This window comes from Girardinichthys multiradiatus, chromosome 3 (assembly GCF_021462225.1).
Source record: "Girardinichthys multiradiatus isolate DD_20200921_A chromosome 3, DD_fGirMul_XY1, whole genome shotgun sequence".
Classification (NCBI taxonomy): domain Eukaryota; kingdom Metazoa; phylum Chordata; class Actinopteri; order Cyprinodontiformes; family Goodeidae; genus Girardinichthys; species Girardinichthys multiradiatus.
The window spans coordinates 17,930,298-18,002,386 of record NC_061796.1 but is presented as its reverse complement, the minus strand read 5'-3'; the positions used below and the strand labels follow the sequence as shown (position 1 = coordinate 18,002,386).

General features: G+C 44.9%; 1 protein-coding gene and 1 long non-coding RNA gene across 2 annotated transcripts in view; one reads left to right on the top strand and one right to left on the bottom strand.

Annotated features, from left to right (window-relative positions):
* tent5aa (terminal nucleotidyltransferase 5Aa) overlaps positions 1-1,970 on the top strand; it is a 5,010-nt gene extending 3,040 nt beyond the window's left edge. Inside the window, exon 2 of the mRNA XM_047356931.1 lies at positions 1-1,970. This exon is cut by the window's left edge and continues 1,008 nt beyond it. The gene's annotated coding sequence lies outside the window, so the exon portion shown is untranslated.
* Positions 1,971-31,994: 30,024 nt separating this feature from the next.
* Positions 31,995-40,761, bottom strand: LOC124866246. The gene is made up of 3 exons (XR_007037761.1): positions 40,685-40,761; positions 38,275-38,430; positions 31,995-32,397 (listed from the first exon to the last, which is right to left on the bottom strand). It is a non-coding gene; the product is annotated as an uncharacterized LOC124866246 (long non-coding RNA).
* Between the last annotated feature and the right edge of the window lie 31,328 nt (positions 40,762-72,089).

Sequence of the window (72,089 nt, the reverse complement as noted above, 5' to 3'; positions counted from 1 at the left end):
AGGGGAGGGTTTGTACATGGCTAATTTTGGGTATATTGGAAGCGATGGCTGAATGCAAATTTCTGCCTGCCTCAAAGTGAGCAGCAGAACTGTCACAGACAGTGATCGAATCCGTCACAAACTAATTAGGCTGCAGACCGAACGGCTGCATTGGTGTCCTGAAGCTGACAGCTACTCCAGCAAAGCTTTTATGGGTGGTCTGCTCAGTGTAAATCAACACACTCTCTCACACATTCAGGATGAAATTAGAGATGTGTGTGCAAGGCTTTAAATCTGCTGAACTGAGGCCAGTTGCCTTTTTGACTGGTTAACAACCTTTGCAACCAAAGAAACTTTTTGGACCACTTCTGACATTAAAATCCATGTTGGAAAACTACACAAATAATGAACCTATTGTCATATTGGTTTGTATATGTGAACATATGTAAGTTTCTAAGTGCCTCTTGCCTCAAAGCAGACAAGGAAAGCAGTGAGCTGGCCATGTGACCCCACTCTGATAACAACCCTATGTGCTTCTGAATGTATATGTGATATAATGCGCAGTCAGTATTGAGATGAAGAAGAGCACCATGCTTTGGTGGGAATTTTTCATTAAAGTAGTAGCCAAATATGTGAAAGGTATTTTGTAATGTTTACATTGTTCAAATTGAAAATGTTATCCTCAGCAAGCGATATCCTATCTGCGTACAGTTGCAGCATTAAGAAGAAAGATCAGATCATCAGCAACTAAACCACATTCAACTAGTTTCTTATCTTCTGTAAATGTTGTACAGCGGTGCGTCTCTTTTCCCTTGTCCAAGAAAAAGCAGATCAGAAACAAAGAGGAGGGTCTGGCAGTGACCCTGCTGTGTGTGGTCCCTGGGCTCCATCCAGATATTTCCAGAGACACCTCAGATCAAGAGACACTGTTTGCCATAACGCCCTTGCAGGGAATTCCTCAGCATCTGCCAAAGAGCTTGAAAACTCTGCCAGAGTCACATCCACAGGTTCAGGGTTTAGGAAACGTTGTGCCAAAAACTTCAGCCGTACGCGTAAAGCTAATAATGTGGTGATGGGAGGGCTGAGCTGAATGGAGAAGGAGAGAAACCAGCAGAGAGAAAGGAAGCCAGAGGGGAAGAGTGATCAGTCTGGAGAGATGGGTGCAGCTGGTGATGGGGTTTATCTGTTTAGAGCTACCCCACTTGCTGTAGAACATGTTACGGTTATGCTCATATTACGACTTGTAGCAGCTTGCAGCCTTTTGGCAAAATTAAATGGTCTATTTTCAGCTTTTGATCTGGTTTAATGAATGTTTATAAAAAAACAAGTGCGGAAAACTGAAGAACACCATATACCAGCCACAGGAGATTTTATGTTGCAACATGTGTTTGTTTAGTTAGGTAGTCTTATTTGGTGTTCACCAGTGTTCAGTTTAATGTTCATGTCATGTCCATTTTTGATTAAATTTATTGAATGTGAAAACTGTGATTTTAGCCATAAAGTTGCAAGTTTTCCAAAATGCATTCATTTATGTTGTCTTTGAAAACACACTTCTTTCTTTGATCACGTTCCAGCTCTGATCAGTTGCTTTTGCTCAGTTGCTGCCCTTGTTGATAGATTGTAAAGGCGATGTTCGTCAGTCTGCACTTAATGAAGTCCTAACAGCTGATTAGCTAGCTAGTTCCAGTGTGCCTGTCACCTAGTGATTGCCACATTGTGTTAGAGATTGTGAGTCTCAAGTTTCTGTTTCTGTTTTTCGCAAACTTTTACAAACCACACGTTCAGAAAAATCCCTGTTTTGTATGTATATTTTTTATGATTGTACCTCTTATAAATGTATAAGACACTGCAGATGTTGCGGTGCTTTTGAATCTGTGATTGGGCTTTAAAGGATATGGTCTCCATAGCTGTGTTTTGCTATGTTATGTAATTTGTTCAATTGGTCAATAGGGTAAACATGTTTTATTCAATAAAAAAAGCTGAAAACCAGATTCATTATGCCATTCGTGACTCTCTGTTAAAATCTAAATCTGTTGGGTTCAGACTTCTGCTAAACAACAGAAATTGAGTCATTTCTTTTCACTAATTTAAATAGTGCAAGGATTTTCTGGTTGGGTTATCTTCCCTGAAAAGCAAGTCCACACTGCAGCCCTTTTGGTCCAGAAGGCCCAGCCAGAACGCAGTCCAGAACTAGCCTGCCGCAGCCAGAGATATTGTTGAATGTGAGGGGATTTGCATGCACCCCAAAAAAGAGTAGAGTTGGTGTATGCTGCTATCCAGGCAGCATACACCAACAGGAAATCAGTCGTCTGACCAGGGATCAGCACATATAGTCCAACTGCCTCTTGGATCTCTGGCTGAAATAAAACAGACTGTCACTTAATTCACATAAAAATCTGCCCTGGATTCAAATGGCTACAGAGGAGAAAACACGCAATGAGTACGAGCCTCACTGTGTGACACAGTCCTAAATAAAGAAGATGTGATAAAGATATTACTCCACATAAGCTGTATTTAAAGCTTATTAATCTGAGCCATTAGAGGAGTGACTGACAGATCCATGCTCAGCGGCCTTGCACAGCAGTGCATGGACTTTGGCCCTTTCCCTTCCTAATAGAAATGCCAAAAGTACGCATTGATGTGCTTCAAGTTAGCCTTTAACAGGCCTCTCCAAATCAAAACAAAATGTTTTGACTTGACTCCTCTGAAGTCCCACCATATTATGATCAAATGAAGTCTGGACACACTTCACTGAAGAAAGACTGAAGCTTTTATCTTTCATCATCACATGTTCTTGGGATTTCTCTCGGAGTGAATATCTTTACCACCAGTAGAGATCAGTCGGATGGGTTTAGCTGCCAATGACTGTTGCCAGTTCATGCTGGCTTGGGTCTATAATTTTACAAAAGAAACCTGGGAATCTATCAATTACAAAATCACACAGCAAAAAAGAAAACACTGAACGTTTTGAAGCAGATAAATATGGTCTTTTAAAGAAGAAAATGCCTTGTTGCTGAACACATCACCATGTCCCATCTTTAATACAGTAACAATTATTTATTTTTAACATTATTATGGTAAAGTACAACCAAAGAAGAACATAATAACACAAAAATGACGTTTTTGTCTGAAAAGTGGATGAAAAAGTGGTACTGATCAGAATATTTTAAGAACCTTAGGTTTTAGGAATCACCTTTGAGAAAAAAAAGAGAAAGTACTTAGACTTCACATTCTCAGCTGTATTTCAAAAACATATTCAAAGGGACAGTTGAAGGTAAAAGCTAGTTCAAAAAGGACCATCTTCAAACAACTCCAATCTCAAAAGCTAATTGTTCATCTGAAAGTTGTTTTATGAATCTTTTAAAAAAATATTTCCTGTCTAAATAGTTCTCCTTTTCTTTGCAATCACCCAATACAAACTTGTAAATGGTTTACAAGGACAGATTGGACTGCTGACAGTAAGGAGCTGGGAAGTTATTACCACATATACTTCCCTTACCCATAGTAGAAAGATATCATATTATAGTCAGATGATGTAGAAAAATAATTAAATCCCCAAGACATTTTAGCAAATAAAAACTGAAAATGTTTAAATCTATGAAGTACAATGCTTTGTTACCAGATACTACCCTATCCTCTTCTATATTTACACAAAGTACTGCACCTCAGTGGACACATATGTGAAACTGTATTTTCTGCAGCAACTCAAGGAGTGCAAGCTTTCACAGGAGCTGCTGGTCATCTTCTTCACTTATATTTATCAGTCTGTCCTGTGCTCATCCATAACTGTATGGTTTGGCTCATCAACAAAACAGGACAGGTCCGGACTGCAACATACAATTAGGTGTGCAGAGAGTATCACTGGGGCTGACCTTCCCTCTATCCAGGACTTATACAGGTCTAGGGTCAGGAAAGAGGCAGCTAACATGTATGCACACCCCTCACATCCTGGACACAAACTCTTTAGACATTTACCTTTAGATCTGCACTACAGAGACAGTTTCTTGTCCCAGACGTTTTCTCTCACCAATAAGTCTAAACTTCGGCTCCTTAATTTAAGATGCAGCATCAAATGAAGAAGTGCTTTTAATTTTAGAGGAGCTTTTGATTAAAAGTTGTAAAAGAGTCTCACCACAGCTGCTAGCTTGCACAGGGAGTGTGCTACAGTAAATCACAGTGAGTCTTCCAAAAAAAGTCTTTGTAATAACCTGTTTACCTTCACCGCCACTTTTCTGCGATTCATCCTGCAATTACCCATTCCCCCTGGTTGTCTGGGCGCTCATCTGTTCTCTAATAGTTTTTCCACGGCAGAGATTGGAGAGAGGCTGGCTTCATGGGATTTCTCTCCTGTTTTCCTTTCCCTTTTTCCTGTGAAACATTTTTTCCAGATGAAAGTTTTATGGAATACAGGGGAGCTCTTAAGAGGGCCCCATCACCAAAGTATGCCCCATTCAGACTTCAGCATAGCTTGGTGGTTAGAAGTGGTTGCTATAGTCAGGCTAACTTGCTGCTTTGGTTTTCTGTGTGGCTTGGTCTGTGAAAACCCAGTGATAGAAATATTTCAACATGACCACTTTTTTACTTATCTGGGCTACCACTGAGCAGACTGCATCAGAATACTGTCAACATACCTTCCAGTGTCCCTGCCCCCCACAATACATTATTAAAGAACAAAGAAATAAATAAAAACACATGGGAAAACATTTATACACACATTTAACTTTTAAGACTCAACCCGGTCTGTGATTGGAGTAATAACCTACTGAATGTAGACATTGTATTATTAAATCACACTGAATATTCAATTAAAGCTATTTAATAAAACCAATTCCGATGGAAAATATATTTAAAAATTTGGAAAAATATCAACCAAAAACAAAACATTTCTGATCAAAGGATAGAAAAAACGGATTTTGCCATACTAATCTCAAAGGTGCACCAGCTAATGTTATTCTGCATTTAACCACTTCTGGGGAGAGAGTACGAAACTAAAAGGTGGGAAAGTTAGACAACAACAAAGTCCAGCAATGATTTGTTGCAGATGGCTCCTCTTTGTGATGTTTGAAGATTCATTGACTGCTGTAAAGTTACACCTCAGGTGATGATATCAGTGAGAAGGGTTGTAGATATGAAACAGCTGACTGGAGCTGAATCAGTCAGTCTTTTAGAAGGTTAGAATAGGGAGGCAAGATTCAGTGGAAAATAGGTGAAAGAAAGACATTATGGGAATGAGAAACAAAGATTAGATTATCATAAAAAAAGATTTTTTTTCAGTATTTGTGTGCACCTAGTTTTTGTTTCCTTATGATGACTTTTCTTGGAGCATTCACTGACCATGTCAGATGATTAGTCTGTATAGAATAGAATAGAATAGAATAGAATAGAATAGAATAGAATAGAATAGAATAGAAGAGTGCCTTAAAAGTCATTTACAGGAAATTGTCAGATCCTGGTCATCTTTTGCCTGCTACTAACCTTTTTCCACCAGTAGGAGCCGTAGGAGCTGAAGGATCAGGGTGGTCAGCTGTTTCGCATGTTATCATCAGCTGGAGGACTATAAGAGGGAGGCGAGCCAGTACTTCGATGCCTGAGTGTTTTGCCTCTTCGTGGTATTTCTACCAGGCCAATTTCATCGTTTAGAGAAATTTGTTTCTCTGAGAAAGTCTGGTATCTTGACTAATAGTCTGTTTTGTCTCAGGTTACCCAAGGCTCGTTCCAAATTAAGAGACCTCAGGAGAACCGTCTAACAGTGCGTGGACAGTGCTGGCTGCCGGATCGGACGATTCCTCACAGCTTCAGACGAACCCTGTCCACCCTCCTCCATTCCTCCTAAGACTGCCCAGCTCTGGCGGCTCAGCGTAGCCCACTGCCTCCTCCAGGATCGTAATCTCTCTCCCTGGCGGACCAACCCCAACCTGACCGTAAGCTCCCTTGCAGAGTACAGTTTAAGGGTTTCAGTTGTGGTGTCTTACCTGCGTCCGTTCCCTTGCAGCCGCTCAGCAGATTCTGTTTCCAGTACCTGGTCCTGAAAATAAAGTTCCTGAAATGCTTCTCTGTTTCTCGTGTTTTTCTGCATGTGGGTCAAGTCGGCCATCTCCAATATGACAGAACACTCAGGCCAGCCGGACCCTGCAGAAACACTGCGGAGAACCGTTTCGGAACACGGCCAAACGATCCAGGCGCACGATTCGACCCTCTGTTCGCTCCTCGAAAAGCAGCGAAACGTCAGTCAGCAGCTGGGGGAGATGACGGCGCTCATGCAGCACGCTCTGAGTGTTGGAGCCGCCACGCCTCGCAGCGACTTCCGCATGGCCGAGACGTCACTTCCCCCTGCCCGGAAAAGATTTCCGGCGAGGTGGGGAGTTGTCGTGGGTTTTTGTTGCAGTGCTCCCTAGTGTTTAACCGATCCCCATCAGTCGTTTCCCCACGATGACGCAAAGGTGTCTTACATTTTGGGTTTACTGTCTGGTAGGGCACTCTGATGGGCGGAGGCGAGATTCACCAATTATAATCATTTTGGTTGCACAAATGAGGAGTTTTTAAAGGATTTCAGATCCACTTTTGATTTAGAGATGGGTCAGACTGATGTGGCTCGTAGGTTGTGCACGCTTAAGCAGCAAATCAAAGATTTTTCAGGCTCTGGACGAAAATTTAAAGGATGAACTAGTTTTGTTGGAAGAACCTGAAAACCTGGATGAATATATTGCTCTAGCCCTCCGTTTGGATACCCGTATGAGGGAGAGGAGACGGACCCGCGCTGAGTGGTTTTTGCCTAGAGTGCGGTCTTTACCCACTCACCAGACGCCGACCCGGCCAGTACAATCTCCAGGCCAGGCTGAGTCCGAGCCCATGCAGCTTGGACGGGCGCGGCTGTCTGAGGATGAGGGTCATCGCCGACGGGAGGCCGGGCAGTGTTTTTACTGCGGGTCCCCCGAGCATTTGATTTCGGCCTGTCCGGTTCGGCCAAAAGGGTGGGTCCGCCGGTTCTAGCAGGGCGACCAGTGGACCAGAGGCCCCTCTGTATGCCCTCACGTTTCACATTACCCGCCACATTAGTATTGAACCAGCGGAGCCTCACTCTCTCTGCCCTACTAGACTCAAGTTGTGAACTGAGCCTGATAGATCAGGACCTGGTTAAACACCATCAGATTAAGACTGAACTGTTAACCGCACCACGTCAAGTCTTGGCCTTAGATGGCCGGACTCTTCATAGTATTACCCATAGGACTCTTCCCTTGGAATTGGTCTTGTCTGGTAATCATAGGGAGCTCATCACCTTGTTTGTATTTCCCATAGTACAGAGCTCCATAGTGCTAGGGTTTCCTTGGCTGCAGCGTCACAACCCGCATCTGAACTGGGCTGAGTTACGGGTAGAGTCTTGGTCTACCCAGTGCTTGTCATCCTGTCTCCACTCGGCTGTTCCCCCTAGCATTTCTGAGAAGGAGAGGGCGGTCAAGCCGCCCGATCTGACCCGAGTACCATGCGAATACCACGACCTAAGATCTGTGTTTAGTAAATCTCGGGCTCAATCCCTCCCAGCGCACCGTCCTTACGATTGACCTTCTGTCAGGAGCTCCATTACCTTCCAGCCGGTTGTATAAGATCTCTGGACCGGAGAGGTTGGTAATGGAGAATTATATAAACGAGTCTTGAATAATCCAACCGTCTTCATCTCCGTTGGGAGCCGTTTTTTTTTTTGTCGGTAAAAAAGATGGGTCTCTCCGCCCTTGTATTGATTATAGAGGACTAAACGCCATTACGATAAAGAACAAATACCCATTACCCCTTCTTTCATCGGCCTTCGAACTGGTCCATGGCGCCACAATCTTTACTAAGCTTGATCTTAGAAACGCGTACCACTTGGTCCGGATCCGCCAGGGACATGAGTGGAAGACAGCCTTTAAGACCCCACCCAGACACTATGAGTACCTTGTGATGCTGTTTGGATTATGTAATGCACCCGCCGTGTTCCAGGCTCTTGTGAACGACGTATTGAGGGATTTCCTGAATTTGTTTGTATTTGTTTACCTTGATGACATTTTGGTCTATTCTAAGACCCCTGCAGAGCATCATCGCCATGTCCGCCTGGTCCTACAGCACCTCCTGGAAAACCAGCTGTATGTAAAGGCCGAAAAGTGCGAATTCCACCAGTCGTCCATCAGCTTTCTGGGTTTCGTCCTCGAGGGTGGGCAGGTAAGCGTTGACCCCAACAAGATCAAAGCTGTGGAGGACTGGCCAACTCCAACCACTCGGAAAGAACTACAACGGTTCCTGGGCTTCGCCAATTTTTATAGGAAGTTCATTCTGAATTACAGCCAGACGGCCAGCCCCCTCACAGCCCTGACGTCCTCAAAGGTGCCGTTCATCTGGACTGCGGAGGCAGACAACGCATTCGGCGCCCTGAAGACCAAGTTCACCCATGCACCAGTGCTCGTTCACCCAGACTCAGCAAAACAGTTTACTCTGGAGGTGGACGCCTCGGACGCCGGGGTGGGGGCAGTGCTCTCCCAACACCAGGACCTCGACGCAAGGCTCCATCCGTGTGCCTTTTTCTCCCGCCGCTTATCTACAGCAGAGAGGAACTACGATGTGGGTGACAGATAGCTCCTGGCCATTAAGCTCGCCCTGGAGGAGTGGGGGCACTGGTTGGAGGGCGCAGAACATCCAGTGCTGGTCTGGACAGACCATAGGAATTTGTCATACATCCAGCCAGCAAAACGGTTGAACCCCCGACAATCAAGTTGGTCTTTATTCTTTTCCCGCTTTAATTTGTTGATCTTGTTGTGGAATTTTCTTATCAAAGTGGGTAGAAGTTGACTCACAAGAAGAGAAAATCCGGACTTTGTCTTTATAAGTTTTATTCAAAGGCATTCAGCGTTTGAATGACTCCGAGCAAGTCAGTTAGACAGAGCCCCGATCAACAGTTACACACAGTATTTATACCAGAACATGACAGTGTTATCTCAACTTCAAAGAGTCTGTGTTTTATGACCCCACACCCTTCTCGGGTTCAGAGGTGACAAAGTTATCTAGGAACAGACCTAACTGCTCTTTCAAAGGCATCCCCCTACATGATGGGTCTTAACCACTAAACTTCTGATAATGGCTTTTACAGCTTCCTCCTCTAACACAGATGTTCTGAGGAGTGAGGTAACCTAAAGGTCATACACTTTGGAACACTCAATAAAAGAATTTCCATTACAATCTCTTACCAGAAGCACCAAGCCAGACGCCCTGTCACGACAGTTTTCCACTAATGAGACTGAGAATCTAGCTGAGCCTATCGTACCTCCCAGCTGCACAGTCAGGGCCGTGACCTGGGAGATTGAGGACAACGTGCGGCAGGCCCTCCTCGCTGACCCGGGCCCAGGAACTGGGCCACCTAACCGGATGTATGTTCCCCGCGCAGTTCACTCCCGGCTCATTACCTGGTTCCACGCTTCAAGGTTCGCCGTCCACCCGGGAGCAAATCGGACCATCGCCGCCCTGACCAGACGCTTCTGGTGGCCCACTCTACACCGGGACGTTAGGGACTATGTCTCAGCTTGTAGAACCTGTGCTCGTAACAAGACATCCAATCGGCCGCCTGCTGGCCTCTTGCAACCGCTGGACATTCCTCCTCGACCGTGGTCCCACGTCGCCATGGATTTTGTCACTGGTCTTCCAATCTCTCACGGTATGACAACTATCATGACTATAGTGGACAGATTTTCTAAAGCCTGCCATCTTGTACCTCTCAGGAGATTGCCATCCGCCTTCCAGACTGCCAAGCTCATGGTCAAGCATGTGTTTCGCTTGCATGGAATTCTCCAGGACGTGCTGTCTGACCGGGGTCCCAGTTTACCGCTCAGGTGTGGAAGGAGTTCTGCGCGGCGTTGGGGGCCACTGTCTCTCTAACATCCGGTCACCACCAATGGCCAGGTGGAGAAACTCAACCAGGAGATGGAGGCGGCGCTCCGCTGCGTAGCATCCTCCAGTCCCACTGATTGGAGCGACCACTTGCCCTGGATTGAGTACTCACACAATTCGCATGTGTCCACCGCCACTGGTTTTTCCCCGTTTGAGGTCTCGTTGGGGTATCAACCGCCCCTGTTTCCTGCAGATGAGAAGGAGATCGCTGTGTCCGGCAGCACGTCCGGCGATGTAGACGGATCTGGGCGTCTACCACCAAGGCCCTTCAGCGGTCCGTTGCAACCAACAAGCGCTACGCCGACAGGCGGCGGATCCCTGCTCCTCCCTATCGCCTGGGTTAGCAAGTGTGGTTGTCGACATGGACTGTTCCGCTCAAGTCTCTGTCTCGGAAGCTATCTCCCAGGTTCATCGGTCCATATGTTATTGATTCTTTGGTCAATCCCTCGTTTGTACGCCTGTGTCTGCCCCCCAGTTTCCGGGTCCATCCAGTGTTCCACGTGTCTCAGATAAAGCCTGTCCAGTCCAGCATGCTCTGCCCTCCAGCCGTGCCCCCTCCATCCGCCCGGGAGTTCCAAGGCCACCCTGCCTACTCGGTCCGTTGGATCGTGGCCTCCTGTCGGCGGGGTAGGGGGTGGCAGTTCCTCGTGGATTGGGAGAGTTACGGTCCCGAGGACCGCCTCTGGGTTCCCCGGTCCTTCATCCTGGACTCTACACTGGTTCGGGACTTCTGGTCATCCCAAGCCGGCTTGCCCAGTGGCGGTCGTTGAGGGGGAGGTGGTGTCAGATCCTGGTCATCTTTTGCCTGCTACTAACCTTTTTCCACCAGTAGGAGCTGAAGGATCAGGGTGGTCAGGTGTTTCGCATGTTATCATCAGCTGGAGGACTATACAGGTCCTTCTCAAAATATTAGCATATTGTGATAAAGTTCATTATTTTTCATAATGTCATGATGAAAATTTAACATTCATATATTTTAGATTCATTGCACACTAACTGAAATATTTCAGGTCTTTTATTGTCATAATACGGAGGATTTTGGCATACAGCTCATGAAAACCCAAAATTCCTATCTCACAAAATTAGCATATTTCATCCGACCAATAAAAGAAAAGTGTTTTTAATACAAAAACCGTCAACCTTCAAATAATCATGTACAGTTATGCACTCAATACTTGGTCGGGAATCCTTTGGCAGAAATGACTGCTTCAATGCGGCGTGGCATGGAGGCAATCAGCCTGTGGCACTGCTGAGGTCTTATGGAGGCCCAGGATGCTTCGATAGCGGCCTTTAGCTCATCCAGAGTGTTGGGTCTTGAGTCTCTCAACGTTCTCTTCAAAATATCCCACAGATTCTCTATGGGGTTCAGGTCAGGAGAGTTGGCAGGCCAATTGAGCACAGTGATACCATGGTCAGTAAACCATTTACCAGTGGTTTTAGCACTGTGAGCAGGTGCCAGGTCGTGCTGAAAAATGAAATCTTCATCTCCATAAAGCTTTTCAGCAGATGGAAGCATGAAGTGCTCCAAAATCTCCTGATAGCTAGCTGCATTGACCCTGCCCTTGATAAAACACAGTGGACCAACACCAGCAGCTGACACGGCACCCCAGACCATCACTGACTGTGGGTACTTGACACTGGACTTCTGGCATTTTGGCATTTCCTTCTCCCCAGTCTTCCTCCAGACTCTGGCACCTTGATTTCCGAATGACATGCAGAATTTGCTTTCATCCGAAAAAAGTACTTTGAACCACTGAGCAACAGTCCAGTGCTGCTTCTCTGTAGCCCAGGTCAGGCGCTTCTGCCGCTGTTTCTGGTTCAAAAGTGGCTTGACCTGGGGAATGCGGCACCTGTAGCCCATTTCCTGCACACCCCTGTGCACGGTGGCTCTGGATGTTTCTACTCCAGACTCAGTCCACTGCTTCCGCAGGTCCCCCAAGGTCTGGAATCGGCCCTTCTCCACAATCTTCCTCAGGGTCCGGTCACCTCTTCTCGTTGTGCAGCGTTTTCTGCCACACTTTTTCCATCCCACAGACTTCCCACTGAGGTGCCTTGATACAGCACTCTGGGAACAGCCTATTCGTTCAGAAATTTCTTTCTGTGTCTTACCCTCTTGCTTGAGGGTGTCAATAGTGGCCTTCTGGACAGCAGTCAGGTCAGCAGTCTTACCCATGATTGGGGTTTTGAGTGATGAACCAGGCTGGGAGTTTTAAAGGCCTCAGGAATCTTTTGCAGGTGTTTAGAGTTAACTCGTTGATTCAGATGATTAGGTTCATAGCTCGTTTAGAGACCCTTTTAATGATATGCTAATTTTGTGAGATAGGAATTTTGGGTTTTCATGAGCTGTATGCCAAAATCATCCGTATTAAGACAATAAAAGACCTGAAATATTTCAGTTAGTGTGCAATGAATCTAAAATATATGAATGTTAAATTTTCATCATGGCATTATGGAAAATAATGAACTTTATCACAATATGCTAATATTTTGAGAAGGACCTGTAAGAAGGAGGCGAGCCAGTACTTCAATACCTAAGTGTTTTGCCTCTTCGTGGTATTTCTACCTGGCCAATTTCATGGTTTAGGGAAATTTGTTTCTCTGAGAAAATCTGGTATCTTGACTAATAGTCTGTTTTGTCTCAGGTTACCCAAGGCTCGTTCCAAATTAAGAGACCTCAGGAGAACCGTCTAACAGTGCGTGGACTCTGGATCTCTTGTTTCCCCGCTGGCTGCCGGATCGGACGATTCCTCACAACTTCAGGCGAACCCTGTCCACCCTCCTCCATTCCTCCTAAGACTGCCCAGCTCTGGCGGCTCAGCGTAGCCCGCTGCCTCCTCCAGGATCGTAATCTGTCTCCCTGGCGGACCAACCCCAACCTGACCGTAAGCTCCCTTGCAGAGTAGTTTAAGGGTTTCAGTTGTGGTGTCTTACCTGCGTCCGTTCCCTTGCAGCCGCTCAGCAGATTCTGTTTCCAGTACCTGGTCCTGAAAATAAAGCTCCTGAAGCGCTTCTGTTTCTCGTGTTTTTCTGCATGTGGGTCAAGTCGGCCATCTCCAGTATGACAAATTGCTTTGTAACAGCAGCAGTATTTATGAAACAACAAGAACAAAAGTAAGCTAAGCTTGATCATAATAAGTACTAATGGCTGATGGCAGGAAGGGCTTCCCACAGTGTTCAGAACTGCACTGAAGTGATGTCAGTCTTTAACTGAAGGTGCTCTCCCTACACACCCCCAGGTCATGCAGTGGGTGTGAATCTTTCCTCAGAATACAGATCAGTTTCCTGAGTATTCTAATCACAGCCACCTTCTGAACTTGGTCCAGCTCAGCCCCTATGGTAGATCTCGCCCTCTTCATTGGTTTATTAAGTCTGTTCTTGTTCCGACAGCAAGCTCCCTCTACCCAACACACCACAATAAAGAACAGTGCACTAGCCAGGACGGTTTAGTAAAAGCTGAGCAGAAGGGATCTACTGATGTACTGATTTTACCTTTACTGATGTTGAGCTGAAAGTGGATTTTTTTCTGAAATTGTTGAAATGCATTTGTAGCTTTTGGCTTACAATACCCTTGAGAGCTGAGTTTAGGTTAGCATGAGAGTCAGGTTTGGACTGGTCATGGTTGAAATCCAGGTTAGGGTTTGGCTTGGACAAAAGAATGAATTGAAGTCAATGCAATGTGCTGGTAAAGATATATATAAACACCTCCCATGTGTGTGCGTGTGTTTGTGTGTGTGTGTACCCATAGTGAGAAGATGAGCCTCTCATCTCAGAGATTAGAGTCATCTAGGTTAGCAGGTTTATCCTGTATAAGTCCCAGGACAGAAAAGTGTCCTTTGCAACAGCTAGCAACCTGACATATCTCATGTCAGGTAAACATGCTTTTGCACACCGGTCGCGGGCATGAGAACTTATGCGTTTAAACTTGAGAACCCGTAACAGTAGTGGGTTTTCACATTCTTCGAAATCTATATTTTTGTACCTAAATGCAAATTGTAACAGGTTGTTAATTCATGTTAACATAGATGTTACTTTATGGGAGCTTCAATTACATTCACTCTTGATTATTTTATGTTCAGTTTATTATAAAAAATAGTTCAAAAACTGATATTTGTTTAGAGACTCACCTGTCGTGGTGCAACATTTTGGTCTTTGTTGTGGTTTTGTGTTTTGACTTTAGTTTGGTTTTCTAGTCATGGTTGTTTGTTTATTTACTTCATGGTTTTCTCATTATTATTTTTATTGTTATTATGGTTTCTTGTTCTCCTTGGATTCTTTAGTTGCTCATTTAGTATCTCTGTGTTTATTTATGTTAGGTATTTTTTCTCTTTTCTAGTTTAGTTCCTCTGTTTAGTTTCTATAGTTCCAGCCTCCCTTATGGGTTAGCTTTAGTTATTGTTTACTTTTGGTTTGCACATATTCTAGTTTCTCTGTTTACTTTAGTTAATCATTATTCTAGGTTCTTATGTTTCTTTTGGTTTATTATCTTTGTCCATAGTTTTGGTTAGTTCTGTTTCCCTGAGTTTTGTTATTTATAGTTTTGTTTTTGTAGTCAGGTTATGTTATCGCCTAGCTTCCCTCACGTTCCCTTTTGTTTTATAGCCTGGTCCTCTTAGCTACCATTCATATTCCATCAGTTCTCTGCAGCCTGGTTCACACCTGTTTTCCATTCTCCTCAGATTACCTGCCTCTGTTTCTCATTGGTTCATACCTCACTCCCCTCTGTTTATAAGCTCTCTGGTTTTGATTGTTCTTCGCTGGTTCCTTCTGTTACTACCCCGTTCCCTTCCACGTCTAGGTTTGGTTTATGCTCCTGCAGAGTGACTTCTTGTGAGTTTTTGGCATAGCACCTTTGTACACCTGCAGTGATTTTGCTACGTCTTGCTTTGTTGGAAACGTTAAGGATTTCGACTATGCTACGTTTTTGCTACATTTTGTAAAAGACCTTGGAATAAAGAAGAAGCTTTCCTTTAACATGCTGCTGTCCAGCTCTTGCCTGCTCATTAGTCCTTCCCTAAACCCCATCCCGACATCACCATTGTTTAATTTTCATGTAATAATTTTAAATATTCTTTAATGACCAGAAATTATGAATAGTTAATGAAATGCAGTGCAACATTATTTAGAGCTAATCAATAAGGGATGGATTGTTTGTCCATTCTGCAAAATAGCTCAAAGTCAAGCCAAATTGTATGGGCAGCAATTTTTGGGCCTTGGCACAGATTCTGAATTAGATCTAGGTTTGGACTTTGAATTGGTGCTTTGATGTGAATTCATCATCTATGGCTTTATATTTAGGGTTATTTTCCTTCTAAAAGCGACCTTCTACCTCAACTATAAGTTCTTTTCAGGCTTTAACAACTCTTCTTTCACCATAGCCCTGTATTTAGCTCCACACCATCTTCCCGTGAACTGTGGCCAGCTTTCCTGTTGAAGAAAATGATTCCCACAGCATGATGCTGCCACCACCATATTTTACAACTGGAATGATAAGTTAAGGGTGGTGTTTAGTGTTAATGCGGCTAAAAATTAGAATTTTGGTCAAATCCAACCCTAACCTAACCCTAACCAAATCTGTATTCCCCTACATTGCTTGTGACAAACATTACATGAGTCTTTTTGTGCCGTTTGTTCAACAGTGGCTTTCCATAAAGGTCGGATTTGTGAAGTGCATGACAAATATTGTTGTGCTGCCAGCAAAGCTGTGGATCTCTGCAGCTTTCCAGGATCACCATGGGTATATTTGATTCTTTTCTAATTAATACTCTCTCTGCATGGGCTGTCAGTTTAGTTTGAAGGTGACGTCTTGGTAGGTTTACAGTTCCTGTCTTGGGAACAGGAGAGAACTGTCTCTGCTAACATGAGTGGTCTATATGGTTCATACGTGTCCAGCAAAGGTACATAATAGATAACAAGCAGTTGCCTTGTTGATTTTTACAGAGAAAAGTAAAGACACCATTGCAATATTCTAAACTATTTGCGGTCTGTTAAGGATTGTCCTTTGAATACCAGCCCAATAAGGTGGTGGCATTAGGACAAAATTGAAAGGGATGAGCCAAGCTCTGACATTATTGAACATAATAAACTCTACACACACATGGAATGAATTCACACAATTTTTAAAATACAAGAACTTATTAACAAAATAAGTCATCTGAAAGTCAAACATATTTCAATCAACAAACTCTTTACTATGCTAAAACAATCCAACTAAACTACCAAGCAGAATTAAAGAATAACAAAGACTAATGGGCTATGTACAATATAAACAAGTTGATTAAAGATGATTGAAAACCATGACCAAAAGAGTGATGCAACATTACCTTAACAACACCTTAACATTATCTTGAAGAATCTGGAAATTAAGTGAAGTTAGTCTTGGAACCAACTTAGGCAGTAATCAGCAAACGTTTAGACAACCATTCACAATGCAAGATCAGATAAAATATTATTTTAATAAAATAATGTTTTAAGAATGATTTGCTGAATAAACCAACCTCCTGGATGACTAATTCTTAACGGGGTCTCATTAGCTGCCTTTTTTTAATTAAAATAATATTTAAAGAAATATTATTAAGGAAATAGTAAAATAATATTTAAGGAAACATTGTTTTGAATAAGAACCACATCTTTCTGGAGAAATGGGGGTTAATGGTGTTTACTTAGTTATCGAGTTTAGTAAAATAATATTTAGGGAAATATTATTTCCTAGATTGAAAACTTACAACCTTTTTGGGTAAATGATCTTAGCGGTTAAAGCTAACAAAAAAAGCTTGTAGCTTATGATCAGAATCAAACACATACCTTTAAAATACCACTAATAAAGGGGTTAAAATGCATAAGCGTGGACGGCGCGTTATGGCCGATCTTCTGTGTTTAAAATCACCCTTTAAATAACGTTTGTCTTAACTTTAAAAACAAAAACACAAACACAGAACACAAACTGAGCACATGTGCTGAGCAGATAATCTGCTAGCACTAAAATGGCTGAGTTTTCAACACAAACAAAACCAAACGTCATACAAAAAAGAAAAATGTTTAGATTATTTCACACTAAACTACTTCTCTCCACCCAATACTACCTCTTACGTGAACTGTGCTGAGGAAAAGTTGTCCGGGGTGACGAAGTTGAGGAAAGCATCCACAATGAACAAAGGGTTAACTTGCAGCTAACCTCCGTAGCTGTGGGGTGGGGCGGCTCGCTCTGCTGGGCCGGCCAAACTGCACGTTACTGCTGTAGCCACGGTGATGTGGTCCCGTTGTCCTTCCTTCAGACCGGGAAAATTGCTCCACTTGGCGTTGTTGAGACAAGGTCTCTGCTGAGAACTCTCTGGAACACAGTTTGCTTCTGTAGACCTCAGAGAGAAAGTCAAGCAACGCTTGTACCTTAATTACCCCCGTTCATGAATGAATACCGGATACACAAACAGCAATTCATTCCTACTTAACTTAGTGCATATGATCGCATGACACTCTTGGATCCAGTTTGAAGAGTTTATGTCTGTTTGCCTGCAAAGAGACATTAGCGCGCTGTGTCCCTCTGTCCAGTTCCGCTGGGGACCTGCATGGAAGAGGTCTGTTTGTTGCAAAAGCGAGGTGTTTATTCGGACAGTGACGTCACGGGAAGTCCACTGTTGCCCCCGTTCCTGGCTGTGCTGGAAGTAGGTTAATGCGATTTATTTAGAAAGTTCCAGAAAAGTTCTTACTGGCCTTTCATGTTGTCCCCATGGCTGGGGACCCAACAGTGTTTTAATAAGAAATGTGCAGTTGTGATGTGCAGTGTTAGTTTTCCGCCACACACAGCATTTTGCATTCTGGCCAAAGAGTTCAATTTTGGTCTCGTCGGACCAAAGCACATTCTTCCACAACATGGCTTCTAACAAACTGCAAACAGGAATTTCTTATTGTTTTCTTTTAACAATGGATTTCTTCTTGCCACTCTTCCATAAAGACCACATTTGCGCAGTGCACGATAATAGTTGTCCTGTGGACAGATTCCCCCACCTGAGCTGTGGATCTCTGCAGTTCGCCCACAGTCACCATAGGCCTCTTGGCTGCATCTCTGATCAGTGCTCTCCATGTTTTTCCTGTAACTTTAGGTGGACAGCCTTGTCTTGGCAGGTTTACTGTGGTGCCATACTCTTTCCATTTCCGGATGATGGATTGAACAGTGCTCCGTGAGATGTTCAAAGCTTGGGAAATCTTTTTATAGCCTAAGCCTGCTTTAAACTTCTCCACAACTTTTTCCCTGACCTGTCTGGTGTGTTCCTTGGACTTGATGATGCCGTTTGCTCCCCAATACTCTCTTAACCCACCTCTGGGGCCGTAACAGATCAACTGTATTTGTACTGAGATTAGATTACACACAGGTGGACTCTATCTAGTCATTAGCAATCATCAGGCAACTTCTGAAGGCAATTGATTGCACTCAGAGTAAAGGTTTTTATTTGTAAAAAATGTTTGAAATCGGGTAAACTTTTCGTTCCACTTCACAATTGTATACAACTTTATGTTGGGGTTTCAAATAAAAATTTCAATAAAATATATTTAAATTTGTGGTGTAATGTGACAATATGTGGAAAGGTTCACAGGGTATGAATACTTTTACAAGCCACTATATTTGAGTGCTTATTTATAAAGCTACATTTTTTAGGATCACACACAAGACTTCTGTCTATTCTACTTTAAGCGGGAGGAAATTCTGACACATCCACTTATTGAAATTATGGACACACTAACTCAGTGACTGTACTGGACTGTGGTCAAGAGCTGACACAGAAATAGGAAGTTGGATCATCAGCATAGATATTATAAGATGTTTTTGTACTTCATAATTTGAGCTGGCAGTATCATGTATGCGTTGAATGAAAGCAGCCCGAGAATTGAACCTTGAGGTACCCCACAACGGATCTCTGTGTGCTCAGATTTAAATTTTCTAAATGGTACAAAATACTCCCTGTCTATTGAATAAGATCGGAACCAGTTTAGCACAGTACCAGACAATCATGTCAGCTGTTCCACTCTGCCAATCAATTTTAAGATCAACAACCAAGACAGGTATTTTTGATGCAACAGTGGTAATATATGTAATTCAAAGCCTGAATTTTCAATTTAGTCTCAGTCCTGTGTTTTGGTGACAAAACATGATTGGAATGCATTAAAGTGATTTTTTAAAGGAGTATATTTATTTATAAACTGCCAATAATATTTACCAAAAATGTTAGGTTAGATATGGATCTGTACGTATTGTTGAGGTATCCAAATAAGGCTTCTTTAGACTTTTTATCACTGCAGTTTGCAGGGTCTGGTAAAAATCACCTCAGTGAAGAGAAATATTTACTTTATGCAATATTTCAGGAGCAACACAGCTAAGGACATTTTTTCATACCATGAACAGTTTCTATCAAATAGACTTGATTCAGTAGATTAAAACAATCTAGATGCCCAAATGTTTTTTGAGTCCCAAGTGACAAACATGCTACCAGAGTTGGTGAAAAAACTGCCTGTGTTATATTTTTTTAATTTTGACATTGAAAAAAATATGTGAAGTCATTGCAATGGCTGCATTTTTACTGAGAATAATTTACAGTTCTATTTACTAATTAGGTGACTTCTGAATTCTTCTGAGTTGATTTTATTTAGAGGTGTCAGAGTAAAGGGGGACTGGATACAAATACATCACACCCTAAATAATCCTTCCACTGCATTACTAAGTGCTGCTCTTTGTTCATACATTACTAAATAAACTACATAGCAATTTGTGGTTAATATGAGAAAAGGTCAGAGAACATGACAAGTCTTGCAAGGCGCTGTTAAAGAGATGTATGAAAAATGTTGTTGGAAGGCAGCCCGACAAGCCTAAAATCTTAATGTCTAAATCTGAATCTAAATCTGAATCTGAAAGAATATATAGAAAAAGATGTAAGTATACCTTAAGCATGATATTTCCTGAAAGACATGAATTGTAAACTATCTAACTCTGTCAATTTTGGCGTTGCGCTTTCTTTAATACTCCAGACTAATTAGAATGTTCTCTAATACCTTTGTTGATGTTCAGGGCACAACACAAAACACAAACTTGTGTGTGTTTTGTGTTGTGGCAGTTGCTGCTACACATTCTTCTTAGAGGGGGCCTGGATGTGTAGGTAGCCTCTGGAAACCACTGTTGATAACTGAACATAAAAAAGTGTCCCATTGCTACACAGAACTAGCAAACAATGTTACACCCATATCAGCAGAATTTATTGTTCTGCAAGGATGGTGGTGCATCATTGGCAGGCAAATGTGCACAAGCTTGCTGCAAAGACTAGAATGAGTAATGGATTTAAATGATTGTTTTTGTAAATAAGAATTATTATCAAGTATTAGATGACACTTCAGCTACATGTGATGTTTTTACATCCTTTTTTATGAATGCCATTCCTTATCGTCTTAATAAACAAAGCAAAAAAGATCCAGTGTTGCCAGGCAACCAACTGGCATTTACTTTCATGAGAAACACCAAAATGTAGAGAGGCAGGAAGCAGCGTGGCATAGTGAGTTAAACAAGGATTAAATAACCAAAAGGAAACATACTGGCAGGCAGGTAGGTAGTTGCAGAAGCAGGCATGAATAAACTGAGGCAGAACAGGCTTGGCATAAACAAAACAACTGAAATGTTTTTGCAAGGAATGAACAGAATATCAGTGTATATAAGTAGCATGGTGCAGGTGAAACAAGAAGACTGATTGCATAGTGCAGGAGGACCGAATGAAGTTAATTACTGACTGACTGAGGCAGGGAGTAAACAAAATTTGACTGGAGCAAAACAGAAATCCAATGACACAAACTAATGGGGAGAAACATAACTTACAAGACATAACCTAGAAAACTATGGAAGCAAATCGTTACCATATTTCAAATGAAAAAGCATTTTCAGAAATGCTTTTTCATTTTAAGAATGTGGCTGCATTATTTGACCCATAAATAAAATGAGTAATCAATCATCCTATTTGCATTTGCATTTTCTTCTTCACGACTGCACATTTTATGCCATAATCAAAAAGAAAACAAAGCAGACATTGCTTTTTCGTTTTCGTGGTCTGCCCGCAAAGTACTGCCCAGAACTCGAAAACGAAAAAGCATTCCGAGCTGCGGGCGCAGCAGAGTGACGTCAGCAGCCGCTCCTCCTGAGCTCCCTGCTGACCGGGCTACCCATCTTGTTCGGTAGGGGGCGCTGTGCACATCTGCATTGCATTACATTGCAAACGTGCCGAGAAATTGATTGAATTGCAGCAGGGCCGAGCTCAATTTGTGGCAGGCAGAACTGGTAGTTCCGGTGGCAGGCTGTGGCAGTTCCGCCACAGCCTGCCACAAAAACGAAAACGAAAAAAGAAAACAAAAAAGCAATGTCTGCTTTGTTTTCTTTTTGATTATGGCATAAAATGTGCAGTCGTGAAGAAGAAAATGCAAATGCAAATAGGATGATTGATTACTCATTTTATTTATGGGTCAAATAATGTTACATTTCAAATTGAATTTTGGTATCTATTTGCTGGGGTACATTTTGAAAAATAAATCTCAAATGCCTTTTTCTTTTTCATTTTAATTAAGTGAAAGAATGAGCAGTCTTGAAGAAGAAAATTAAAATGCAAATAGGATTATTGATTACTAATTTCATTTATGAGTCAAACAATGCAGCCACATTCTTAAAATGAAAAAGCATTTCTGAAAATGCTTTTTCATTTGAAATATGGTAACGATTTGCTTCCATAGAAAACAAGAACCGAAAACAATAATAAGAAAGCTAAAGCGCAACCAGAAAAATAATAAACAGAAGCAAGACACAAAAAACACAAACTGGAGATAAGAATAAATAAAATTCAAACAAAAAACTCAAACACCCTTAAATCATAACGCAGTCATGCCAATTCCTGTGGCTTGCCGCCAATGCTTGCTTTCAATGCTTAGTTATTACCTTTAAAAAAGTGACCACCTGATAGCCATGATTACATTTTCACTACCAGATGATTTTTCCAACGGAAGACTTTGCCACTTTTTGATGGGAGAAACATTCCAAGGGTTGTTCCTATTTAGCTAAACTACACAGCTCACTGACAGCCCAAAAACATGCAGTGCTGCCCTACGTTCCATATGAGTGGATAAAAACTCCGAACCGTCTCTGGCATCTCATCAGAATGAGTTTAATCTGAAAAAATAATATAACACAGCATTGTTGTAGTTTTAATAAGGGGATTTCTTTGACAGCGGTCCACACTGAAAACCGTAAATTGACCCTTTCATATATCAGCATGTGACTCCTTAAACCTTTCAGATTGCAAAGCTCACACTTGAAAAATAGAATTGATCTACATGTCAAATGCTTATGAAATAATAAAATTTTTAATAAATTATAAGATAAGAAACTCCGGGTCATTAGGAATTATCCCCAAAGGATCATTGTCTAAATAGTAATATCACAAACACCAAATTGTAATGTTTGCTACATCTGAGTGCAGCCTAATTAATTTCAATTTAATTCATTTATTTTGCACTGATTCACATCTCACCCCAAGGCACGCTAAAAAACAAATGTTAAAGCTTATACTGTCAGAATCTGGAGTCATCAGCCACCTTTCCGAGAGGTTACTTCTCCTCACCCTGAGAAGTCCTCCGGAGATGTGGGCGGATGCCGCGGATTTTTACTCCAGTGTAATTTGGTGTTTAACCGGTCACCCCGAGCGTTTTCTCACGATGAGGGTAAGATCTCATATGTCTTGGGCTTGTTAACTGGGAGAGCGCTCCGGTGGGCGGACGCACGATTTTCCAACTGCACTAGTTTCGGTGTGTTTTATGAGGTTTTCATTAAGGAGTTTAAACAGACTTTTGATGTAGCTTCAGATCAGTCCTGTACTGCCCGCAGGTTGTGGGCGCTAAAACAGCGGAGTCGTTCTTTAGCTGATTTTTCTTTTGATTTCCGTACATTGGCTGCGTCCTCAGGCTGGAACGCAAGCGCGTTAAAGGCTGCGTTTTTTCAGTCTCTGGACGAGCCCATTAAGGACGAGTTAGCCCTCTTAGAGGAACCAGATGGGTTAGATAAGTACATTGATTTGGCTGTCCGCATTGATTCTCGCCTACGGGAGAGTAGGAGGGATCGCTCCGAGAGGGCAGTGGGGCGGTCTTCCCCGTTTCCCTCGTCCCTGTTACCAGTGTCATTGGAGCCTCAAGTCAGCCACCCCGAGACCGAGCCCATGCAGGTAGGGAGAGCCAGTTTCTCGCCTGGAGAGCAACGACGACGCCGGGAGGCTAACCAATGTTTTTATTGTGGTGCCTCCGGCCATTTCATTTTCGCTTGTCCTGTCCGGCCAAAAGGGTGGGTCCGCCGGCTGTGATGGGGCAACCGGCGGACCAATCCTCCAGTAGTAGAACCCCTCGATTCACGTTACCGGCTACCTTATTTTTGAATCATCACGCTGAGGTTTTATCTGCCCTAGTTGACTCTGGCTGCGATTTGAACTTGATTGATTATGATTTTGTTTCCAAGAAACAAATTGCCACAGAGAAGTTTGCCCAGCACCATCGGGTTTTAGCCTTGGATGGGTTATCACTACATGAGATCACCCATCAGACACAGCCACTTGAGCTTGTTTTGTCCGGTAATCACCAAGAACAGGTGTCTTTTTATGTTTTTCCCATTGCTCAGAGTACGTTAGTACTTGGTTTCCCCTGGCTCCAGCGTCATAACCCCCATATTAATTGGGTGGATTTGCGGATAGAGGCTTGGTCTGAGGGTTGTCTCATTTCATGTTTGCAGTCAGCCGTTTGCCCTACCACCCCTGGTGAGGAAGGTGAAGAGGAGGAACTCTCAGATTTAACCAGGGTCCCCTCAGAGTATCACGACCTCAAAATGGTTTTTAGTAAATCTCGGGCTCTGTCTGTGCTGCCTAATCGACCGTACGACTGCGCCATTAACCTCCTCCCAGGTGCTCCTTTGCCCTCCAGTCAGCTCTATAGCATCTCTGGGCCGGAGAGAAGGGTAATGGAGAAATATATTGTGGAGTCTTTAGCCGCGGGAGTTATCCGTCCTTCTTCATCTCCTTTAGGGGCGGGGTTCTTTTTTGTGGGGAAAAAGGACGGAGGTTTACGCCCCTGTATAGACTATAGGGGTTTGAATGCAATTACAGTAAAGAATAAATATCCTCTTCCTTTGTTAGCTTCTGCGTTTGAGCCTATACGTGGCGCTGTTGTTTTCTCCAAGCTGGACCTCAGAAATGCCCACCACTTAGTCAGAATCCGCCAGGGAGATGAGTGGAAAACGGCATTCAAGACTCCCCTGGGACATTTTGAATATCTAGTTATGCCTTTCGGCCTAAGTAATGCCCCAGCAGTTTTTCAGGCACTCGTCAACGACGTGTTGAGAGATTTTTTGAATATTTTTGTATTTGTATACCTGGACGACATTCTGATTTTTTCCAGAAGTCTCGAGGAACACCGCCGCCATGTTAGACAGTTCCTACAGCGCCTCCTCGAGAACAGACTGTATGTTAAAGTGGAGAAGTGCGACTTCCATCAGTCAGCTTCCTGGGGTTCGTGTTGGAGGAGGGACAGGTTCGCGCTGACCCAGGGAAGGTTCGAGCAGTGATGGACTGGCCAGTACCTGACTCCCGGAGGAAGTTGCAGCAGTTCTTGGGGTTCGCCAACTTCTACCGAAGGTTTATTAGAAATTACAGCCAGATAGCGGCCCCATTAACTGCGCTAACTTCCACCAAGACGACTTTCAGCTGGAGACCGGAGGCCGAGACCGCCTTCACCCGACTGAAGAGGCTGTTCTCCCAGGCGCCGGTTCTGATTCATCCTGACTCTACAAGGCAGTTTACACTGGAGGTAGACGCCTCGGATACCGGGGTGGGAGCGGTTCTCTCCCAGCTCTCAGACCGGGATGGAAGGCTTCACCCCTGCGCCTTTTTCTCCCATCGGCTGACCCCTGCTGAACGGAACTATCAGGTTGGAGACAGGGAGCTGCTTGCCATTAAGTTGGCCCTAGAGGAGTGGAGGCATTGGCTGGAGGGTGCCGAACACCCCGTGTTGGTCTGGACAGACCATAAAAATGTGTTGTACATCCAGTCAGCTAAGCGTCTTAATGCACGTATATCACGTTGGTCACTTTTCTTTTCCCGATTTAATCTGTCTATTTCTTTTAGGCCGGGATCCAAGAACCTCAAACCTGATTCTCTGTCCTGCCAATTCGGACCTGAAGATTCATAAAAAAAGGCAGAGTCGATCCTGCCACCAAGTTGTACAATGGGCTTGTTAACCTGGGAATTGGAGGACCTGGTGCAGCGAGCCCTCCCTGATGATCCTGGGCCAGGAACTGGACCCCCTGGAAGGACCTACGTTCCAGCTTCAGTGCGATCCAGATTGATCGGCTGGTTCTATTCGGCCAAGTTCTCTGCCCACCCTGGTGTCAGTAGCACCATCGCCGCAATTTCCAGAAGTTATTGGTGGCCGTCGCTTCACAGAGACATTAGGGAGTATGTGAATGCCTGCGCCACATGCGCTAGAAGCAAGTCCTCAAATCGACCTTCCGCAGGTTTGCTCCAGCCTCTCAGCATCCCCGGCCGACCCTGGTCCCATGTGGCCTTGGACTTCGTCACGGGCCTACCACATTCTCAAGGGATGACCGTAATTATGACCATTATCAACCGGTTCTCCAAGGCCTGCCACCTGGTTCCTCTCAGAAAGCTGCCATCGGCCCTGCAAACAGCTAGATTGATGGTCAAACATGTTTTCCGCCTGCATGGCATCCCCAGTGACCTGTTGTCTGACAGGGGGCCTCAGTTTACTTCCCGTGTCTGGAGACATTTCTGTGACGCCTTGGGGGCGAAGGTGGCGCTAACCTCTGGTCATCACCCCCAGTCTAATGGCCAGGTGAAGCGCTTCAACCAGGAGCTGGAGGCGGCCCTGCGGTGCGTAATGTCCACCTGTCCCGCTGAATGGAGCGACCACTTGGGGTGGATCGAATACGCTCACAACTCCCACGTCTCTTCAGCCACCGGCTATTCCCCTTTCGAAGCCTCCTTGGGATACCAGCCTACATTGTTCCCGTCGGAGGAAAAGGACATCACTGTTCCTACTGTACGACACCACATCCGGAGATGTAGGCGGGTATGGAACGCCGCCAGCTGGGCGCTTCACCGGACAGCAGCCTAAAACAAGCGCTACGCAGACCGTCGACGTCTACCCGCTCCTAATTACCTCCCTGGTCAGAAGGTTTGGCTCGCCGCATGGGACATCCTGCTTAAGTCCCTGTCCAGAAAGCTTTCTCCCAGGTTCATCGGGCCCTACGTGGTTGATTCTCTTGTTGGTCCTGCCTCTGTTCGCCTCCGTCTGCCTCCCAGTCTCCGTGTTCACCCTGTTTTTCACGTTTCTCAATTGAAGCCTGTCCAGACCAGCCCGCTCTGCCCTCCGGCCTTGCCCCCTCTGCCCTCCCGGGACTTTCAGGGCCACCCTGTTTACTCTGTTTGCCGCATTGTGGCCTCTCGACGACGGGGATGTGGATGTCAGTACCTCGTCAACTGGGAGGGGTACGGTCCGGAGAACCGCTCCTGGGTTCCGGGTTCCTTCATCGTCGATCCCTCCCTGATCCGGGATTTCCGGGCCTCCCAAGCCACGTCTTCTGGGCCGCCAGGAGGCGGCCGTTGAGGGGGAGGTGGTGTCAGGATCTGGAGTCATCTGCTGCCTGCTGCTAACACCATTCCAACACTAGGTGCCGCCAGTAGGAGAGTCCTGAGGCGACAGGTGTTGCGGATCTATTCATCAGCTGAGAAGCATAAAGAGGATGGTTGCCAACACTTTGTCGCCTGAGTGTTTTGCCTCCGTGGTAATCTTCTGGCCAGCTCTGAAAAACTTTGTGAGAATTGCTGTGAAGGATTTTTTGAAGTATTTTCTCTGTGTGAAATTTCACTTCCCTTGTTACCTGTTCCAGGTGCGATTTCTGCCTGAGCTGTCCCAGTCCTCCATTGTGGTACTGGCTATTTCCTGGAATTGGACTGAACCTGGCAAGCGGGGCTTCTTTCCTGACTCTTATCCTCTCCCTGGCAGTTTCCCCGGAGTCTCCAGTAAAAGAATGTTTCAGTTGGGTCATGTTCTGAGGTTCAGCCACTAATCATTTCTCTTTGTGTTCTTTCAGTGACGGGAGATTAGATTCGCCGCTTCTGTTGTACTTGACCAAGTTTTCAATAAACTTCTTTATTTAACAAGTTCTCTGAGTGTCTCTACATGTGGGTTAAGTTGGCTGTAAAAATCATGACAGATACGGTTTATCACACGATTGTTTTAAATCACATGTGGGACCAGTTTGGGATGTGTGACATTGGGCTACGTTTATTTAGCTCTTATTTATCTGGCTGATCATCCCACTTCCTCTACAGTAGCCTTAAATTGAGGTGTCCCAAAAGCATCCATTTGGGTTAAATCTTCCATTAATGAAATATCTAATTTCATTGTTATGCTGGTGATATGCAGATTTAAATGCCCTTAGATCATGATTTCAGCACCATTGAGATATACAGTATTCTACACATTAAAGAGGTTACTACTGTTAACTTGCAACATATATTAGTAAGGCAGAGATGGTCATTTTTGCTCTGCCAAACAAGCCTTTTATAACACACATCATTGTCTTCTGATCTTCTGGCCCGAAACAGCAATTTAGAAACATTTAAACTTTTATAAATGGATCACCTCTGCAGTAAAGCGCTGTTTTTTACAATTCAGAAACTTTCAGAACTCAAAAGCATTCTCACTAATAATGACATGGAGACAGTTATCACTGCTCTAATTACTGTAAGCTTAGACTTGTACATCTTTATTCATTTTGGTATGAGCCAGTTTCTGTTCTGTCTGCAGCTGTCTCTGAAAAAGAGACCGAATCAGTCCTGTTTTAGCATCAATCCACTGGCTTCCTCTTTTTGTTCATAAGGCTTTGTATGATTCAGTACCCCACATTTTTTGTTTTCAACTCATTTCCATTCCACAAATGCTACAGCTGATAGGTCATCTGAACAGCTCCTTTCAAATGTATCATGTGCTGTATTAATCAGTATAAGGGACATTGTGTCAGGGTGTGTGGAGATGAAGTAGGACCAAAGTGCATACAGGAAGACGGCAGTCACATGGTGAGTGAAGTAATGCTTCAATGGAATGAAACAGGAAACTTACAGGATGGAACATAGGCAGGTATACTGGCAGGAACACAGAGACATGGTACAGGGAAGTCCAAGAAAACATCTGAGTCAACAGGAATAACTAAACAATGAGACTACCCAAAGTTCATAAACAGGGAGGAAACAGATCTACAAGAAAATGGCCTGCACTTGAATAGTGCTTTTATTAAGTCATGAGAGACCCCAAATGCATTCCACTACAATCGTACTACAGTCATTCACCCATCCACACACACATTCCCACACTGACAGTGGTGGCAACAATGTAGCCACAGCTGCCCTGCAGCACACTGACAGAAGCGAGGGTGCAGTACACAGGCGCCACCGAGTCCTCTGACCTCCATCAGCAGGCAATGATGAAGTGTCTTGCCCATGGACACGACGGAGACAGACAGAGTGGGGGTTTGAACCGGCAACCCACCAGTACAGGACAAAACTGAACCACTGTTGCATGTTTGAAATACAAACTAACACATCCACCCTAGGAATCCGGGACAGTAACAAACACCTAAACAACAGAATCTAATAATTATGAATGAACTGAAATAAAGCAAGTGAAGAGCATGTCAGTGCAGAGAAAGTAAACAGAACATAAACTCAAAACCCAAAACACAGGCAGATTATGAGCAGCCTCCTACTGTCAACTGTTTCTTGTATTGATGCTTTTTCAAAAAAGACACTGAAACATACCTTTAATTGCATTTGTATTTCAAGTAAGTAGTTCTTTTTTGGGGGCATGTTGTCAGGCTTTCATACTTTTGTGTAATTTAGTGTTTTCCTTTGGAATTTGTGGTGTTGCTGAAAAGCACTTTGATCCATTCTGTTGCTTTACATATGAATGAAATTATGAATTATGAATGAAATTGATTGGAATATATTTAATGAATGCTGCTATTGCACTAAGCACAAGAAGAAACAGCCATCCCCTATAAATAAGTCACAGTGCATATAATGCAAAGCTTTGATTCAAATTGAAAGAATTAGTATTTGTCATGCAGTGATATTAGTTGGGGAATCAGGATCTTAAGTTCTTTTTCTTCATGTTGAGGACATCACTGTTTTAACGCAACCCCTATGTTATTTTTCTTACTGACAGCCAGTCAGTGAATAAAATCCTACTGACTAGCTGTCATGTATCATCCTTTATGTTGCTCTAGCTCTTTGACCTCAGTTTGAAACTGTTTTTCCCTGAAAACACGACATCCTTGGCTCTGAAGAAGCCCGGCGCTGCTTTGAATGTACCAGCTGCTTTAAATAAAAGCAGATTCTTCTCACCACTAATAATAGCTTTAAAACTATATACTTACACACTTGACTGCAAACTCCCAAATGGTAAGCTAAAACATACCATACTCTCAATGAACCATGTTTGAACAATATTTCTTCACAGAAGCTATCAGGGTTTGTGTTTAAAAGCAATGACCTTTTCATAAATGGCCTTACCAGTGCAGCTATGTAAATAGATGTATTTGTAGTAAATCACAATTGAATGGTATTTCATTAATTCTAAATGTCTTTCAACCAGTCTCATAGAAAAACAATATAAACTCAAGTCATTTTCACAACTGAAACTTTTTAAGCTTTCTGAGGTTACAGGACCCAGATGGTACATCTGATATAAAAGGCAGGTAATTTCAAGAATTATACACTTCTTGTTTGAATTGAAGCTCACTAGTAAAGACCCATGTCTCCCAAACAAGATGATCCTCATAAATCTCCTTCAAAACACATTTTATTACATTCCACTCACATTCGCTCAGCGGTAGAAAAAGTCTAATTGGGCCGGGAGAAATGCTGAGAGAACTCCTAGGCAGGAGATCCTAATATTCTTTTTAAAACGTTGCAAGTCAATGAGGTTGGCTAACATTAGGGTAATAAATGCAATTAATCACCAATACACACAAAAACCAGTGCTACATCTATAAGATTCACAGAAAACCAAACTTAACCATGTCTCTCTTTTCATTCTCTGCCCAACTTCACTGGTAAGCTTGTGTTGTCACTTGTTGGTACTTGTTGCCACGTTTGTGTCCACTAACAAGGAATTTGACTCTGGTCTTCAGTGCTCACATCATACCAACATTAGTTATAAATATATAAACTTTAGATTAAATAAAATTAAGAATAAAGATAATGCAAACAGGCTTATTTTGCTTATTTTTGTTTTATGCTTATTTGTGCTTATTTTTCTGCAGGAGTATAATGGCAGGTGGGGTTGGGTGATGTAGAATTGGCATTTGTGTTTTGGTTCAGTCAAGTAATAGAGGTCATTTTACTCCATTCATCCTTTTTTAATACCCGCTGAATTTATGTTGGGTCAAGGATAGAAAATGCAACAATGCATCGCATACTCACACCCAAGGGCAGTTTAAAGTGGCCAATTAGCATAAAACACATTCTTGAAATGTTGGAGGAAGCCAAAGTACCCAGAGAGAACCCATGCATGCACATAGAGAATATGCAACAACATGCAAGAACATGCAAACTCCGTTCAGTTAGGCCTTGTTGTTGCAAGGCCACAACTGTTTCCAAAATCTTTTGGTATACTGAAAAATTCAGAGTTCCTTTTACCAGAACTTACAGTGCTTTCACACCAAACCTTTCGTTACGCTTTGTACCATGCCAGATCACACCGGTGTGAACCCATCCTTGAAACGGCACGGTATATCCGAACCCTGGAGCGGTTTGTTTGCAGTGTCAATGCATGCCGGGCCAGCATACCAAAAGCAGGAAGAGAGGATGTAACGTAAGAGCAGTACATTTAAGTAGAAGAAGTAGAGGAAAAACAAAGTAAGAGCGTGAATCCGAAGATGAACACGTTTGAAAATGTCTCGTGGGGCAATTTGGAGTAGTGAAGAGGTGCAGGTGCACAACTACATTTAAAAAACGATAGTAGCAACGAAACACTGATGAGAGGAACTTTCTTCCTTGTGCTCTTTTCCTTCTCAATCAGTGCAATACTGCCCCGAAACAATTTGTTGCACCTGCATGACTTTCATTGGTCCGGTCTATAAAATCTCTGTGTGAAAACAAACCGGGCCAACTGAAGGTGTGAAACTTTTCACTTTTACTGATCCGCTCTGCACCAAACCTGCAGCTACTCAGCCATCGAAGCCCTTTCCATTTGCCCATTTGAGACCATTCCAGTGCTCCATACACAGGGTTCTTGAGCTAATCTGAAGGTCACTTGAAATTTGGAGGTCTACAACCACCGACTCTGCAAAACGTTGATAACTTCTGTGCACCAGACACCTCAGCAGCCGCTGACCCTGCTCTGTGATTTTGTGTGGCCTACCACCTAATGGCTCTGTTGAGGACATTCCCAATCCCTTTCACATTGTTGTTATACCACTGATTGTGGCCACGGATAGTATTGAAACACCAAAGTGAATGGTTTAGATGGGTAGGCGAATACTTTTGACAACATACTGTATGTATTTTCTCCTGTTTTAGTGCATGCTTATGGATGTCTTTAGGTAAAATCAGAATTTTAATATTTGCTGCACACAGGACCTAATCAAATTTACCAATAACAAGTACATACAGTGTTAGATGCGGGTGTAGCCTCTGGGTGTGAATACATGCCTACTGTTACACTGTCTTGGTCAAGGTTATCTAATGTGCTTTTAATAAACTACACTGGTAACTGTAACTGTCAGTTTGCCACATATCTCCAATTCTGTACTTGCTCTCAAAAAACAAGCGCACATGAGCTCTTGTTTTTTGGTGTGTGAGAATGAGGTAACCTTGATATGTTAGGGCTAGTGTGTTACTCTCAGGAGCTCCCTTACTGGTTCACCAGGTTCGGTCTGAGGATGTGCTGCTGCTAAAGCAAACCTTTTAAAACAGATACTGAAACAAGAAAAACTTTTTTGAAAAGTGTAAGATTTTTATTATTATCTCAGCTGAGGGAACCTTTTACCATAGAGAATATGTTAGGTTTATGTTAGATTGTACATTAGCTGAACAATTAACATAGTTTATGTTGTGCTTAATAGTTTCATATACAGGATATTGCATGTTTTACAGCTCCATTTCAGAAAGGAAATATTCCTGTAGATGTAAGTTATTAAACTTTTTTCACATAGTTCCAAGATCCATTATATGAACCATGATGTAGACATTACACAAATTACCTGCACATGGGGACACTGTCTATTTGTCTGTGTGTGACTTCTTTTACACAATCCCATTTTCCTCATCCATTCCTCAGAAAGCACAGTAATTCATTGTTTGACAGCTGTTTTCTTGAGCTTCTCACTTGGATCCTTGGGTGTAATTCCACTCACAAGGCCAGCTGGACATTTTCCTGAAGAGAGAGAAAAAGAGACAGAGAGAGAAACAAAAAAGAAAGCCCTACTGAGGCTGGAGCTGAAACCTTTGCCAACAAATAGCACAAATAATCCATTACTGGAGCTGAACTAACATGCATCTCCTCCAGTCTGGATTCACCTTTTTCTGTCCAAAACACATAAACCCAAACTCCAGTGGACTCATAATTGACTTGTACTTTTAATTTAATTACGCCTTGACAGATTTGGTTAGTTTTATGGACATCTTCATAAACACCTGTTCCTTTCTTTCACATCAGAAGGATACATTATATTTGCTCATGCTAACTGAAAATGTTTTACAGCCTACATGCTGCATGGACTAATACAGTGAACCAAACGTTTATTTTTAGAATCAAAGTGTTAACATAACACAAATTCTGTTTTAACATAAAATTATAAAAGGTCCACATAATCTTAGATGGATCAAAACACCTGGAAATATGCTTACATTCCCGATAGCTATCACTAGATAGGCATGTTAGCAGCATAAAGCTGAAGCTGATTGGAACGCCTTTGTTTGGTATGTGTATTTGCCCTGGTTAAAGGAAACTAAGGCCCTGTTGACAACTGGCTAATTAAGTTAGAAGTGAAAACAGACTATTTAAACGTGGCATTAAAATCCATTCTCAGCAATCAGGTCACAGTGACCTGCTTTACATTTAAACCCAGCCACTCCGCTCAGTCTGCAGTCAACACCATCAGCAATAAAAACAATACATAGGTCAACTGCACTATATAGATGGACATGGGTCTTTACCAGTGAGTTTTAGTTCAAAGGAGAAGTTATCTGCCTTTTATATCAGGATATACCATCTGGGCTCTGTTACCACAGTGAGTCTAAAAAGATTTCATTTGTGAAAAGGGCATTTGTTTATACTGTTTCCATATGAGACTGGTTAAAAAACATTTAGAATTGATCAAATACCATTTGTGATATAGTATATAGTTATATACTGGGCCAGAAGAAAGTATTTGCCCCCTTGTTTCAGATTATCAGACAAAAGTTATATCAAAGATAACCTTATAAATAAAAAAGCAATTGAAACCATTTTGCCCTTTGTGAAAAGTAATTGCCTACCTTAAATCATAGATGAGTGTGATTAATCATATTTTTTGCACAACTGAGTGGGTTCAGATCTAGCTACAACTAGACTTGATTAGTGCTTGATCCAATCAACAAACCACTTAAATGGAACCTGTATGACAACATGAAGAAGGCTAAAAGATTTCAGAAAGTGATAAACCATGCTCTTCTCTTAAGAAATTCAAGAACAGATAAGAAACAAGTCATTGAGCTCTATTTATTTGATATTATTTTCTTTAAAGGTGACAGTGCACAATAATCAACAGGGGGGTTTAGTCTATCAAGTGAATGTTCCAGATTTAGCTGTAAAAGCTAAATCTGTCACCTCAGGTCAAATTAATTAACTATCTATCTAGAAAAGTTTTCATTGCCATTCCAAAACTTTTTGGGACCAGAAAAACCACAGTGCGGCAAAAAATACAGTATGGAACAGTGGTGAACCTTGGCGTGGCTGACCTTTCAAATTTACTAGAATAATTTTCTGTTGACAGACAAAACAAAAATGCAACTCTTGAAAGGTGTGTATCATGACATCTGACAGACCATCATACAAACTGTCAATCATTGTAATGCTAGTGCTGCTTTACTTCTTCAGGACCTGTCATATTTGATGTTTGTCACCTTAATTTCAAGCTTGGATTATGCAGCAGGACAATGAGCCAAACCGCACCACCAAGTCTTCCTCTAAATGACTTAAAAGAAATAAATGCTCATCTTTGTTAATTAGCCTCTCTCCTTCAGTTGCCTGCATTCTCTATCTCTCACCAGCTGCTCTTGATTTCCCCCTGATTAGCTCCCATTTTTTATTGGTCCATTTTCCACCCTACCTCTGTATTTATACTCTGGTTTTTATTGTTCTCCACTGGTTCCTCCTGTTGACTACCCTTCTTCATGTTGGTTACCTCATCTGTGTTACACAATCCAACAGCTACCTGTAAGTCTATTAGTGTCATTAATAAAATAACATCTAATCACATACTCTTGTCTGCATATTGGTCCAGCAAACACCCTGTTTTATGACATTTTTGACAACCTCTGGCCATTGAGTTGTTAATGTTGTAGTTGCTGTTGATTTTTTTTTTTTTTAGCTTTTCCTGGCACTGCGGTGTATGGTAAAATCCATGGCCTGTCATTCTCTCCAGTACCTCATCGAACACTTTCTCATGCTGATGACATACGGCTGACCACGCTCATAGCCAATCAGTGAACAGCAGACTGTTCACGTCACATTTCAGCCCTGCTCAGCCCCGATGGGACCTGGTGACGAGCAGACACCAAGAAAGCCTCTACTGGGCAAGAAAAGTCAGTAATGAAAATGGTCACAAAACATCCTGAGTGGAGGGGAGCGGGCCAACACATTAAAACCACCTTCGTTTGCACATTACTGAGTCTGCCTGGGTATTTTTTTTTCTTTTTCAGACGCTTTTAAGTAAGATGAGAGATGATTGTGAGTGAAAATTGCAGTAAACTAATACTCAGACCAGCCCGCTTTGCACCAGCCATGCAATTTTAAAAGACAATTGAACTTCAATAAATTGTCTTCATCACATCTAGATTGCTAAATGCATTAACTTGCTGCTACGTGACTGGTTGATTTGTTATTTGTGTTATCAATCCACTAAACAGGTTTATCTAAAAAAGTAGCTGCTAAACACATACCTGAAAAGAAATCATGTCCTTAGAATATTTCCTCAGACAGGTGTTCAGTGACTTTAAACAACAGTGTCTGAATGAACTGTTTGCAAATCTGAAAAATGTTAGAGCCGCGTTTAAACTCTGTTTAAGGTAATCATCCAAAATCTCACATTTCTTTGGGATGGTAGAGGTGAGCTTGGAGGCTCAGTCTTCAAACCTTTAACCAGCAATTACCAATAATGTGTTGAGTAGAGCTGCGGATGTTCACAGGTGTCTTAGGAGATAATTCCAGCTTTGTTAAATGTCATAAAATGGCAGAACATGGCTTTAATAACAGTGTTGCTGTTGTAATTTGCACCTGCTCTTGCTTTAAGTTTCTTCACACATAAAGCTTACAGTTTGAACATTGTTAGGCCTTCACATTTTACTTATTCACCATCTCCTTTTTTAACTAAATTAAACTGAATACACTGCTAGAAACCACGGTTGGGTACAAGCTGAGGTCTTCAGGGAGCTTTTTATGAGTCTTGAGCAGAACCTGTTTTACAGTGATTTTCCCTTTCACTTCCTGTCTGGATGACCCAAACCTCTCCAGAGAGTGACCTGTAACACATTCACAACTGAGTTTGGACACCAACCCTGCCCTGCATTTGTAGACAGGATGTTTAACTGGACCACCTGGAGGGTCACTAGGAGGGAAGCCTGCAGCCTTTTTACCCAGATGGTGCAACAGAGCATTTTTTAAACAGTATACCATGACATTATAAAGTGTATCAGCTCTAAAATCAAGTTAGTTGAATTTTATGGTTCTGCTGCAGCTGACTGATTATGTGATTCTTTGTCAGTGTAATAAAAGCAATTGCATTTCAGCTTTACTGGATTTTAAACTTAATGTTTATGCTCTTATACTTTGGGAGGTCCCAGATTTTAGACGTACAAAGATGCAGGAGAACAGTGACACTGAGTAAAGCTGCTGTCACACTGTAAACTATCTTTCCATTTGTGTTGGTGTATTGAAAATATATGTTTTGCAGCAGATGTTGCTGGACAACAAGCTATGTTACATCTTTAAATTACATGTGCTGCTTTTAATTTGTTCTCAGCTTGATTAGTGTGTGTATCGGGATCAAGGGTGCAGTTTTCAACCACATCAGAATATTACTTTTACATGTTTTTTTTTTACCTCTATTTAAGGATTAACTATCTGGAAGTCATATATCAAAACTATTTGGATGCCCTCAAGGGGTGATAATTATTAGCAGTTTTAATAAGCAAGTACATCAACATTTCAGTTTCACTCTCAATTTCAAGCATCCTGCAGCCAGAGGTGAGGGAATCCTCATCAGTGCAGACACAGCATTTGCATATTATTCCATTACTTATAAATGTATCTCCTCAATGAAGCCATCTTTCGGTTTTCCAGCTGATGAAGATATTTTCTTGGTACAAACCAATAGGTATGTCAGTACACGGAGACACCCACAAATTTGCTCTGTATTCATGAATTCCACACAAAGAAGAATTTACACTTGAAAAGCCAACAAGTAGAGCAGTGATGAAGACTTTAAAAGTTAAGGGCTGCCAGGAGCTTCATTTTAATGTTTTATTGGCACAGAGAGCCAATTTTCAACATACCTCTACCTCCAAGTGTTCATTAAAGCTAAAATTACAATAGTTACAGGCTTATAAACTGCTCTATCAGAGCAGCTCAGCAGCCTGACAACCGGTCCCGCTTCCTGGGACAAACTTCCACACTCTAGCTATAGAGCAACACTCAGATCCAGAACTGCTGACCCAAAGCTATACTTACCAGGGATAAAGATAACAGTAATTATCAGGTCCTCCATCGTCATACCTGTACAAGCAGAATCCCTTCCCTGCTGGACACAGCTGCCCAGCACAGGTAAATACAACCCTGCCGCAGATGCTTTTATCGATGAGCATGGAAATATATGGCAACTGAACAACAGTATACCTCGCTCTAAAGCACTGATTGAATTAGACGTTATCTGTTTTTGGTTTTTTTATACAAAGAAAAAAGAAGTAGTAAACTCACTAGTAAACCTTGTTCACAGCTTATTTTACTTCAATTCAGTTTATTCAAATAGTCTAAAATTACAATGTTAAACATTTCAGGCTACTTTATATAAAACATGTCTAATTCAAATACTATTTAAATTGATTGATTTTAACTTGCGGAAAGATGAATCTCTGTCCCAGGGAACTGTCCCGGCTTAGGAAAAGCACCCCTACAGCATAATGCTGCCACCACCATGTTTACAGTGGGAATAGTGTGCTCAGGCCGATGTGCAGTGTTAAGATTTTCATCACTCTTATTTCTTTTTAGCACCTTCTTCCTCATAATTTGTCCCCTAAATGTTTTTTTTTTCGAAATGCAAATAGGTCTTCTTGTGCCTTTCAGAAATGGCCTTTGTCTAGCCACTTTTCCATAAAGCCCAGATTAGTGCTCAACTAATAGCATGCCTGTCAACAGGTTCTCTCACCTAAGCTCAAGATCTCTGCAACTCCTGCAGGGTCACCATGTTGGTTCTTTTATCTTATTGCTGGAAATAAAAATAGGAATTAACAATGTTAAGTGTTACAGTGTAGATAAACCAAATTTGACTGCTAGAATAAACTCCGGGCATCTTGCAGAGCTATTTTTCCATAAAAATAACATTTCTATCTTTATTCTTTTGTATAAGCATAGTTTGCCAAATGTTGGTGGGCTTAGCTCACTGTAGAAGTTTGTAAAGAGCAAATAGGGGTTATGAAATATAAAACATCGAATAAAATGAGTTGCAAGCATTGTAGCCTGGTCCCACTTTTATGATTTTCAATCTTTGTCATATTTTTTCTGCTTCTAAGATGTGTGTGCTGCAATGGAAATCCTGAATATTTCACTTCAGGCTCATTGTATTGCATCATTACAGAACTTCAAGTGCCAGTTTTGTTCTGTCTTTCCACATAGAGCTTTGGATGTATTTTTGAGGTTTGACCAGACTCAGTCTATTTGTTTTCCCTGCATCCAATCCCTTACACTAAAGAGCTTCCAGGCTCTAAGTACATAACACATAAATAATAGTAAATTTTCTTCCTGGGGTATATCTTCCAGAATCCCTCCATGCCTTACCTCTATGTCTCATGAGGTATTTGAAAATTCACTCCCGGTCCGGGTCAAGTCCTGGTCCACTTCACGCTGAGGCCCACATGTGACTGTTGTCTGTTGTTTTGGGATCCAGCAGTGCTGGTCTTGGAGTATTTAACTGCTGATAATTCCATAGAAATTCTGGGGAGTGAGAAAAGGAAACAGTGAATACTGGGCATGGACGTGAAAACGTGGGAGCAACAGAAAGAAAGAGAGCCACTTGGTGTCTTCATCTTGTCTGGTTGTGGTGTCATGTCAGTTTTTAAATAAACAGCATACCATTTTTTCTGGGGTTCACATTATTGCTGGTGTACGTTTCTGCCTTGTGAATCAGTGCATGATTCTGCCAGTAAACACTGCCATGATACATGGATGACCTGCTGGCTAACAGGCTGAGAATATAAGCCATGACATTAAAGTGAATCCAGCATTACTCCAAAAATTTAACAGCCGCAAATTACGTCCATACAACAGGCATTATGAACTGAACACAACAGCGATTACAAGAGTACAGTGCCAGTACATTTTGTCTTTTATTGAGAATTTATGTGATAGACAAACATAGGAGGGAAATTATTTTAAAATGTTTTATAATTCCCAGCCTGAGGTCTTTCTGCATGGAGTTTGCATGTTCTCCCCGTGCATGCCTGGATTCTTTCCGGGTACACCGGCTTCCTCCCGCAGTTCAAAACCATGACTGTTAGGCTAATTGGTCTCTCTACATTGCCCTTAGGCGTGAATGAGTGTGTGCATGGTTGTTTGTCCTGTATGTGTCTGTATTGCCCTGCGATAGACTGGTGACCTTTCCAGGATGAACCCCACCTCCCACCCACAGACTGCTGAAGATAGGCACCAGCTTCCCCGTGACCCACTATGGAAGAAGCGATAGAAAATGACTGACCGACTGACTGTTTTTATAATCACAAATCAGAAAAATGTGGTGTGTACTCACATTTAGCTTCCTGACTCTGATACCCATAAAAATTGAGCCCACCTGTGTTTAACGTTATCTTACTATATTGGTACATCTCAAAAAATTTGATAATTGAGAAAAAGTTTAGTTTTTTGTCCCTCATTGAAACTCTTATTTTATAGATTCACTACATAGAGGGAAATGTATACGCCTTTATTTATTGTACTTTTGATGATTATGGCTCACAAATAATGAAAATTCAGGGTGTCAGAAAATGAGAATATTGTGAAAAAGTGATACATTGGAAACTCATGGTGTCACATCCTAATCAGCTAACAAACTCAAAATACCTGCAAGGTTTCCTGAGCCTCTAAATGGTCTCAGTCTGGGTCAGTAGGCTACACAATTAAACATTTTCAAATTTTTGGAGACGTACCTGTATAATCCAACTTTTATGTGAAGACCTCAGAGAATATTATTAAACAAGCAGCATCACGAACAACACAGCAGAAATCATTAAATCTGTGGAGAAGTTTAACCAGGGTTATGTTCTAAAATAGTATCCTAAGTTTTAGAAATCTCACAGATGATATGGTGTAGAGGTATCCCTGCTTTAACACACCTGATGCAGTACAGCAAAAGCTGGTAACCAGCCATTAAATTAAATCAGGTGTGTGGATGCAGGGAGACATCTAAAACATACAGGACAGTGTGCCTTGAGGATCAGGGTTGAAAACCCCTGGTATAGAGAACTATGTGACTGAAAACTAACAAAACATATTGTCCTGAACACACCATCCTTACTGTAAAACATGGTGGCAGAGTAAGGATGTTGAGGTGCTTTTCTTCAGCACAAACATGCTGGCCAGAGTTCATGGGGAAATGGGTGAAGCAAAATACAAAGCAATGCAGGAAGAAAGCCTCTTAGAGGCTGCAGCACACTTAACACTGGGGAGGAAAATTCACCTTCCAGAAAAACCGCCCTAAACATGTAACCAGAGATATGATGGAATGGTCTAGGTTGAGCCCCAAGTCTTGTCAAGACTCTGTGGCAAGACTTTACAATTGATCTCCACAGAATCTGACTGATCTTGACCTATTTTACAAAGGAAATTGGGGGAAACAATGATGTCTCCACTAGAGACATACCCCAAAAGAATTGTGCTGTAAATAAAGGTGATGATGGAATGTATGGACTCATTTGGGCTACATACAAGTGCACAACACACTTTTCAAAATTAGTTATTGAAAACTCATGCATCTTTTTCCTTTAACTTCCCAAATATGTACTATGTCATGTTGGTCTATGACACAAAATCCCAATAAAGTACATTGAAGTTTGTCATTACAACATAACAAGATGTGAAAAAAGTCAAGTATAAATACTTTTGGCCAGGCTTTATAGTTAACCTGTGGAGGGATTAAGCTGTACCTTATTTTTGCAACAGAATTCAGCAGTTCTGCCTACGTTCAGAGACTAACCTGGTGTGTCCTGATGGCTCCTTTGGCCTGTTCTTCTGCTCTAACCACATTAGAGTGCGAACAGGCGTCAGCTGACTGTGTGAAGATAATCAGAATCAGAAAAGCTTTATTGCCAAGTACGTTTTTGGACATACAAGGGATTTGTTTTGGCGTAGTCGGTGCAATACAATACAAATTAAACAGTATAAACATATCTACAATATAATATAAATATATGTGCACAGTTTCAAGTGAGTGAGAGTAAGTATAGAGCAGTATAAGATGCAAGAGCAATACAACAGTGCAGGTGATCATTGTGCAAGTAAAGCAGGAGTCCAAGCTGAGCGTTAATGTAACGCATAGAGTTACAGGTTACAAGTGTCCTGTCAGCAAAAAAAAAAAGGGGGGGGGGAGGGAGAGTGTCAGGGTGGTTTCTGGGCTTTGTTAACAAGGCTGGTGGCAGATGGGAAAAAACTGTTCTTGTGGCGTGAGGTTTTGGTCCGGATGGACCGCAGCCTCCTGCCAGAGGGGAGAGTCTCAAAGAGTCTGTGACCGGGGTGGGAGGGATCAGCCAGAATCTTCCCTGCCCGCTTCAAGGTCCTGGAGGTGTACAGTTCCTGGAGCGACAGTAGACTGCAGCCAATCACCTTCTCAGCAGACCGAATGACATGCTGCAGCCTGCCCTTATCCTTGGCTGTAGCAGCGGCGTACCAGATGGTGATGGAGGAGGTGAGGATGGACTCAATGATGGCTGTGTAGAAGTGCACCATCATAGTCTTTGGCAGGTTGAATTTCTTCAGCTGCCGCAGGAAGAACATCCTCTGCTGGGCTTTCTTGATGAGGGAGCTGATGTTTGGCTCCCACTTGAGATCCTGGGAGATGATGGTTCCCAGGAAGCGGAAAGATTCCACAGTGTCAATTGTGGAGTCACAGAGGGTGATGGGGGCAGGTGGGGCTGGGTTCTGCCTGAAGTCCACAACCATCTCCACTGTCTTTAGAGCGTTGAGCTCAAGGTTGTTCTGGCTGCACCAGTCCAACAGATGGTCCACCTCCCATCTGTACGCGGACTGGTCACCATCAGAGATGAGTCCGATCAGGGTGGTGTCGTCCGCAAACTTCAGAAGCTTGACAGACTGGTGACTGGAGGTGCAGCTGTTGGTGTACAGGGAGAAGAGCAGAGGAGAGAAAACACAGCCTTGGGGGGAACCGGTGCTGATGGTCAGGGAGTCAGAGATGTGCTTCCCCAGCCTCACGCGCTGCTTCCTGTCAGACAGGAAGTCAGTGATCCACCTGCAGGTGGAGTCGGGCACACTCAGCTGGGAGAGCTTCTCCTGTAGCAGAACTGGGACGATGGTGTTGAAGGCAGAGCTGAAATCCACAAACAGGATCCTGGCGTAGGTTCCTGTGGAGTCCAGGTGCCGGAGGATGAAGTGAAGGGCTAGGTTGACTGCATCATCTACAGACCTGTTGGCTCTGTAGGCAAACTGCAGGGGGTCGGTGATGTCTTTTAGGTGTGAGAGCACCAGGCGCTCAAAGGACTTCATCACCACAGAGGTCAGGGCGACGGGTCTGAAGCCATTAAGCCCTGTGGTCCTTGGCTTCTTGGGAACAGGGATGATGGTGGAGGACTTGAAGCAGGCTGGCACATGACATGTCTCCAGTGAGGTGTTAAAAATGTCTGTGAAGACTGGAGACAGCTGATCAGCGCAGTGCTTCAGGCTGGCTGGTGAGACAGAATCCAGACCAGCAGCTTTCCGGGGGTTCTGTCTGAGTTTGTTTACGTCCCTCTCCTGGATGGAAAGAGCCGTCCTCGGCGTGGGTAGGAGGCTGGTGGGGGGGAACTTCAGGGTGGGAGTTGGAGGTGCCAAGGCCCCTCTTGAGGTTGGAGAGATGGGGGTGGTGGATTGTGGCTGCAGCTGTTGGGGGGCGTTGTGGGGGATGGTTGCAGGACTGTCCCTTTGTCTTTCAAAGCGGCAGTAGAACTCGTTCAGGTCGTTGGCGAGGTGTCGGTCGTTGATGGAGTGGGGGGCTTTCGGCTTGTAGTTGGTGATTTGCTTGAGCCCTTTCCAGACAGACGCAGAGTCGTTGGCTGAGAACTGGTTTTGGAGCTTCTCAGAGTACAGTCGTTTGGCCTCTTTCACTGCCTTGCCAAACTTGTACTTAGCCTCTCTGTATATGTCTTTGTCCCCACTCCTGAAGGTCTCTTCCTTATCCAGTCTTAACCTTCTGAGTTTAGCTGTGAACCAGGGTTTGTCGTTGTTGTAACTCACCCTGGTGCATGATGGTACACAGCTGTCCTCACAGAAGCTGATGTAGGAAGTCACAGCCTCTGTGTACTCGTCCAGACTGTTGGTAGTAGTCCTGAACACATCCCAGTCTGTACAGCCTAAACACGCCTGGAGATTCTCCACAGCCTCACTGCTCCACTTCCTTGTCGTCCTCACAACAGGTTTGCAGAGCTTTAGTTTCTGCCTGTATGCAGGAATCAGGTGGACCAAGATGTGGTCGGATTGGCCCAGTGCAGCACGTGGGACGGCGTGATAAGCGTCTCTGATGGTGGTGTAACAGTGATCCAGAATGTTGTCCTCTCTGGTCGGACATTTTATAAACTGTCTATATTTGGGGAGTTCGTGGGTCAGATTACCTTTGTTAACGTCGCCAACGACGATTACTAAGGAGTCCGGGTTGGTCCGCTCCACACTCAGTATCTGGTCGGTGAGCATGCGCTGTGCGACCTGCACGTTAGCTTGCGGCGGGATGTAAACACCGACCAGGATGAACGAAGCGAACTCACGGGGGGAATAGAAAGGCTTACAGTTTATGATGAAGGCTTCCAGGTCTGGAGAACAGTGCTGCTGAATCACTGTCACGTCGTTGCACCAACCACTGTTGAGGTAAAAACAGATTCCTCCACCTTTCGCTTTGCCGGAGAGTTCCGTGTCTTTGTCCGCTCTGTAGAGCTGGAATCCTGCCAGCTGCAGCGCAGAGTCCGGTATTAATCCACACAGCCACGTCTCCGTGAAGCACAAAACTGCCGATGAATAAAAGTCCCTGTTTTTCCCCAACAACAGTTGTAGTTCCTCCATTTTGTTGGGAAGTGAGCGAACGTTAGAGAGAAATATTCCAGGTAACGGTGTTTGTAGTCCACGCTGGTGAAGACGTACCAGCACCCCAGCCCGTTTCCCTCTCTTCCGGCGTTTCACCGCGTGAACAAAGGTGAGCGGAACCTTTGACCAGAATGTCCAAATATTCCAGAGCAGTAGGTAGAAAAGTTGGAAATAACTCCTCTGGTGTAGTAGCCCTGATGTTCATGAGTTCTTCTCTGGTGAGAGAGCTCCGGGTACCATCACAGAAGACCGTTTTAAAGCAAAAAACAAAACAAAACAATGCGCACCAACACGCCGAGGCGACCATCTGCGGCGCCATCTGGAATGGCTCCTTTGGCCTGTTCTTCTGCTCTAACCACATTAGAGTGCGAACAGGCGTCAGCTGACTGTGTGAAGATAATACTCACCATAACCACGGACACATACAGCTGACAGAATAATGGTTACTATAATATATTCATCTCCTCTGATGTGTAACCACACATGCTGCCTACCTCCTCATGATATAGTGCTATAATTGTAGACATTTACTCCTACCACAGAGCTTTTTTCTAAAGCTTCCTAGCTGCACACTCCCCTCAGCTGAAACAATAATGGATCAATGCCTTGCTTTTCTTTCCTTCTTTTCTCTCCATGCTGGTATATTATACTAGTCTGTTTTATTTTTGGCCTTCTCCAAATCCTTCTTCTCTTTACTTCTTTTATGATTCTCTGTGTGCTCGATTTCCAGACTTGCAGAAATTGAATTCTGCTTCTTATTAGTTATGACCACAATGACCGTGAACTGTGAATGATCCAGTAAGGCCCTTCCTAAAACAGGAAACTCAGTCACCTGCAATTTGCCAACCAATACAGTCTTTGGCCCAGATGAGTAAAAAGCCATCTTTGCAGATCTAATTCAGTTAAACATGGAAGCCGCTTCAATTTTCAACCCAAAGAGGCTTAACACAAAAGGAATTATTGAATGCTGTGGGAAAAAAAAAAAATGTATGCTTGGCATTATATCTCAAACGCTGTGTCTCAATCACTGTGTGAATCAAACAAAATATAAAGAAAAATGAATCAATCAAGCCAAAAAAACAAAAGAAAAAGCATGTTGGAAACAAAAAACAATGTGGCTTTACTCCAGGTGATTTATTGTTCCCAGTGTTTCACACATTTACACTAGGCTACGTTCACATTGCAGGTCTTAATGCTATGAATCAGAAAAGGCAGACCCAAGATTCAGCCAGACACAGTACTGAAAGTTTAAAAGGTTTATTCAGCCACAGGAAAACGTCACACAGGTAACACTCCTCACAGCTTCCAGGAATCACTGAGGCAGAAAGAGGGATTAGTGACTTGTAGTCTCTCCAGATTTTGCAGGGATCAGAAAAGCCACTAACCTGCTTTTGTCTTGAGTGGAACTTGAAACCCAGAGGGGAAACCTCAGTGGGCGGCAGACAGTGATCTCCACAGCACAGGTAAGAAGTGACTCCAGGCTGAATAATCCGAGGGCAAGGCTGGCTCAATAATCCAAGGACAGAAACAGGGTCAACGATCGGAACAAGAGGCGTCAGGCAAGGGACAGGCAGAGGCATAAACCAGATGCAGGAAACAAGGTCGATAACCAGAATCCAAATAGTCCAACAGGGAGCAGGCAGAGAGGCATAAATCCAAAAGGCAAGGCAAGGTCAAGAACAATGATCAGACAGGAAGGAACGCTGGATATCTACTCACACAATGGCTTTCAAAAATCTGGCACTGTCTACTTGTCAAAGTCAGTATATATCAGGGAAGACACAGGTGTATGGCATACCACAGATTGCACTGCACAGCAGCAGCCACCAGGTGCATCTAATCTGCTGATTGCAGCCAGGGAGACAGGGTAGAGCAGACGTGCCAGAATCATAACACTTAATGTTCAAATCTGATTTTTTCAGAACTCAGATTTTTTTTAGTGGTCGATCACATTACATTGAAAATGTTGTGGCTACAAACTGACCCGCATGAGCATTAGAACAATACAAGCGTTGTCAAGTGCAGCACAACTGTGAACACGGAAAAATAGGTGTTATGGTTTAAGTGCACAACAGAAGGCATTTATTGTGTCAGCGAGTGCTGTGTGGGAAACACATGAATAAAAGGAGATTGAAACTCTTTATTGTTCCATTTTAGGGAGATCTGACTGCCAATTCAGCACAACAAACTTTTTGGATGTGGAGACACCCGTACTGATGTAAATTTATAGTCCAAGTCCAAAAAAGCCTCCTCTTCTCAAAGATCAGTGCAGTTTGCGACCAGCAAAAATAAATATTGACCTTCTCTGAAAATGGGGAGATAATAAGAAAAAAAGTTACTTGTTTTGCTTCTCTCAGTTACAATAATAGAGCTGGTGTGTTGCACAAGGTATAATTGGTCTAATTTTCTAGTGATTTGGGCCTGACATTTTTATCTTTTTTTAACCGTGTCCTGTCTGGCAGTTCAACAGATTTAAGTTCACAAGTGGAGCATTACTGCTAACGCTTTAAAGCTTTGCTTGATATTTATAAAAGGAACTTAATTAGAAACTGCTTTAGGATTATTTCAATTGTTACGGACACAAAGACAGAAACAAAAACAAACAAAATAAGAAGCACCAAAGAGAGAGAGCTGGGGCAAAAAGGAAAAGGGGAGAGAAGGAGAAAAGAACGGAGGAGACAAAGAAGGATGAAGAGAATACAAGATAACACCCTGCTAGCTTCTACACCTGCAGAAACATTCATATTAACAGCTTTTTTACCAAAAATGCACAGCACTTATCAATGGAAGATGTATTTAGTGGTAAATGCGGCTCAATATAGAACATTTCTGTATCTTTTAGCACCTGAATCTAAACACCTGTGCGTCTGAGTGTGACTGCGCTTGTGTATACAAGGTTTCTCCATTAAAATATGCAATAGCTAGTGTGAGGAGCCACAGACCGGTGCCCGTGGATGTGGGACAGATACAAAGGAGATCGGAGCCGTAGACATCTAAAGCCCCCCCTGAGCACTGGAACCCCAGGAGAACCATGGCCGGGACTACCACAACCCCCCCAGAGGAGAGCAGGGGAGAGTCCCAGGGGAACCACCCAGCAGGCAAAGTGCAGAAGCCCCAGGGAGCTGCAGCGACAAGCCCACAGACCCCACCGGCAGCCGTCTACGCCCAAGCAGATCCAGCCATGAACCCAGAGACCCGAGACCCCGGGACATATCACTCCCCAAGCAGAGGCCCAACAGAGCCCAGGAAATAGGCCCCACATTTGCTGGGGGACTTAAACTGATCCAGGAGATGGAGCAGTCCAAGACCCAACCTGACACAAAAAACAGGCACACACAGTCACAATCACACATTCCCACCTTCATGCATACATATAAAAACACTCACACCCACGCACCCAATGTAAAGACAAACAACAATGGATGTTGCACGCTCACTCACACTCCCAATACATACTCTATACTCCCAGGTCCAGGTGCCAATACGACATAGGGTCAACCGGCCCCTGGACCCAGGAGGTGGTCCCCTTTTCTCCAGGGTTGGAGACAGGCAGAACACCTCAGCACCTGAACCTGAGCGACCCCAGCCCGGATCCCAACCCCCCGCCACGACCCCAGTCCCCTACGACCCCATCCTCATTTGGAGAAGGGGGCCATGTACACAAAAGGGGTCTACATGGTCCAAATTGGCTAACCAGAGCCGCCACAGGAGGAAACAGTCCCAACCTCCCAATGAATTCCGATCCTAACCCCATGAGCCCCCCATCCCCAATGAACCCCAACATGAATGTCCCAACAGGGCCTCCCCCAACCAGGACACCGATATTGAACACATGCCTCCAAACCCAAACACCACGAATCCCCTCCCCACAGCACAGGGGCACTCTCCCACAGATGAGCTCCATCCCTGAAAAGCCGACGAAGCCACACCCACACAGCGCAACCTCCACACACACACACACACACACACACACACACACACAGCCCCGCTCCAAGCTTCCCCGCCACAACCTGCCCCCCACCACACAGCGTGCCATGACGGCAAGGCAAGGACCCTGCGCAACGCTACTCCAGCCCCCCGCCTACGGGTGCAACAGGGCAGACACCATCGAGCACCATGCCCACAACGGAAACCCCGACCCCACATCAAGATGGGACCCCTTCACGCCCCCCGCAACCACACAAACACACCACATCACCACCACTGCAACAATAGCCCAGGGAGAAGAGATAAACTCCAGCATCTCCACTTTAAGTTTCCCCATGTCTATCAGCAAGAAAGTAACGCCCACATTGCTTAATCATGTGCAAATGGTGTGAGAAGGGGTGAGTGTGACTTATAGGGCAAAACGCTTTCACTGTTCAGCAATACAGGAAAAACACCACATTAATGCAGTCCATCTACCATCCATATTAGAATTGAGTAGCAACTGTGACCTGGTTGCTTATATCTGCTACACTTGGCATGTATTTGCTTTTAAAGGACCTACTAAGAAAGAACAGACAAAACTGAGTTAAAAAAATACCCTTTTATTCAACTGCCGAAGGTGCAATATCAGAAACCTCCATTGTTCGAGTACAGCCTAGCATATCTAACTAGCAGAGACAAGATCACAGAGTCCTATCTGACAGCTGCAGGTCTGCACAGTTCCAGAACCCTTCTAGGCATCAGGTGTGATTTTTATAACCAGAATATTTGCTGTTATGAGAACTTCAGGCATTATGACCAACAACAAAAGGAGAACGTTGATGCTAGTAAAGAATTATTCACATTTAGATTATATCCTAATAGGTTGGATGTCAGCATGTGTGTGTGTTCCAGTTTTTAAAACAGGTTAAAAACAGTGTCAGTGCAGATCTTTGCATTCACATGATACACACATGGCTGTGTGCACCGTGTGAACATGCCCAGATATGCATAAGTGAACCTGAACACACAGTTGGACTTGCACTGACTCCTGCATATTTCAGACATCAATCCAAGAATAAATGAAAACAAGAAACAAAAAGCCAAGTTCCACAGCTATTCCAATATTAGTTATCTTAGGGCTTTTAATAAGTAATAAAAACCCTCTCACATTTTGGAGGTGAACCTTTTCTCATCACTTTACCTAATTTACACACTGAAGCACAGACAACATGTGGTTTGGTTTGGATGCTGTTTTTTTCTTACAATTTTTACAAAATACCATAGATTATAGGCTACAATTCTCTATATTCTGTATATGAACTACAAATTATTCAGTCATTACTTCACATTACCCAGTAGCTCTGGCTAAGTTCAATACATCATAAATTAAAAGAAAAACTAATTTCTTCCATATTGTAATCACATTTACTCTTTGTGCTACTTCATTGGGATGACAGAGTGGAGAATAGTTGCACACATTAAGTGAGCTGCATATGAACATGTGGAAAACACAGCATTATACAGGTCCTTCTCAAAATATTAGCATATTGTGATAAAGTTAATTATTTTCCATAATGTCATGATGAAAATTTAACATTCATATATTTTAGATTTATTGCACACTAACTGAAATATTTCAGATCTTTTATTGTCTTAATACGGATGATTTTGGCATACAGCTCATGAAAACCCAAAATTCCTATCTCACAAAATTAGCATATTTCATCCGACCAATAAAAGAAAAGTGTTTTTAATACAAAAAACGTCAACCTTCAAATAATCATGTACAGTTATGCACTCAATACTTGGTCGGGAATCCTTTTGCAGAAATGACTGCTTCAATGCGGCGTGGCATGGAGGCAATCAGCCTGTGGCACTGCTGAGGTCTTATGGAGGCCCAGGATGCTTCGATAGCGGCCTTTAGCTCATCCAGAGTGTTGGGTCTTGAGTCTCTCAACGTTCTCTTCACAATATCCCACAGATTCTCTATGGGGTTCAGGTCAGGAGAGTTTGCGGGCCAATTGAGCACAGTGATACCATGTCAGTAAACCATTTACCAGTGGTTTTGGCACTGTGAGCAGGTGCCAGGTCATGCTGAAAAATGAAATCTTCGTCTCCATAAAGCTTTTCAGCAGATGGAAGCATGAAGTGCTCCACAATCTCCTGATAGCTAGCTGCATTGACCCTGCCCTTGATAAAACACAGTGGACCAACACCAGCAGCTGACACGGCAACCCAGACCATCACTGACTGTGGGTACTTGACACTGGACTTCTGGCATTTTGGCATTTCCTTCTCCCCCGTCTTCCTCCAGACTCTGGCACGTTGATTTCCGAATGACATGCAGAATTTGCTTTCATCCGAAAAAAGTACTTTGGACCACTGAGCAACAGTCCAGTGCTGCTTCTCTGTAGCCCAGGTCAAGCGCTTCCGCCGCTGTTTCTGGTTCAAAAGTGGCTTGACCTGGGGAATGCGGCACCTGTTGCCCATTTCCTGCACACGCCTGTGCACGGTGGCTCTGGATGTTTCTACTCCAGACTCAGTCCACTGCTTCCGCAGGTCCCCCAAGGTCTGGAATCGGCCCTTCTCCACAATCTTCCTCAGGGTCCGGTCACCTCTTCTCGTTGTGCAGCGTTTTCTGCCACACTTTTTCCTTCCCACAGACTTCCCACTGAGGTGCCTTGATACAGCACTCTGGGAACAGCCTATTCGTTCAGAAATTTATTTCTGTGTCTTACCGTCTTGCTTGAGGGTGTCAATAGTGGCCTTCTGGACAGCAGTCAGGTCGGCAGTCTTACCCATGATTGGGATTTTGAGTGATGAACCAGGCTGGGAGTTTTAAAGGCCTCAGGAATCTTTTGCAGGTGTTTAGAGTTAACTCGTTGATTCAGATGATTAGGTTCAAAGCTCGTTTAGAGACCCTTTTAATGATATGCTAATTTTGTGAGATAGGAATTTTGGGTTTTCATGAGCTGTATGCCAAAATAATCCGTATTAAGACAAAAAAAGACCTGAAATATTTCAGTTAGTGTGCAATGAATCTAAAATATATGAATGTTAAATTTTCATCATTACATTATGGAAAATAATGAACTTTATCACAATATGCTAATATTTTGAGAAGGACTTGTAAATGCTCACTTTCTAAAGTCACACAAGTTTAAAGGCAAGCAACGGGGAAGATGGAAACACAGATTTCCTAATGGCTGCTGCTGAAAAGTAAAATGGATGAGGTTAGTCACCCTGGACAATTGAGCTGGAGTAGACAAAAATGATTGGACATCAGAGTCAAATCTTTTGATACACATTTGTTGTGCTTTTGGTACATCTTACAACCCATCCTTTTCTTTTAATATTTTTGATTCCAAAGAAAACACTTTGATCTGCTGGAAAAGAGTTTAAATAAATCAGACATGGCTTCTGAGGCCTGCTTTGGAAGTTGCGCTGTTACACTATAACTGAGGAAAGACTTCAAGGGAAAAGAGAACTGGGCTCCTTTTGCAGGCTTTCCTTACCAAAAGATAAAGACACGTGCATCAATTGTTATGCAAGGTTGCAGTTAGAGTGTTAAAAAGGTTACATTTACATTTTAGCCAAAACACTGAGGTGCTGAAGTCCAGGGGTGACTATTGTGTAGCTGTAGATAAACTAACTTTTTGATTTATGAACAACTTTATGAAAATAAGAATTTTCCATTACATTCCTTCACAACTGACATTGTGACAGACACAATTTAATCAACAAGCAATCTGTGCCCACCGATATTTTGGACACGTCAAAGTTCCACAGCATGAGTGTCACAATGTTGAGATGACCTTAGCAGTCTACTTGGAGAATGTATAGTGAAAAGATCACTGTTTTCTCATATTTATTCATTCATTAATCATTTCCTTTTCTCTTTCTCTTTCTCTCACTCATTATTTGATCTGTTTGCCCTAGTGGAGTTAGATTAAGGAAAAAGTAAATCTGGACTCAGTTTAGGAAAAGACATATTGCGTAAAAATGTAGCTTTCTCCTAAACCAGCGCCCTAATAAACTAATCCAGTTTATTGTCTAATGAAACTGCACCTGTTTTAACGATTGGTACGTCTTTGTATTGCTAACTGGTGCAAAAGTTCATCTGTTTATTTTTATTTTATTCATCTGATGTCAGGATGCAAAGGCTGCTGGTCTAGAAGGGAAATTTAAACAGCCTTCTAATCTCTCTCCAGAGATCCTGTGGTATCCCTAAGTAGGAGAGTTCATGTAGTTCCTTCTTTGGGCTCTGGAGTTTTACTGAAGTCTCATTTCAATTGGACATGAAAAAAACCCGATTCTAGGTCCAATCAGGTCTGATTTACCATTTCACAGCCTGGACTAAAGCCACATGGCCCTAACTGTATCAGAGATGGAACTCTCTTCCAGCAACCTAGAGTAAACTTTCCTATAGGATACTGAGCAGTGTGGTCCTCTAACGGGGATAGTTTTAAAGACAAGAATCATTACCTTGCTTTGTCTCACCACAGGTGGGTTCCCGGCCATCCAAGGAGTCAGTCAGTGTCCTGAGCCTCCAGCATCTCAAGTGAATCTCACCAGGTGTCATACAGAAAGAGAGATTTTTTTATTACTTTCAGATTTCTCCCAAAGTAATAGGTTCCCCTGATCAGTCATGGACATAGTGTCCCCATCAGGAAGATTCTAAAAGTACTCCTTTCACCCCTCATTAAAGTCTTAAGTTGTGAGTCTGCATACCTTCGTCCAAACCAAGCCCACCATAGGAAAGGCTCTGTTTTCCCTTTCATAGCTGTCAAATGGTTTGCCAGACCTTCCTTGAGGCCAACCAAAAACAAATCATTGTCTATGTCTTTACTGAGTTAGAAGTTTTACTTTCACAACCATAGGCAGCTGATTTTATGGCCACTCTGTACCTTGTCAGCTGCTACATCAGACCTCCCAAGAAACCCCAACCCCCAAAAGCTTCTTCACTGACTGGCAAAAATCATCTGAACAACACTTTATAAACTCATCCTACAAGTAAAACTACATAGTATGGCTTGAACATAGTTACAAAAGACAACAGAGTAAATATACCAGTGAGTCTTTTGTTTGTTGAGAGGGGTCAGAGGAGGATGTATCAGTAAGTTTATTTTTTCTATAAGCTGACTGAGGATTTAATAGTTGAAGTGTGAATCTATTAAGAGCCTAGCAGACTGTCTGTCTGGGCTCTTAAAAATGATATTAAGAGTCTGGTTGTGGACTGTGCATGAGAAAAAAAGCTGCATCTATTGTACCTAGCACACAAACCCTGTCAGATAAATCATTTTTAAACAAGAACACAAAGAGAGTGCATTCTCCAACAAGGCCAACACTGTTTTTCAGTGTTGGAACATCAACATTTTCACCACAAATAATAAACACGCAAAGAAGTCAAGCTGATTATTGGACTGGAATGATTGAGCCTTTTCTGACTCTCCACTTGAATGAACGTGTGATATGTTAAAGTGTTTGTATTTCTAATTCTGTCCTCTTGTAATTAAGCATCCCTGTACCACCATACAAGGCTGGCGTCAGTATGTTAACCTCGCTTGGTATGTAGTGTGGCCTCACACGCAGGCAGCATCATTCTCCAGACTTGTGGGCTGCATCACTGTTGGCCTGAACAGACGCTTCACATTGCCGCAAACACAGCAAGACCCAAGGTTGTCCGCTTGACGTCAGCCTCTGCTTTGCCTGTTTGCTGCTTGGAAACATAATCACATGAACCTGGTTGCACGTGCGCAAACACAGACATTTTAGGCTGAGGCATATACAGGTCCTTCTCAAAAAATTAGCATATTGTGATAAAGTTCATTATTTTCCATAATGTCATGATGAAAATTTAACATTCATATATTTTAGATTCATTGCACACTAACTGAAATATTTCAGGTCTTTTATTGTCTTAATACGGATGATTTTGGCATACAGCTCATGAAAACCCAAAATTCCTATCTCACAAAATTAGCATATCCTTAAAAGGGTCTCTAAACGAGCTATGAACCTAATCATCTGAATCAACGAGTTAACTCTAAACACCTGCAAAAGATTCCTGAGGCCTTTAAAACTCCCAGCCTGGTTCATCACTCAAAACCCCAATCATGGGTAAGACTGCTGACCTGACTGCTGTCCAGAAGGCCACTATTGACACCCTCAAGCAAGAGGGTAAGACACAGAAAGAAATTTCTGAACGAATAGGATGTTCCCAGAGTGCTGTATCAAGGCACCTAAGTGGGAAGTCTGTGGGAAGGAAAAAGTGTGGCAGAAAACGCTGCACAACGAGAAGAGGTGACCGGACCCTGAGGAAGATTGTGGAGAAGGGCCGATTCCAGACCTTGGGGGACCTGCGGAAGCAGTGGACTGAGTCTGGAGTAGAAACATCCAGAGCCACCGTGCACAGGCGTGTGCAGGAAATGGGCTACAGGTGCCACATTCCCCAGTCCTGGGCTACAGAGAAGCAGCACTGGACTGTTGCTCAGTGGTCCAAAGTACTTTTTTTGGATGAAAGCAAATTCTGCATGTCATTCGGAAATCAACGTGCCAGAGTCTGGAGGAAGACTGGGGAGAAGGAAATGCCAAAATGCCAGAAGTCCAGTGTCAAGTACCCACAGTCAGTGATGGTCTGGGGTGCCGTGTCAGCTGCTGGTGTTGGTCCACTGTGTTTTATCAAGGGCAGGGTCAATGCAGCTAGCTATCAGGAGATTTTGGAGCACTTCATGCTTCCATCTGCTGAAAAGCTTTATGGAGATGAAGATTTCATTTTTCAGCATGACCTGGCACCTGCTCACAGTGCCAAAACCACTGGTAAATGGTTTACTGACCATGGTATCACTGTGCTCAATTGGCCTGCCAACTCTCCTGACCTGAACCCCATACAGAATCTGTGGGATATTGTGAAGAGAACGTTGAGAGACTCAAGACCCAACACTCTGGATGAGCTAAAGGCCGCTATCGAAGCATCCTGGGCCTCCATAAGACCTCAGCAGTGCCACAGGCTGATTGCCTCCATGCCACGCCGCATTGAAGCAGTCATTTCTGCAAAAGGATTCCCGACCAAGTATTGAGTGCATAACTGTACATGATTATTTGAAGGTTGACGTTTTTTGTATTAAAAACACTTTTCTTTTATTGGTCGGATGAAATATGCTAATTTTGTGAGATAGGAATTTTGGGTTTTCATGAGCTGTATGCCAAAATCATCTGTATTAAGACAATAAAAGACCTGAAATATTTCAGTTAGTGTGCATTGAATCTAAAATATATGAATGTTAAATTTTCATCATTACATTATAGAAAATAATGAACTTTATCACAATATGCTAATTTTTTGAGAAGGACCTGTATGTCTTTACAGACACTCTCTAGCATTCTGTCGCTGTGAAGCCCACTTTCTGTGTAATAGATGCAAAAACTCATTATTCTTCCTTTTGCTGTTATTAGTTAATGTGAACACGCTGGTTTCTATAGAAATCAATAGACTGCTATCATAGTTTAAGAGCCGAAGCAGAATTCAAAGCCATGGATCCATGTAAAATTACGAACTCTTTAAAAGGTTAATCAATTGACATTAGGTAATTGTTAAATTCAGTGTTAATTAAAGCGTCCAAATTGAAAATTTCCTTTAGTTGATATATTTGCTTTGATAAATAACAAAACAACAACAATGACAAAAGAGAACAGATAAACTCATAATTCCAAGAAATGTATTGCTACCAATAATAATAAGAATAATAAGAACACATTTAACCTAACATTTTAAACAACCAAAATGGCAAAAAATAGAACGACCACATCCAAAATAAAACCTGTACATGTATTCGGGACTAAGTTGTGGGGGCAGCAGTCTAAGCAGAGACGCCCAGACTTTCCTCTCCCCAGACACCTCCTCCAGCTCCTCTGGGGGAAGCCGAGGTCTTCCCAGGCCAGCCGAGAGACATTACCCTCCCAGTGTGTCCTACTCCGAGTTCCTCCCGGATGGCCAAGCTCCTCACCACATTTCTATTGGAGTGCTCAGCCACCCTGTGAAGGAAGCTCATTTCAGCCATTTGTATCTGGGATCTTGTCTTTTCGGTCATGACTCAAGGTTCATGCCCATAGGTCAGGGCAGGAGCGTAGACTGACCGGTAAATCGAGAGCTTCGCCTTGTGACTCTGCTCTATCTTTACCACAATGGACCGACACAGCATTACTGCAGTGGCTGCACCGATCAGCCTGGCAATCTCCCGCTCTATTCTTCCCTCACTCGTGAAAGACCCTAAGATACTTGAACTCCTCCACTTGAGGCAGGATGCCCCCAACCTGGAGAGGGCAAGCCACCCTATCCTAGACGAGAACCATGGCCTTGGACTTGGAGGAGCTGATCCTCACCCACACCATTTCACACTCGCCTGCGAACTTCCCCCATGCATGCTGCAGGTCTTGGCTAGAGGGGTCCAGCAGTACCACATAATTTACAAAAAGGAGAGGCGAAATCCAATGGTCCCTAAAACCAGACCCCAACCGGCCCTTGGCTGCGCCTAGAAATTCTGTCCCTGAAAGTTATGAACAGGACCCGTGACAAAGGGCAGCCCTGCCAGAGGCCAACATGCACCAAGAACAAGTCCAACTTAGTGCCAGCAATGTGAACAAAACTCCTGCTCTGCTTGTACAGAGACCTGATGGCCTGGCCTGGCCTCTTCATAGTATGTCTCCCACAGGGTACCACGAGAGACATGGTCAAATGTCTTCTCCAAGTCCACAAAACACATGTGGACCAGTTGTGCAAACTCCCATGAACCCTCAAGCAGCCTGTGTAGAGCTGGCCCAGTGATTCAAAGTCTCCTCTCAAACACCCTGACATAGGCCTTTATAGGGAAGCTGAGGAATGTGATTCCTACTGTAGTTGGAACACACTTCTTATGAAAGGGGACCACCACCCCAGTCTGAGAGGCCAGAGGCACTGTCCCTGACCACCACTCAATGTTGAAGAGATGTGTCAGCCACGACAGGCCCACAACATCCAGAGACTTCAGGTACTCAGAGTGGATCTTCCCACTCCTCCTCCCAGTGGTCATTGCTCTATTTTTAGTGTTGTGTTTTTCTTCTAATTTCTTCTAAACAACCCAACAAAAAAGAGGGAGGAATTAGATATGCAGACATGGAATGAAGGTACTGCTGTGCATTATGCCTACATCATAGATAATGACTTACCGTAAATCCCTGATTATAAGCCGCTACATTTGTCCCACACTTTGAACCCTGCGGCTTATACAACGGTGTGGCTAATGCATGTTTTTTTTCATGCCGCCAAAATATTTTGCCTGGTAACAGTAGACCAATCAAATTGATAAGTAGGTCAAAGAGGTCCAATGAACTTGTGCGATAAATCAAGAGCACTTTCACAATTCAATTACCCGTATTATAAATCAGACATTTATATTCACCCTCATCAACATGGAAAATCACCAACGGGTTTTGAAAGGCTGGACTGCTGCGTGATTAAGGGGACCGGGTGCGCTCAAGTGAGAGCGTCAATGAAAAGGCTGAAGTGAGTGACGAGATCCTGAGGCTGTTCAATTCGGACACTGAAGAACAGGACTTTGATGGTTTCGGTGCGCAGGAAGAAGATGAAGAAGGCAATCAATGACGTTTGACCTGGTAGGCTGCAGTGTAAATCAGTTAGGAGATATTGGAATGTTGTTCGTGCACTGTTAGGTAAAAAAGCATTAGCAACAAAATTTGTGTGTTACTGATAACGTACGTATATTTAAAGGTAGCCGTGTTAACCACTGTTAGAAAAAAAGCATTTGCAAAATGCATTTGTTTATATTACCATACGGATTAAGTTAAAAGTTAAAAATTCCTCACGTGTAACATCTTTCTGTGTAAATCATATTACAATGTGGGACACCCATGGCTTAACATCTGGTGCGGCCTGTACAAGTACAAAATTGGTTTTGTACTTGGATTCTGAGATAGTATTATTTGGACAGATAAGTTAAAACTTGAATTAACTGAACCCCAAAACATGGATAAACCAAATACAACTTTCCACGAAAAGAATCTTCAACCAACTGTGAAGCATGGAAATTAAGGTGTTGTGGTTTGTGAATGCTTTGCTGTAGTAAGACCTAGCCAGCTCATGAGATCATCAGAGGGGATGGGTGTCCTATCTTGTTACTATGCTAGAAATGGTATTTTTGTTTATAGCTTTTGTTTGATGAGTAGAAATGTTAATTTCTGTTGTTTAAGCGCAATTAAATATGTTTTATTTCCAGAGATAAAAACAGAGATGAGTCAATCATATGTGAACATTTGCTAATGAAAAATCGAATCTTTTCGTTGGGTTTTTTCCCATGATTTTAAGATGTTCTTTTATGTGTCTGGAAACAGTGTTCATGAAGCTCCATTTCGACAAATACCTTAACTCTAATAACCTCCGATGATCTGGTCTGCCCCCTTTTCAGCAGTTTCTCAAGCAGTTAAAAAGCCAGCATAACCTTTGTTCATTTGTGTTCAATTGCAAATGCTTTGAAGCCATTGCAATGAATCAAGTCATTTAGTGCGACGTTTCCTGTAAATAAACACAACAAATTGCAGACTTACCTGGAATTCTGGTCATTTTAAGACTTTGTCAGATGTTTCAAACTTTTTTTCCCTCCCCAGGATTGTTTAGTTACTTTTCTGTAGTCTGTTGCAAAAACACATTCTTTCTCAATTTCCTGTTATGTTGCTTATACAATATAGCTAATAAGCTTTAGTAGCAAAGCAGGTGATATGCAAAATTAGCATTTGTGGCAAACACCATAAATCAAATCCTGCACAGTAATTGTGCTTGCTGAGAAACGTGCTCCTGTTCCTTTACGGACTCTCCAAGAAGCATGGCAACCAGATGAGGGGCTGTGCAGCTGCCATTCCATTCCAGGATCATCTGTGTGGCACTCTCTCTCCCTGCTTTGCACTAACAGGCCCAATAAGAGGCACTATATCCTGCTTTTTCCATGAACATGGAGTGCTTCCTCTGATCAAATTTTATTTTTGATACCATGTCAGATTTGCTCATGATCCCTCTTCTTATCGACAAAAGTGTGGTCAGTAGAATTATGATTCTAAAGACCTATTGGTGCTACCTTTATAAAGAATAATATTTATAAAGGGAAAAGAGAGAATCAGGTCGCATCCAAAAAACCAGGAACAAACTTTTTTCAATAGACCTATGCCAAACGAAGTGCTACACAAAAACACTTTTATTGTCCTCCCATCCCTCTATTCAAAAATAAAACAAGATGCTAGAGCTGCAGAATACAATACCCAGATGTTTTCATACACTGTAAAAGACTGGCTGTATCAGATGACTATTTCGTTGCTCATGTTTAGGGCAAGGATGATAAAAACTTAATGTCATCCTCGCTGGAATCTGATATAGATGTCAAAATAATGACATGCTTATTAGGACATGGATTCCATTTTGTGAGTAACATATTGCACAGTCAATCAGCATCCTCACAATGAGCTACATAAATATATATACAACGTAGTTTTCATCTGGGTTTACTCAGACAGCACATTCTCTTTTTCAGGTGTTTTGTCTTTGTATATAGTGTATATAGTGTATAGTTTCAGAAGCAATACGGATTACCTCTTTTGCTGCTTGTTTAATTTCACCAAGGCAGCAAAAGTGTGAGCAACCACATTTTTCTTTCTGACCTGTAAACATGGCATCTTGAATCTAGCAGGAAAACAGAGGGTCACACTGGTTTTCTGTCTTGATCCCCTTTAAGTGTCCATCATCCTCTCTTTCAGGTGGAGAAAATGGCATGATGTGCTGGACATCATGTAATGTTCAGAATGATGGGCATTCGATTTTGCCCAGAGGGCTTCTGCAGGTCACCAGGGGTCTGCAAAGCCTTCACAACATCTCTCTGCTGTATGCAGACTGCATGGGAAGAATCTGAATCCAATGGGAGAAATTAATATTTAGACTCTAGGACGTGAGGACAGCTGCTGAAAAGCAGCTTTGAGTGTGAGCGATGCCAAGAGAAACAAAGCAACACACAACAGTGTCCCATGTGCTAGAAGTAGAATCAGATGTTGTTGATGAAGCCCTTATGAAATATGATCAGCTAACGATAGTTTTAATTTCCATTGTGCCAAGAGGATAAGGACAACAAGAAACAGCCATTCTTCATTTTCGAGGTGACTTGAATCACTAACCTGTTACATCCCTAAAAAAATATATAATCTGCATAATCGTCCCCTTAATGTTTTGGAGGGGGTTTGATTCTTGAGACTATCAGTGTTAGCACCTGGAATCACCCTCCATGTGCCCTTAACCCCTTCCTCAGAAGGACAATGAGTATGGATGCTTTTAGATTCATGAGCAGGCAAAGACAGGTGTCTCTTTTTATTGGTGTGATGTATATTCTGATCATAAATGTCATGTTTTTATTAGCTGTAAGCAGAAAATCATTATAACATAATGAAAGGCTTGAAAACATCATTACGCGTGTAATGAATCTCAAGAACTATAATCTCGATAACGTTACCTCACTGGCGTGAAAATTGCTGGAGTTGATGTATGAGATTGAGTAATATCAACTAAGCATGGCTGGACTCACCTCCAAGCTTGGATTCTTGAACCAAGCTCCTGGAGAAAGGGTTGACTTGCTACTCCGGAGTTGCACAGGGACAGTTCTCTCTAGTGATTCAGAGGGTCACCTTGGTGGAGCTTCAAGTTGCAAGAGGAACAATTCATGCTGTCATTTGTATTTGTGCATTGAATCGCGGTTCAGATTATCCAAGCTTCTTGGAGCCCCTGAATGATGTTCTCAAAAGAGTGCCATCTGGGGATACAGTAGCATTCCTGGGGGAAGACTGAATTTGTTCTGTGTTGTGGTTGCTTAATTTCTGTGCATGGACTCATGTCATTAACCCATTCATTTTGAGGGTCTGTCTTGGCTCAGGTGGAGGAGTTTAAGTATCTTGGTTTCTCATTCGCAAGTGACTGGACTGTGAGCTATTTGGATGGTCAGATTGCAAACAGTCTGATTTTTAAATAATACATTAAAGTGCAATTTTCTGCAGAGATCTCTGGCCAACGTATGTTTTTCTAAATAAAACCTGGGTAGAAGTTTGAATGTTTTTTTGTTTGTTGTTGTTTTATTGTTCATCATTCTGCTTTAATACATTAGGTCTTAGACCAGTTCCTGCAGGTATGAAGTAGCAACAAGGGCAGTAATTGGGCCAATTTTATACAAATCAATGAAATGTTGAATCTTGGCAGTAAAGGTTCTCCATGGCTTTTCAAAGGTGTGTCAGAGTTTATCTGTGGTATTTCTTATAGAATCAACCAAAAAGGATGGAAACAAGCTTTGTCTTTTTGACCGGGTGCCAAGCCTAAAGATTTCATTTTAAAAATCAGTTAAGGCTTGAACTTGTTAACAGATTAGAACATGTCTACATTTTAGGGCCCTCTCTAAAATGTTCAGTAGACCAGGTTCTGATATGGGTGAGATGGCATTTCACCCATTTGGTCAATTTGTCAGGAAGCTTGAAAAAAATAAACAACCCTTATTACTCCCAGTGTAGGTACCTTAATATAATGACCAATTCTCTCATGCACCTCAGCATTTTATACTTATTTTTTACCAGGCACAGTATGCCTTTGAAGCTCAGCTATGAACCAAGTTTTTTTAACGACATCGGTAGGGGTTCTTGCCCTGAGCCATGAGGTACTTCCACAGCTTCCACATTTACTGTGCCGGAAATGTCCACAGTATGTTTACCTTAAGGGTGCTCAAACAAGCAAAGCCCACATATCATCCCATTTTAGTGGATATATGGAAAATTCCTCTTACAATGCCCACATGAAGATTGAAGAGCAGGTGTGTGAAGTCTCTCAGACGCACAGGCTCACATACACATAGTTGCAGACAGTTGAATCCACTAGAAACAGTAAGGTCTCTGCATTTATGTGTGAAGTCAACAGATTGCTCCTTGTGACCTGCATATCAAACATTCCCACAGAGGCAGAATTTGGGGAATGCTCCATGGAAGATCGATAGCACTCTTCCCCATCTCTTCCAGCCTGCCTGTGGTAACACAAGGATGTCAGGATGCAAGTTTAGGAGGGCTGGCCCAAGACTTAGCGTTCCTGTGAACTGTATGTGAGCGTGTTACAGCTTGTCTGTACATGAGTTTAATACTGTTGCAAGGTTTGGGTGTGCAATATGTACTTTTGCTATGAAATGTTTTAGAAGCATACTGTGAAATAAGCTGAAAGGATTTTAACATAATTACAGGCCGTAAAAACGTACGAGGAGGGTTCCTTCATGCTGAGGGAGGTCACTGTGAAGAGTAGCCAGGCAGCTAAAGGGGGAAGTCGTTGAGGTAATTGATGAAACGTTGCAGTGTGCTGGCATTTGTAGGCAACTCATTTTCCAAAATAATGAGCTAGGGTTCTGTCTGTGGGGATGCTGGTTAATGACTGTTGAACTAATTCATTTTGATGCAAATGGAAAATACACATGCAAATGGAAGAGTTCAAGTTAAACACTGTAAAAGCCATAAACATAATTTTAATGTTAAACATAACTCCTTCAAAACAGGTTTTATTGGGCTTGAAGGGGTGGGTTGAGCAGTTTGTGGAAAGCACAGAGAGCTTTTAGAAGTCAGATGAAAGAGCACCCATACTACAAGGTTGTTAATAATCTTCAATATTGGTCTCCTTTTTTCTTTCTTGAAATTTTAAAAGTTAATATTTGTGTATTAGTGGGTCTATCTGGATTAAAAGAGCTTGTGTGTGTGTGCATGGGGGGTCCTCACTCCAACACAAATATAAATGATCAGGTGAAAGTATAGATCATGGAGTATGGAAACTTTTGGAGGACCCTGTAAGGCCAAAACACAACTGAAGAGTTTTAAGCAACCCAGTCAAAGATAAATAATGATGTCTAATACATTCGTGACAAATCTTGTGTTTGTTGGCCACCTCTTGCTGCTCTGACTGACAGTCGGACGCTCCGACAGCTGCCCGAAGCGGTCGCTCCACTTATGATGCTGCCATGTCTGCCCTCTGGAGCCTGTCTTAAACCTGTCAGCTGCTTCCAAAATAAATAATTTACATAACATTTCAGGGTGTTTTAAATCACATCCAAATCAGACTAGTAACATTAACTTGAAATGTACAATGCCTCAAACACACACATTCATTTTTATGCAACATATGTTTCAACTTTTTAGCAGGACAATCCTTAAACATAAGATGTTTTGGTGCTGAACAGGCATGTCTACAGTACAATTCTGCGACTCACTGATAACATGCTGTTGTCTTAGCAGCCTAAATCCTGTATCTGGCAAGTAAATTAAAACATTTCACCTTAAATATTGAAGCGGTTTGTTTTCTCAATGTAGGAAAGAGAGCTTTATTAAAAGAAGAGGTGCTGCAGTACTCAAGCAGTTTAATTAAACTCATAAATATTAAAGATATAAGCACTTGTTGCCTCTGTACCACTTTAAATTAAATGTAAAAATGAAATTATTTGTGGATCTTTTCAAACATCCTTACTTTATCTATTGCAACATTTTTTAAAGCTGCAAAGCAAAAATAATAAACATGCATTTGATGAACAGTTTTAGTAATGTTTGTTCTACCACTTTCACACTTTGTGTTATGGTTTGCAAGATATAGGACCCCAGAATGCAGACCAGAAGGCAGCATGACGGTAATTGCAAAAGATTTGATAACAAAAAACTCACTCACTACAGGAGGCAGGAACAAAACAAACGGGCAGGCAAGACAGGCATGGCATGATAAAAAAAAAAAACAAGACTTGGTTTGAGAACAAGACATGAGCATGAGAAATGTTTCCGCCATGACTAACTGAACAGGTGTGTATATATGGAGTGAAAACCAGGTGGAGCAAGGAGACAGATTAACTTGGACAGGTGAACTGAATAAACTTAATTGACAGACAGAACAAAACGTGGCTGCGGCAAAAACAGAGACTCTAATATACAAACAAAACCAAACTTGACAAAACATGAACAAGACTAAAACATGACCAGAAAAATAATAAACAAAAGTATGATTCAAAACTTGAGCAGTGAAAAACATATAAGGAAAAAACCTGAAACCAAAAAACCCCAAACCATAACAGAACCCCCCCCCCCCCCCCCCCCCCCCCCCCTTTAAGGGCGAATTCCAGATGCCCACAAGAGTCCAAAATCAACCCAAACAGGGTGGGCGGTGGGGGCCTTGGTAGGACGGCCAGAAACAAGAACAGAGTTCAGGCGGACGACCAGGGGGTCGTCCCCAGCAGGCACAGAGTTCCGGCGGGTGACCAGGCAGAGTAGAGGACCCCCCAGAAACTCTGTGGAACTCTGGAGGTGTGGAGCCTGGCAAACTCTTGGAGGCAGAAGCAGAGCCTGGCGAACCCTCGGAGGCTGAAGCAGAGCCTGGCGAACCCTCGGAGGCTGAAGCAGAGCCTGGCGAACCCTCGGAGGCTGAAGCAGAGCCTGGCGAACCCTCGTCTCTTTGTTCAAAGGCCAGAACGAGGACAAACTGTTCCTTAAACCCCTCAGGAACAGGGTTCAGCGGCACTTCCTCCTCGAACCCCTCGTTGCAGGGTTCAGAAGCCAGAATGAGGGCTAGTTGCTCCTTGAGCCCTTCCGGAACAGGGTCCAGCGGCGCTTCCTCCTCAAAACCCTCGTCGCAGTGTTCAGAAGCCAGAACAAGGACCAGTTTCTCACTGAACCCCTGCAGGCTAGAAACAGGAGCTGAGGCATCGCAGACACCCTCAGTGACGTGAACAGGAGCTGAGGCATCGCAGACATACTCAGTGACGTGAGCAGGAGCTGAGGCGTCGCCGAGACCCTCAGTGACGTGAGCAGGGGCTGAGGCGTCGGCGAGACCCTCAGTGGCGTGAGCAGGGGCTGAGGTGTCGCCGAGACCCTCAGTGACGTGAGATGGGGCTGAGGCATCGCCCAGACCCTCAGTGGCGTGAGCAGGTACTGAGGTGTCGCCGAGACCCTCAGTGGCGTGAGCAGAGGCTGAGGCATCAGCTGGACCCTCAGGCATGAGCAGAGGCTGAGGCGTCAGCCGGACCCTCAGTGGCGTGAGCAGAGGCGTCGCCGGGGCCCCCGATGACTTGAGATGGGGCGTCCCTCTTACGACATCCTCTGCGCCGTGTGGAGGGGGTTGAGGCTGACTTTGGGTCTGGCCTGGAGTCAGGCTGTGGTGTGTCTGGCCTGGAGTCAGGCTGTGGTGTGTCTGGCTTGAAGTCAGGCTGTGGTGTGTCTGGCCTGGGGTCAGGCTGCGGTGTGTCTGGCCTGGAGTCAGGCTGCGGTGTGTCTGGCCTGGAGTCAGGCTGCGGTGTGTCTGGCCTGGAGTCAGGCTGTGGTGTGTCTGGCTGTGGTGCGTCTGGCCTGGGGTCAGGCTGCGGTGTGTCTGGCCTGGAGTCAGGCTGCGGTGTGTATTGCTTGGAGTCAGGCTGCGGTGTGTCTGGCCTGGAGTCAGGCTGCGGTGTGTCTGGCCTGGACTCAGGCTGCGGTGTGTCTGGCCTGGAGTCAGGCTGCGGTGTGTCTGGCTGTGGTGTGTCTGGCCTGGAGTCAGGCTGTGGTGTGTCTGGCTGTGGTGTGTCTGGCTGTGGTGAGTCAGGCTGTGGTGTGTCTGGCTGTGGTGTGTCTGGCTGTGGTGAGTCAGGCTGTGGTGTGTCTGGCTGTGGTGTGTCTGGCCTGGAGTCAGGCTGTGGTGTGTCTGGCTGTGATGTGTCTGGCCTAGAGTCAGGCTGCGGTGTGTCTGGCTGTGGTGTGTCTGGCCTGGAGTCAGGCTGTGGTGTGTCTGGCTGTGGTGTGTCTGGCCTGGAGTCAGGATGTGGTGTGTCTGGCTGTGGTGTGTCTGGCTGTGATGTGTCTGGCCTGGAGTCAGGCTGCGGTGTGTCTGGCTGTGGTGTGTCTGGCCTGGAGTCAGGCTGTGGTGTGTCTGGCTGTGGTGTGTCTGGCCTGGAGTCAGGCTGCGGTGTGTCTGGCTGTGGTGTGTCTGGCCTGGAGTCAGGCTGTGGTGTGTCTGGCTGTGGTGTGTCTGGCTGTGGTGAGTCAGGCTGTGGTGTGTCTGGCTGTGGTGTGTCTGGCTGTGGTGAGTCAGGCTGTGGTGTGTCTGGCTGTGGTGTGTCTGGCCTGGAGTCAGGCTGTGGTGTGTCTGGCTGTGATGTGTCTGGCCTAGAGTCAGGCTGCGGTGTGTCTGGCTGTGGTGTGTCTGGCTGTGGTGTGTCTGGCCTGGAGTCAGGCTGTGGTGTGTCTGGCTGTGGTGTGTCTGGCCTGGAGTCAGGATGTGGTGTGTCTGGCTGTGGTGTGTCTGGCTGTGATGTGTCTGGCCTGGAGTCAGGCTGCGGTGTGTCTGGCTGTGATGTGTCTGGCCTGGAGTCAGGCTGCGGTGTGTCTGGCCTGGGGTCAGGCTGCGGTGTGTCTGGCCTGGAGTCAGGCTGCATTGTGTCTTGCTTAGAGTCAGGCTGCGGTGTGTCTGGCGTGGAGTCAGGCTGCAGTGTGTCTGGCTGTGGTGTGTCTGGCCTGGAGTCAGGCTGTGGTGTGTCTGGCTGTGGTGTGTCTGGCCTGGAGTCAGGCTGTGGTGTGTCTGGCTGTGGTGTGTCAGGCTGTGGTGTGTCTGGCTGTGGTGTGTCTGGCCTGGAGTCAGGCTGCGGTGTGTCTGGCCTGGAGTCAGGCTGCGGTGTGTCTGGCCTGGGGTCAGGCTGCGGTGTGTCTGGCCTGGAGTCAGGCTGCATTGTGTCTTGCTTAGAGTCAGGCTGCGGTGTGTCTGGCCTGGAGTCAGGCTGCAGTGTGTCTGGCTGTGGTGTGTCTGGCCTGGAGTCAGGCTGTGGTGTGTCTGGCTGTGGTGTGTCTGGACTGGAGTCAGGCTGTGGTGTGTCTGGATGTGGTGTGTCAGGCTGTGGTGTGTCTGGCTGTGGCGTGTCTGGCCTGGAGTCAGGCTGCGGTGTGTCTGGCCTGGGGTCAGGCTGCGGTGTGTCTGGCCTGGAGTCAGGCTGCATTGTGTCTTGCTTAGAGTCAGGCTGCGGTGTGTCTGGCCTGGAGTCAGGCTGCAGTGTGTCTGGCTGTGGTGTGTCTGGCCTGGAGTCAGGCTGTGGTGTGTCTGGCTGTGGTGTGTCTGGCCTGGAGTCAGGCTGTGGTGTGTCTGGCTGTGGTGTGTCAGGCTGTGGTGTGTCTGGCTGTGGCGTGTCTGGCCTGGAGTCAGGCTGCGGTGTGTCTGGCCTGGAGTCAGGCTGCGGTGTGTCTGGCCTGGGGTCAGGCTGCGGTGTGTCTGGCCTGGAGTCAGGCTGCATTGTGTCTTGCTTAGAGTGAGGCTGCGGTGTGTCTGGCCTGGAGTCAGGCTGCAGTGTGTCTGGCTGTGGTGTGTCTGGCCTGGAGTCAGGCTGTGGTGTGTCTGGCTGTGGTGTGTCTGGACTGGAGTCAGGCTGTGGTGTGTCTGGATGTGGTGTGTCAGGCTGTGGTGTGTCTGGCTGTGGCGTGTCTGGCCTGGAGTCAGGCTGCGGTGTGTCTGGCCTGGGGTCAGGCTGCGGTGTGTCTGGCCTGGAGTCAGGCTGCATTGTGTCTTGCTTAGAGTCAGGCTGCGGTGTGTCTGGCCTGGAGTCAGGCTGCAGTGTGTCTGGCTGTGGTGTGTCTGGCCTGGAGTCAGGCTGCAGTGTGTCTGGCTGTGGTGTGTCTGGCCTGGAGTCAGGCTGTGGTGTGTCTGGCTGTGGTGTGTCTGGCCTGGAGTCAGGCTGTGGTGTGTCTGGCTGTGGTGTGTCTGGCCTGGAGTCAGGCTGCGGTGTGTCTAGCTGTGGTGTGTCTGGCTCTGGTGTGTCTGGCCTGGAGTCAGGCTGTGGTGTGTCTGGCTGTGGTGTGTCTGGCCTGGAGTCAGGCTGTGGTGTGTCTGGCTGTGGTGTGTCTGGCCTGGAGTCAGGCTGTGGTGTGTCTGGCTGTGGTGTGTCTGGCCATGAGTCAGGCTGTGGTGTGTCTGGCTGCGGTGTGTCTGGCTGCGGTGTGTCTGGCTGTGGTGTGTCTGGCTGTGGTGTGTCTGACTGTGGTTTGTCTGGCCTGGAGTCAGTCTATGGTGTGTCTGGCTTTGGTGTGTCTGGCTTGGAGTCAGGCTGTGGTGTGTCTGGCTGTGGTGTGTCTGGCCTGGAGTCAGGCTGCGGTGTGTCTGGCCTGGAGTCCGGCTGCGGTGTGTCTAGCTGTGGTGTGTCTGGCTGTGGTGTGTCTGGCTGTGGTGTGTCTGGCCTGGAGTCAGGCTGTGGTGTGTCTGGCTGTGGTGTGTCTGGCTGTGGTGTGTCTGGATGTGGTGTGTCTGGCTGTGATGTGTCTGGCCTGGAGTCAGGCTGTGGTGTGTCTGGCTGTGGTGCGTCTGGCCTGGAGTCAGGCTGCGGTGTGTCTGGCCTGGAGACAGGCTGCGGTGTGTCTGGCCTGGGGTCACGCTGCGGTGTGTCTGGCCTGGAGTCAGGCTGCGGTGTGTGTTGCTTGGAGTCAGGCTGCGGTGTGTCTGGCCTGGAGTCTGGCTGTGGTGTGTCTGGCTGTGGTGTGTCTGGCTGTGGTGTGTCTGGCCTGGAGTCAGGCTGTGGTGTGTCTGGCTGTGGTGTGTCTGGCCTGGAGTCAGGCTGTGGTGTGTCTGGCTGTGGTGTGTCTGGCCTGGAGTCAGGCTGTGGTGTGTCTGGCTGTGGTGTGTCTGGCTGTGGTGTGTCTGGCCTGGAGTCAGGCTGTGGTGTGTCAGGCTGTGGTGTGTCTGGCTGTGGTGTGTCTGGCTGTGGTGTGTCTGGCCTGGAGTCAGTCTGTGGTGTGTCTGGCTGTGGTGTGTCTGGCTTGGAGTCAGGCTGTGGTGTGTCTGGCTGTGGTGTGTCTGGCCTGGAGTCAGGCTGCGGTGTGTCTAGCTTTGGTGTGTCTGGCTGTGGTGTGTCTGGCTGTGGTGTGTCTGGCCTGGAGTCAGGCTGTGGTGTGTCTGGCTGTGGTGTGTCTGGCCTGGAGTCAGGCTGTGGTGTGTCTGGCTTTGGTGTGTCTGGCTGTGGTGTGTCTGGCCTGGAGTCAGGCTGTGGTGTGTCTGGCTGTGGTGTGTCTGGCTGTGATGTGTCTGGCTGCGGTGTGTCTGGCTGTGGTTTGTCTGGACTGGAGTCAGTCTGTGGTGTGTCTGGCTGTGGTGTGTCTGGCTTGGAGTCAGGCTGTGGTGTGTCTGGCTGTGGTGTGTCTGGCCTGGAGTCAGGCTGCGGTGTGTCTGGCTGTGGTGTGTCTGGCTGCGGTGTGTCTGGCTGTGGTGTGTCTGGCCTGGAGTCAGGCTGTGGTGTGTCTGGCTGTGGTGTGTCTGGCCTGGAGTCAGGCTGTGGTGTGTCTGGCTTTGGTGTGTCTGGCTGTGGTGTGTCTGGCCAGGAGTCAGGCTGCGGTGTGTCTGGCCTGGAGTCAGGCTGCGGTGTGTCTGGCCTGGAGTCTAGCTGTGGTGTGTCTGGCTGTGGTGTGTCTGGCTGTGGTGTGTCTGGCCTGGAGTCAGGCTGTGGTGTGTCTGGCTGTGGTGTGTCTGGCCTGGAGTCAGGCTGTGGTGTGTCTGGCTGTGGTGTGTCTGGCTGTGGTGTGTCTGGCCTGGAGTCAGGCTGTGGTGTGTCTGGCTGTGGTGTGTCTGGCTGTGATGTGTCTGGCTGCGGTGTGTCTGGCTGTGGTGTGTCTGGCCTGGAGTCAGTCTGTGGTGTGTCTGGCTGTGGTGTGTCTGGCTTGGAGTCAGGCTGTGGTGTGTCTGGCTGTGGTGTGTCTGGCCTGGAGTCAGGCTGCGGTGTGTCTAGCTGTGGTGTGTCTGGCTGTGGTGTGTCTGGCTGTGGTGTGTCTGGCCTGGAGTCAGGCTGTGGTGTGTCTGGCTGTGGTGTGTCTGGACTGGAGTCAGGCTGTGGTGTGTCTGGATGTGGTGTGTCAGGCTGTGGTGTGTCTGGCTGTGGCGTGTCTGGCCTGGAGTCAGGCTGCGGTGTGTCTGGCCTGGGGTCAGGCTGCGGTGTGTCTGGCCTGGAGTCAGGCTGCATTGTGTCTTGCTTAGAGTCAGGCTGCGGTGTGTCTGGCCTGGAGTCAGGCTGCAGTGTGTCTGGCTGTGGTGTGTCTGGCCTGGAGTCAGGCTGCAGTGTGTCTGGCTGTGGTGTGTCTGGCCTGGAGTCAGGCTGTGGTGTGTCTGGCTGTGGTGTGTCTGGCCTGGAGTCAGGGTGTGGTGTGTCTGGCTGTGGTGTGTCTGGCCTGGAGTCAGGCTGCGGTGTGTCTAGCTGTGGTGTGTCTGGCTCTGGTGTGTCTGGCCTGGAGTCAGGCTGTGGTGTGTCTGGCTGTGGTGTGTCTGGCCTGGAGTCAGGCTGTGGTGTGTCTGGCTGTGGTGTGTCTGGCCTGGAGTCAGGCTGTGGTGTGTCTGGCTGTGGTGTGTCTGGCCATGAGTCAGGCTGTGGTGTGTCTGGCTGCGGTGTGTCTGGCTGCGGTGTGTCTGGCTGTGGTGTGTCTGGCTGTGGTGTGTCTGACTGTGGTTTGTCTGGCCTGGAGTCAGTCTATGGTGTGTCTGGCTTTGGTGTGTCTGGCTTGGAGTCAGGCTGTGGTGTGTCTGGCTGTGGTGTGTCTGGCCTGGAGTCAGGCTGCGGTGTGTCTGGCCTGGAGTCCGGCTGCGGTGTGTCTAGCTGTGGTGTGTCTGGCTGTGGTGTGTCTGGCTGTGGTGTGTCTGGCCTGGAGTTAGGCTGTGGTGTGTCTGGCTGTGGTGTGTCTGGCTGTGGTGTGTCTGGATGTGGTGTGTCTGGCTGTGATGTGTCTGGCCTGGAGTCAGGCTGTGGTGTGTCTGGCTGTGGTGCGTCTGGCCTGGAGTCAGGCTGCGGTGTGTCTGGCCTGGAGACAGGCTGCGGTGTGTCTGGCCTGGGGTCACGCTGCGGTGTGTCTGGCCTGGAGTCAGGCTGCGGTGTGTGTTGCTTGGAGTCAGGCTGCGGTGTGTCTGGCCTGGAGTCTAGCTGTGGTGTGTCTGGCTGTGGTGTGTCTGGCTGTGGTGTGTCTGGCCTGGAGTCAGGCTGTGGTGTGTCTGGCTGTGGTGTGTCTGGCCTGGAGTCAGGCTGTGGTGTGTCTGGCTGTGGTGTGTCTGGCCTGGAGTCAGGCTGTGGTGTGTCTGGCTGTGGTGTGTCTGGCTGTGGTGTGTCTGGCCTGGAGTCAGGCTGTGGTGTGTCAGGCTGTGGTGTGTCTGGCTGTGGTGTGTCTGGCTGTGGTGTGTCTGGCCTGGAGTCAGTCTGTGGTGTGTCTGGCTGTGGTGTGTCTGGCTTGGAGTCAGGCTGTGGTGTGTCTGGCTGTGGTGTGTCTGGCCTGGAGTCAGGCTGCGGTGTGTCTAGCTTTGGTGTGTCTGGCTGTGGTGTGTCTGGCTGTGGTGTGTCTGGCCTGGAGTCAGGCTGTGGTGTGTCTGGCTGTGGTGTGTCTGGCCTGGAGTCAGGCTGTGGTGTGTCTGGCTTTGGTGTGTCTGGCTGTGGTGTGTCTGGCCTGGAGTCAGGCTGTGGTGTGTCTGGCTGTGGTGTGTCTGGCTGTGATGTGTCTGGCTGCGGTGTGTCTGGCTGTGGTTTGTCTGGACTGGAGTCAGTCTGTGGTGTGTCTGGCTGTGGTGTGTCTGGCTTGGAGTCAGGCTGTGGTGTGTCTGGCTGTGGTGTGTCTGGCCTGGAGTCAGGCTGCGGTGTGTCTAGCTGTGGTGTGTCTGGCTGCGGTGTGTCTGGCTGTGGTGTGTCTGGCCTGGAGTCAGGCTGTGGTGTGTCTGGCTGTGGTGTGTCTGGCCTGGAGTCAGGCTGTGGTGTGTCTGGCTTTGGTGTGTCTGGCTGTGGTGTGTCTGGCCAGGAGTCAGGCTGCGGTGTGTCTGGCCTGGAGTCAGGCTGCGGTGTGTCTGGCCTGGAGTCTAGCTGTGGTGTGTCTGGCTGTGGTGTGTCTGGCTGTGGTGTGTCTGGCCTGGAGTCAGGCTGTGGTGTGTCTGGCTGTGGTGTGTCTGGCCTGGAGTCAGGCTGTGGTGTGTCTGGCTTTGGTGTGTCTGGCTGTGGTGTGTCTGGCCTGGAGTCAGGCTGTGGTGTGTCTGGCTGTGGTGTGTCTGGCTGTGATGTGTCTGGCTGCGGTGTGTCTGGCTGTGGTGTGTCTGGCCTGGAGTCAGTCTGTGGTGTGTCTGGCTGTGGTGTGTCTGGCTTGGAGTCAGGCTGTGGTGTGTCTGGCTGTGGTGTGTCTGGCCTGGAGTCAGGCTGCGGTGTGTCTAGCTGTGGTGTGTCTGGCTGTGGTGTGTCTGGCTGTGGTGTGTCTGGCCTGGAGTCAGGCTGTGGTGTGTCTGGCTGTGGTGTGTCTGGCCTGGAGTCAGGCTGTGGTGTGTCTGGCTTTGGTGTGTCTGGCTGTGGTGTGTCTGGCCAGGAGTCAGGCTGCGGTGTGTC